Below are 70,315 nucleotides of genomic sequence, written 5' to 3' on the forward strand. Positions count from 1 at the left end.
GCAAAGTGAAGCGGCCACGGAGACGTCACCGCTCTGTCAGGAAGAATTTATGAAGCCAGTTACGCCTCTCTGCCAGGAAGTCAGAGGAGCCCAGCCTCTAATAACTGCCAGTCTCTCAGCCTGGCGGCCCATCATTTTCATACTTTCCTACTTAATGGGATGTCTGCAGGCAGTCAAAGCAAGGCGGCCACAATTAAACACAAGAAAACATAATAGGACTTTGTCTTTCTATGGGCCTTTCATCGGGGAGCTCAGACAGCAGTCAGGCTCTGCGGAGGCCACTTGTTACTTTGTAATAATGGGGAGACTGAGGTCTTGTCCAAGAATAGAGCCAGCACAGGGTCTGATCAAGTCACCCATCAGTGCACGTGGTTTTGAAGGCCTACCAGGGTATAAAAGGAAGCTTTTTTTTTTTTTCTGGATTGATATCTTCTTAAGAGATGACCAGAATAGAGTCCAAACAGCCTGTCCAGCTCAATGAGGTATGACGGGCTGGTGAGCAGAAGTGGAAAAAGTCCTTTGCTCTTTGTTTGACTTTATACAGAGTTCTGGGCCTGGCTTGGCGACCAACTTGCTGTGTGACCTTGGACAAGTCATTGGCCCTGTCTGAGTTTCGGTTTGCTTGCTTATAAAAGGAGCAGGTGGGAACAGATGCTCTAAGTCAGGAGTTCTTGGATCTTCAGGCTCATCTAATCACTGAGGAATCTTGTTAAAACACAGTTTGTGGTGCAGCAGGCAGGGGGCGGGGCCTGAGGCTCTGCATTTCCAGCATGCTCCCAGGTGAATGCCACGCTGTAGGTAGCGTGCTTAGAGCGAGTTAGCTAGTCACGGTCTGTAAAGCGCCCATCAGCTCCCCCGGTCACCACCGTCCCCAGGATGCTATCTGAAAAACAAACCAAACAAATAGGCTAAGATGTGTAAGAGGACTTTATTTGCTGTAGAGCCCTGTACAAACACAAAAGACCGCCAATAATATGATTAAGACCTGATGCTCGAAACCAAAAGACTTGGCTCGAGATCAAGACTCCTCACCAGCTGAGGACTCCTCAGTAAACACTTCACATGCCTGTGGAGCAGGGGGAGGATATCAACCTCACAGGCTTTGCAGCTGGGGAGGGGGGATGTAAAATGAGATCGGACCGTTGAACAGCCAGACACAGAAGATCCCGCGTGTGATGACAGTCATTGTTCTCCTATAGCTGCTATCCACGCTGTGGGACGGAACAGCTGTGGGAACCTGGAGCCCCCACCTGCACCTTCCCCTGCTCTCCCAACTGGACTTCGTCTATAACAACCCCTTGGCCCCTAAGGCCTCCCCTGGGGCTCCAGGATCCTCCACCTTTCTACTGTCCTGGAGACTAGACCTCCGGCTCCTCTGTCCGAGCCCCTTGGCTGTAATGCAGCCAGAGCGTCCATAGCCTCAGCTGAGGACACCTGGTTGGGAATGTGGCTGGCAAGGAGTCGGGGGGGGGGGGGGATCTACACTTCTTCTTTTCCCCTGGGAAACCACGTGCTGTCTTAAGTGTTTGAGGCTTGGCACAGATGACAGGCAGTTTCCACGGTGACGATAAGCTTGTGGGATTCCCCTCACGGCCTGGCCTCCCGCCCTCTGTTGGTTTGGGAGGTGCACATGAGGGACCTCCTTCTCCAAGCGGTGGCTTCTCCCCTCTGAACCACCTGCCCCAGCCTGAGCAGTTTGCAGGTGGACGCCGGGACGGCCAAGAGCGGCAGGGCACGGCCCCATGCAAAGGACTCGGGTTCTGCCTCTCCCCCAACCTGCAGCAGTGAAGTCTGGTTACGTCTAAACAGAACAATTACCCTAATTGTTGTTTGTGCTAATTATACTGTCAGCATTGGTCGGACGGTAGGACGGCATTACTCACCCGCATGGCCGTGGAACAGCAGCCTGCTGGAGGACCCAGGCCTCCGGAGAGGTAGAGGCAGAGTGCAGACCCTGGTGCAGACAGTCTCTCCAAGTCTCCAGATCCACCGTGCCCCACAGCAGGCCTTTGGTAGTGGTTAGCATGCCTTACTTTCCAGATATGAAGGTCTGGGTTTGCTAATGTGCAAATTTTATATAATATACTTAAATGTGCATGGAAGGGCAAATTGCCATATTGTTCATAGGTCTGTGGATGATGACACTGGAGAAAAAACTAAACTTTCCTGTTTAAAGTAAGTGAGGGATTATGTGTAACCATTCAAAGTCACTGGGTGAGGAGTCAGTTCAGGGCTGGTCCTGCCCTGCTGATAGACCCCCTGCCTAAACGAACACTCATTGGGAAGTGGTATTAGGGGGTTCTGTCCTCTGCCCTATTTTCAGAGTGTTTTGCTGGGGGGTATGGTGGTCCCCAGAGACTGTGACCATCTCCCCTCCTTTGCAGGGGTTTTTGGTTTTCTGGGTAGGTGCCCTGAGAGGTGAAGAGCAGGGCTCTTGTCCTGAGGTCTCCCACCAAATCTCTCTGGCCTCCTTTAAAGGATTCTCTCCTGGTTTTGAACCTGACAGTGGAGGAGGGTGAGCGTCATCCCTCCACCCTTCCCTGGCTTGTTTCTAGGTTGCAGAATGCTCGCGGCATAGCGAACTCTTTCCGTCAGCTTGAAGTCTCTTTCTTCTCCCTCTCCAGCACCCTGTCCTGGACGACAAGCCTCCCTGCTTCGTCTAATCCTGGAAGAGCTTCGGGGAAAGGAATGAAGAGGTTCTGGATGACACCGTAGAGATATTTAAAAGCCATTAAACGTATCGCACAACTCAGAAGCGAGCTTGGGGAGAGGCAGGCTGGGACCCGGGATCAGAAGAACTAGTTCTTGTCCCAATAGTGTTGCTTTATAGTTCCGCCTTTTCTAGACGGAAAGAGTAGGTGCAAGGGCAGAGATATGGGGGCGATTTGAGGTGACTTGTGGGCAGAGTGTGCAAGGGGCTGTGTGGAGGAACATGGGCACTAGTACCGAGGCCACAAAAGTGCCCTGAGCTCTGTAGGTTTCCACCCGGCTCTTGGGGACGAGGATGTCCCCTTCTGATTCACCTGCACATGGCAGCGCATTCACCATGCTGGCGTGCATGGAGGATGCAGGAATCCATTGCAAAGAGAGGAGAGAGAGGTAAGTAGAAAGATGAACTGAGTTTCCCAGGCTTCTAGTCCCATTCAGGGCCAGCCACACACAGGTAACCTTGCAGCATCCTCCTGCTTAGGACCCACGGTAGTTAACTAAGCGGACTCTTTCTAGCAGAGGAGCCTGGTCCACAAGGAATAAAAACAATGACGACAGCATCCCCACTTACCAGATGACTCCATCTCCCTAGTTCTCAGGGTGGTGCATGGTCCCCCTGGCCACCAGCCAGTGTCCACCCTCTTCCCAGTGCCTCCCATGGACACTTCCTTGTGGTCGAAATCTCTGTGGACAGTGAGTCACGTTGAGCCCCAGACGTGGGAGGCCCATGGCATGACGGATTCCTACAGTGTGGAAAGGAGTCGGAGGCTGCCGTGGCCTTTCCCACTGTGAGATTGTCTATCCCTGGGAACGGCTCTGGAGAGGGCTAGGGTGAGCTGAGGGACCCTTTCTCTACCCATCTCCCTTCGTCTGCTGCTGCTGCTGGGGCAGCCATGTAGTTACCAGAAAGGGGGAGTTGCTGAGCTGATGGCCTGGGACCAGCACACAGATGGTAATGCTAAAGGTTTCCAGAAGGCTCTTGGGTGTAGTCTCATCATTTACACAGATGCCTCTGGCCCAGTTGCTTGTAACTGGCGTCTGTATCTCTCCATGAGTTCCAGGCTAGATAGCCTAAGAAAATATCTCTTAAGGCTTTTCCCAGATGCACATTTCGGGAGCCTCGGCTGCAGCTCAGGGCGAGAGTACTCAATGAAGAAGCTCAAGGCTCTACATCCCACCCCCAACAGCCCACTCCTGAACAGGGACACAATTCAGGAGTCTACCCAGGTCTTCCCTGGGGCTCAAGAATATAAATTTTAAGTCCAATTAGTGTTTTGCATATTTCCATGCCTTGGCAAAGTATTTCCACCCAAGCCATTTTGAAGAGTACCACTAATACGTTCATAACTGCATGAGCCGCCCCTACAACTTGTCTCCAGAACTATTTGACCATCCCGTCCTGGACCACCCATATCCCCTCCCTCAGCTCCTGGCAACTACATTCTAAATTCTCTTTTTTTAAGTTTAAATTTTATTCATTCATTTATTTTTTTTTTTTTGTGTGTGTGTGTGTGTGTGTGTGTGTGTGTGTGTGTGTGTGTGTGTGTGTGTGTGTGCCTGGGTGTGTATGTATATGCACTGTGTGAGTGCAGGAGCCCACAGAAGTCAGAAGAGGGCATTAATCCCCTTGGAACTGGAGTTATAGGTGGTTTTGAGCCACCAAGTGGATGCTGAAAATCAAACCCCAGTCCTCTGCAAGAGCAGTAAGTGCTCTTAACTGCTGAGCCATCTGTCCAGTCCGAATACACTCTCCTTTCTGCTACTGTTATTTGCGTACTTTGGGACCCTGCACAGGTAGACCCACAGAGCATCTGTCCTATTGGCGTGGCTTAGTTCATTTACCGTAAATGCTATCAAACGCCACTCATGTTATAGCATGTACCAGGATCTCCATCCATTTTGAGGCTGAGTAATATTCCACGGTGTGGACATACCACATTGTGTCTCTCCATTCATCTGTCACTGACACTTGAATTGTTTCCATCTCCTGGCTATTCCTAAGAATTCTGCGTCAACTTGGATACACAGATACCTGGTCAAGTTCCTGATTTCCACTCCTTTGGACATATCCCTTTGTCACTCATCACTCTGCAATTTCACGCTTCCCCCTATGTTACCGGCATAACAATTCCTATTTTCTCAGTCTGATGACCTGGCAAATTGCAAGAGTCTGCCTGCCGTTCACTAAGACTAATGCTGCCATGGGAGGCGGGGGGCATCGGAATCTGCATCATTCATCTTCTCTGGATGCAGCTTGCTCTGCAGAGCTGTGCACCTCATACTATTCCTGTCTTCAGGAGGATGTTTTCCAAGCTGTTCCACCACACAGGGTTAGGCCTCTTCTGTGCTAGACGCCATCCTTTTCTCTTGACAAAGTTATGTTTTCTGAATAGATTTATTTTTTTTTCTTCAGTAAACTCTCAGAACTATTCAGAATTCTCTGTATTTACATTTAAAAGAAGGAGGAGGAGGAGGAGGAGGAGGAGGAGGAGGAGGAGGAGGAGGAGAAGAAGAAGAAGAAGAAGAAGAAGAAGAAGAAGAAGAAGAAGAAGAAGAAGAAGAAGAAAAGAAAGCCTTTTAGGCTTGAGAAGATGGTGTAGCACAACTCCAATTTCCACTCGCCTCCATCCAAGCTCAGACATCAGTCTTGTGTGCCTGTGCCTGGCATGTGCCAGGGAGAGGCACTCAGGCTAGGCAAGAGTGAAGCACGGCCTTGTTTCTGAGGAGGCCTCGGGCATGAGGCAAGATTTACAGGCATGAGGCAATCCAGGGAACAATACAAGACAGATGTGATTCATCCGCTTTATATCAAAGCAAATAGAGGGTGTGGACAGAGCTGCTCATGTTAGCATAAGCAATATGAAAAGAAATGGCGCGTCAACTGTGAAAACACACGGAGGGGCGGGGGAGGGAGCCAGGAAGGACCACAGCATGAGGAGCAGGGCGAAGAACCCACTAGGCAAGAGGACCCACGCAAAGGCCAGGGACTGGTTCTTCACCAGCTTCTCATGTTTCAACGCGGGGCCTGACTTTAAAGACTAGATCACTGTAAAACTGGAGGAGACAAAGGCAGATTACAGGTGTAGGAAACAAATGGAGAACCAAATACAAATACGCCTCTAATAATTCGATAGATAAGTTCTATGTCCACTAAGACATAGAAACGACATACGAGGCCTCCAATAGAACGGTGTAACAGAAAGCCTTGAGGCCATTATCATCGATGTGGAGAAAATGAGGCCGAGGCTAACTAAAAGCAACTGGCGAAAACATGGTAGGCTCTTGGAAGACAAAAAACAAATGAAGACCAGGTAATATACAAACAATTAATGTCCTTAAAGGTGTGCAAGTGAATCAGAAAATATATTCAAGGTGTAGTTAAGGAAAACCTCCCCTTAAATAAAGAACCGGGGGTGCAGAGAAAGGACTACAGCAGAGCAAACTCGGGAGGCATCAACACTGAGACACAGCTGAGGTACCGAGCTTTAAAGATAAGGAATTTCTCAGGAGTCGAGGCAGAAAGCCAAATGGTTACAAGAGGGAAAGACAGGCTCACTGCAGACTTACCCTCATCCCATGCCAGAAGACAACAAACCAATGTCCCCCAAAACAGAGCGGAAGAAAGCTCGTTCAGGTCAGCAGAGCCTCGGGTGTGAGGAGCCCAGGTGAAAACACAACACAACGGGGGTGCAGCGGGGCTCAGTGGTGGAGCTTGGCTAAGTGCACAAGGCCCCAGATTTATTCCGTGAGCTCTGAACGATTTTTATCATGGACTTCCTGACTAGAGAAGCCAGGGAAGAAAGGCTGCTGTCTAGCCTCCCCTCCGTTTAATCACCCAGCTTTACAGAGCGGGTACAAGAGAGTGAACTTCTGAGAAAATGAAAGTCATGTGAGCCACAGAAGTCAGGAGGTGGGATAAGGGGGTTTGGGGTGAAGTGTAAGGAGCCAGTTATTTCCTCTTTCTCCATAGGTTGTCAGCCAGACCGTCTAAATGGAAAACATATTAAAAAATATAAATTTAAAAGATAAATTTTCTTATTCATAGGTCTTATAAGAACAAATGCGGCCGGGCGGTGGTGGCGCACGCCTTTAATCCCAGCACTTGGGAGGCAGAGCCAGGCGGATCTCTGTGAGTTCGAGGCCAGCCTGGTCTACCAAGTGAGCTCCAGGAAAGGCGCAAAGCTACACAGAGAAACCCTGTCTCGAAAAACCAAAAAAAAAAAAAAAAAAAAAAAAAAAAAAAAAAGAACAAATGCCTCTTATGGTTATGAACATTTATCAAAGACTGAAGAATGCTTTCAAATTTCTGTTTTTCCTCTCTTATATGTGAGCAAATAATACTTTCATGTTGTTTAAAATGTATGTATTATATTATCACAAAATTACAAAATGATTTACCTAATCACCATCCTACCTGTATATTTGGAGACATGTCAGAACTGATCTTCAGTTCATGTTTATATTGTTTACTCTGATGGACAGGATTTGGAGTGATTTATTACTTTCTCTGCAGATTTGGGAGTTGCTTGAGTGTTTACAATAAACATGTACCATTTTTGACATGAACTGTCAGAGTCACCGTTTAGGAATATGACAAGCTAGGTGAAAATAAGGGGGGGGGTCACTTCAGATTCCCTACGGAGCCCTCTTGACCCTCTGATGACAGAATGTGTGGAAAGCTTTTGGGATGTGTGGGGTTTGGGCTGGGCCTGGTTGGCAGACATCTTCTGCCAGACACATGTTTTGTTTCCTCTTTACCCATTCGAGATCTATGGAGTATGGATTCCATCTTGTGAATGAAAAACAAAACTGAGCTCCGAGAGAAAAAGAAGGTAAAGAACCTCCTAGAAAAAAAAAGCATAAAGTATTCCAGGAACTTGAATGCATCAAAGAAAACATCTGGCACTGTGAAGACCTGTCATCCAAGTCAGCAGTCAGAGGAGTGGCACATCTCAGCAGCAGGGAGGGTGTTCAAAGGCTCAGAGGAAGGATCCTGTAACTGTGTGTGTGGAGTCAACTGGGCATGGCTTCTGAACTAGCCCATAATGCCAAGACCAGAGAGGGAATTGAAGCAATGATTGGTGCCACCTAATAAGATGCAATGCCCACTGTCTCATGCAGCATCACATGGCCCTGCAGACAGGGTCTGGGCACTGAGGACCAGCACCCATGAGCTGCCCCTGGTTTTGAGTGCAGTCTTTCGTGGAGGTCTCCATGTCTGAGGGAGGAGGGATGAGGACTGGGGATGCAGCAGCAGGCAAAGGCCATGGTGATGACTCTACCCACTGGACCTGCAGGGCATGGAGACTCAGCTCTCAATTGGGGTCATGCTCTGGAGGTCATAAATGGCTCTCCTGCTCCTTGTGCCTTCCAAAAAGTCATTAAGTCATTAATTACATAGCAAGTGGCCATAAAATGGTCTCGGTCTTCCTCATCTTCCCCAGAGCCCAGGGCCTCGGGACCCACAACCCAGGGCTTTTGTTTTGAACCAGCTGCCTTGCTGTGCCTGGGTTTTGATGTCCTGGATGCATCTGGTCACTACTTGGATAGAACTTCTATCACAGTATGGGAGTCCTGGCCTTGAACTCCAGTCCTACCTACACGATCTTAGAAAAGCCAGTCAGCTCTTTCCAAGTGGCAGGACGGGAACTCTAGACCCAGACAAGCAGAAAGACCCAGAACAGCCCCAGTAAGTAACTGTCCGTCGTTGCTTTGATCAGTAAAGCTCATTCCTTTCTCTTTGGAGATAGAAGTCCCACATCTCACTTCCACCTCCAAGACTCTGAAACCACCTCATGGAACAAGCTGGAGGTAGAGTCCGGGCTTTGGAGCCCAGGAAGTTCGATTCACATCATTGCTTTGCCACTCACTGTTTCTGTGAGCCAGGTGACTGTGGCAACCTCTGAGAGCCTCCGTTTCCTCAGAGATGAAATGGAGGTCAGATTACGTACCCCACGTGTCTATCAAGAGCTGAAACAGGGTAGTGTGGTAAGGTGCACTGGAGGCTCCTTTTCTGATTATTGCATTTGCTGATTCTTTCCCATTCCTGGCCCTCTTCAGACTGGGTGCATCTGGGGGCCTGGCACAGCCAGCCTTCCTCCCTGGGCTCCCTTCTTCACTGGCTTTGACGGGCTGTGACTAGCTGCAAGTCCAGCCCGACTTCTTGACCTCTGATTGTCTGATCATGCTTGCAGGCAATCCAAAAGAAACGGAATGTGAACCATGCATGTAACCTGAAATTTTTCAGTAACTGCATGCAAAACAAAATTAGCCGGTAAACTTAAACTTAATAATATTTATTTAAGTCAATATATCAAAATAATATTTGATAATATTTCAATGTGTGCTTAATTTAAATTACTGTAATATTTTATGTCATTTTCCTCCTATACAGTGTTTGAAATCCAGGCTCTTTGGTTATGTCTGGTACTGTGTAGCACAAATTTTTAATGCAAAGGAACCAAGGGTACCATCCAAGGAGGTTGGTGTGGACCAAAGAAGCACAATGAAACATTCATTCATTCGTTCATTCGTTCGTTCATTCATAACGGTGGGCTCCCCTTGCTTTCTTCCAGTGGCAGGAGGACACTTGCTCTCTATTCTCCACTTCTTCTGGTCCCCCAAATCAACCATTCTTACCTTCCTCTCCGCCCTCTGCTCTCTGGTTCTGCCTGCCACAGTAAGGTACAGCTCTAGACCACGTAGTGGAAGGAAAGCCAATTACAGGCCTCCTTCGCAACAGCTGTGCTCTCAGGTGGTCCCCTTCCTGGGCCGGAAAGTGGTTAAGAAGGTCAGAGACAAGGCCCGCAGACCTCCGTCTCTGGAAGATTGGGGCACAGGAACAAGCCATATACTCTCCCTATGACTCCACTTAACAGGCATGTAGAGTGATACCCAGTGAAGGGCCCGAGAAGACATGGAAAGTGAGCCACAGAATCCCTGGCCTCACAAGCTTGCTTTTCAGAGGGAACCAACTTTGTTGATGTGCACGAGGCCTCACCTGAGTCTAGAAGAGCCTGAGGTCAGGAGACTCCAGAGAGCCCAAGGAATTCTTTATCTTTCCTTGTCCAGGAACCTTAAAATATAAATAGATGAGAGTAGGACCCACCCACATAGAATAAAGCACGTGAAGCCCAGACTCCAGTACCAGGAGCATCTCCTTTTGCCCCCAGTAGCTCCAGGTGGCTTCTATGAGGCCCTCGGATCCCACCCAGGAATCTAGCCACCCACCAATCTTGTGCCATAGGATCTTCACAGGGCTAGGTCTCCATCTTCCCGCCCCTGGACAGCAAGCCGGTCTGCCTTGCCATAGCCTTCTTAAAGGAAGGTTAGTCCCTACATGCTACTGTCCTGGAGAGGAGAAAACGCAGTAGTTAGGTTTCCTGGCGGTAACAGTCACTGGTCATCATCTACTCCATGTCGCCATGACACTGCCATCCCACTTCATGTCTGGAATGCTTGCTGAGTGACTGTTCAGTGATGTCACAGTCATTCCCAGCTGAAGCAGCTTCTCCTTCATTGGTAGATTTCTCACCATGAGCACACGCTCCTGGGAAGAGCTTGGGTTTCTGTCTCTAGCAGCCATGTCATGCAAGATACATTCTTCTCTGTCCTCTGAGACACTTCATCATCTATGAAGCATTGTGGGAACACCTGCTCGCAGAGGGTCACAAGAATTGATGACGGCACGAATCCAAAGACCTCTGAGACCTTGTGGGCACGCCCTGCAGACTTGGTCTCTTTCCCCTCAGCTGCCATTCAAGGGAGAGCGTGTTCCATGCGTTCAGCAAGAGGGGTTTCCAATGTGTGTGTCTTGGAGCTCCAGGGTCCCACTGAAGCCATCACAGGGGCATTCTGGAGAATGAGACCAGGAGCTTCTTGAGGCCAGAGTGCTCAAGAGTTCCACCCGAGTGGCCCCGCCTTTTTATCTGCTTTGTATGAAGATTGTTTGGAAAAAAAAAAAAAAAAAAGGAAGCCACTTCATTTTTCTCTGCAGGGAGGGGGCAGTGTTTAGAGTCACTCAGAATGCTCCAGCGTTCGACGATTGTCTACACTTCCCTACAGGGCAGCCGCTACCAATCCAGGCTGCCCTGATCCCCTGGCAGGAGAATTGTTTACGGTTACACTAAGAAGGTTGGGGTGCATGTGGTGTATGCCCAGGCAGACTTTGAGGAGGGGTTCTTATGGAGACCTAAAGTCCTATGAGATTGTTGAAAACAGAGCCACAGCGGCAGGATCCGGGATGGGCCCATGTGTGTGGAATGTGTCTGTGACAGGATCATATGTGCTTTCCTTTTTCAGGATCAGAGGGGAAAAAAAAATCATTGTGAATTTGTCAAAGGCACAAACATAGGATCAGAAAGCAAAATAAACACTACGTTCTAAAATAATAAAAATCAAGGCTTCTTAAAAAAAAAAAAAAAAAAAAAAAAAAAAGATGGAAGCCATTTCTTCTCAACAGCCTCATCCTCTGATTGGAGAAGTGAATGTCTTGCTCCAAACCCTGGTGAGACTGAGATTCGGAACGTAACGATGAAGCTAGCCTGTGTGCTGACTGTAGCCCGGGAAGAGAGGCCTGCTCACACTCCGGTGTCAGAGCCTCCCGGCTCCCTGGGCTGGGCTCAGGCTTGAGCCTTGGCTGTCGGCATCCAGCGTAGGCAGAACCCTCAGCTCCCCACCTTCCCGGAGTCTGTGCCCTCAGCAGGGCATCTAAGGGGAAGGAAGCAGGAAGCCACGGGATCCCAAAGGAAGGGAGCACCGAGGCCATGGCAGTGGTCCAGCCTAGGCCCCAGGAGCTCAATGGAGTGGTCAAGCCTGGGCACCCAAAGCCCCTTCTCAGAGTGTGAGGGGCCCCTGTGTACAAGGAAGGCAAGTCCGCTGAGGAAAGCCTCTCCATGCTGATACCCTGTGCCAGATGTTGGAAGGACACAAAGGTGGCCACTTCACAAGCCTTGGCTACAAGTCGCTACCCCAGGGAGACACGTGGCGGGGATATGCCTTGTCTTGGTTTTTGTACATTTACCAAAACTCATCAGCATGTACGCTTCAGGCCTGTGCATTCTGCTGTAGGAAGAATGCATCTCAATAGCTTTAAGAAGTTACCGGAAGGAGGCAGCCTCAGAAGGAGGGAAGTTACGAATTGGGGCCACCGGGCAGGTACGTGCCTCTTTACAAAAGCCTAAGGAGCCAGGACTGCAGTGGCATTGAGAGGTGGGTGTGGCTCCCTGGGAGGGACAAGATGGATGCCCCATCTGGAAGGCGAGGCCAGTCACACCCATCTGCGTGTGCACATTTTTCTCAGAATCTCTGCTCGGGCCTCCATACCGACGCCTGCCTCCTAGCTGGTCTGGTCTAATTTTACTCTTGGGTCTTGTCCCGTTCTGTCCTCATTCTCACTCCCCCCCCCCCAGGGAGACTGAGAGAGAGAGAGAGAGAGAGAGAGAGAGAGAGAGAGAGAGAGAGAGAGAGAGAGAGATGCCTCTGCCTGCAGCTTCATCTCCCAGTATTTCACCACGACCCTCCCTTCTACAGAGGAACGGGACCTGGATACGCTGCCCACAGGGGAAGTTGGGAGCAGTCATGGGCCAGTTGTAGAGAGGGGTTCTGTGAGCACAGGGAGATAACAGGCACCCAGATGACGGGGTGTGAGCCGCCAGAGGCTTGGGGAGGCAGGCTGGGAGCCGTGTCTCATCGCTTGGGAAGCCCGGTGCAAGCGGGGACAGCTCCCCTGACGCAGTGTGTGTGTGTGTGTGTGTGTGTGTGTGTGTGTGTGTGTGTGTGTGTGTGTGTGTATACTCAGGGTGGGGGTGGGGGGAGTGTAATGTGGGTGCTGCCAGAGGAACGGCAACGCACACCTGGGGACCTGTACCAGCCCCCACTGTGGAACCTCCCCAGGACAGGGGAGGTGGGGTTCTGACAGTGCCTGTGCCGTGCACCTGGTCCATGTTTCCTCGGGGAGTCCAGGCCCTGTTAGACTCTGGCCTGGCCTCCTTCTGGGCAAGGGGGTAGTCCTTCCTGGCTGTGCCATAGGAGGGCTCCTAGGTGACACCTCCCTGGCAGATGCCAAGTTTCAGGTGGGAGGTCTACTAGATATAGCCAATGGGAAACAGCCACACCACACCTGCGTTAGCTGGAACGGGCGAGATCTCTCCTACTGTGTCCTCCTGGGCCAAACCCATATGCTGCCCTCCCTAACCTCTCATAACTGCTGTGATGAGGCATAGCTGGTCCTGCCATCTACCCCCTTATGAGTCGTCCTGTAACAGTGTGGGGCCCAGCCTTCCCAGATCCCGGAAGGAGGCCTTCATTGCCCGCCTACATGATACAGACCACTAGTAAGCAACCAAAGAGCTCGTGGGCCCCCAGCTCTTAGATGGAGGCCAACACTGCCCACTTCCATGGTAAGACCCACCAGGGAAGGTACCGAAGGACCCAGGGGGCTTCCCAGCTCCTGGGCTGCTCAGTGAAGTAGGCAGTGAGTTGGGCAGGGCCTGCGATGCTGCCAACATGAGCAATGCGGACCAGATCCCTGATTACTAAAAGGCAAGCACACAGTTCCCAGCAGAGAGCTAAAAACGGTCAGCTCAGCAAAACTGGGGCTTTTCCTTTGCTGTCACTGGGAAGAACACGGTAAGAAATGGAGAGAGACTAGACTGGCCCTCCAGGAGCTATCCTTGTGGGTACACATGCCACCCTCTCCTCTACGGCAGCCTGCCTCTGTCATCACTGTCCCACATCTCTTTGTCCCACAGTTCCCAGCTCAGCACACTTTATTCCAGTTTGGGGACAGTGACTGAGCTGCACCAGCTGATGCTGGCATCAGAGGCGGCACAGGACACTGGTGTGAGGGGCACCTGATTGCTCTGTGGATGGGGATCTGCTCCCTCAGCCAGGACACGCATTGATTTTCTGTGCTGTAATACAGCTTGGTGATGGCGCTCATGTCCTAGAGCAGGAACCACGCCTGTGCCCATGAGAGCTGAAAACTGGAGGCAGGACCTGGCTGTTTGTTCCTGGGACTGGGAGCAGAAGACGAGGGACCAGGGGGATGGGGATGGGTTTCCTGCGTTGGGGGAATGGTCCACATAGTCAGTAGTGATCCATTGAGAACTGTCAGGGTGAGGGGTGGGGGCCTCACACTGGATGGTTGGACTTAGCTCTGACTCATGTAGTCTGGGACATTGCCAAGGGAAGACAGGGAATAGTAGGCCCAGCTGGAGGGTCTGAGGAGACCACCCTGAGCTGGCATTAACCTAGCCCATCAGCTGTGGGCCTGCAGCTCCCAGCTCAGCCTGCTCCATGAGGACAACTGTGGCAGAGCTGCTCCTGGGCCTCTCCCTCGGGCCCCTCCCTCACCAGCCTGTGCCCCACATCGCGGGCACCTCACCCAGGACATCGCGCCCTCGGAGTATGACGGAGCTGCCAGCAGCGGAGGCCGCACCCTGAGACATCTCTCTCTGCTCCTGGCCAGCCCCACCAGATTCCCCAGGCTGAGACAGGCAAGGAGGGAAAGGACGAACCCGACTCCATCTTCCAGGGAGAACGTCTTTCCTGGGAGCCCCATGCCAGCCCCTGGTGAGGCCTGATTTCCCTATCGCCGTCACCAGCCATGTCCCTTGATTGGACTCCGTGGTCTTGTCCAGGTCATCTGAGCTGAGGCTCTGAGGGAACTCCACTCTTACTGGGCCCCAGGAGGGCCTCTCCCTGGCCCCCAGAGAGACACCCCCCCCCAGCTCTGGGCCTCAGGCAGAAGAGAGGGAGATTCCGTGTAAGACAGTCCTCAGTTCTGCTCTCTTCCCACACCCCCAGTGTCCAGCTCGGGCAGAGAAGGAAATGTGAAATCTGCCTAGGATCCCTGAGGGAAGGGAGCAGAGAGGGGGATTTCAGGGCAGACTTTGGAGGGCTAAGCAGGTGTAGGGGGGTAGGTGTGGGGGGACAGCAGGAAGAAGGGGCACCAGGCTGTCAAAGAGCTTTGTCCTCTGCCCTGCAGTCAATCCTATCCAGTGGACATTCAGAACCGAGCTCCAACCTCCAGGAGGCCCCGGAACGAGGGGCTGCTCAGGTAGAGGACTCCAGAAGGCAGGCAGGAGGGAGACGTTTCTTTCCAGGCCAGAAACATCCTGAAGTCCCCCCACCCCCACCCCCACCCCGACCCCCACCCCAGAGAGAGAATTGCCTGTAGAGAGTGAGTCGCAGTCCTCTGGCACCCACAGCCCCAGCCTTCCTTCCTCTCCGCTCACCTGCTCCCCTATCTTTAAGCTGTCCCTACATCTTTTTTCCCCACCCTAGGCGGCAAGGACCTCTCTAGCTCGACTGCAAGGCTTATAGCGCCCCCTGGTGGTATATCTGCAACAGCCTGTGGCCGTCAATAGTGTCTTAGGAAGCCCAAGGCACTGGTCCCTTCCGGCTCTGCCCACAGCCCCCTGCCCTGCCGCCCCCTCCCTCTGTCTGCACGGACCTCATGGTACTGGTGTCCTGGTCTGGCAACCTTACCCCAGCTCCAGCTCCGGAAGCTCCTCATGGTGGTAGAGAGCAGGGCCGCACTGGCGTCCCCCCACCTCGGGGAGTTGGGAGGGCGGGTGGCGTAGGAGATTTAGAAGTAACAATCGGACCTTGACAGAAAGGTGGCATTGATCCTCACGAAACTCTGACAAGGATCTGACAAGGACTTTAATTCTGCAGACGGGGAACTGGGGCTCAACAACGTTAACTAACTTATCCAAGGCCCTGAGTCCAGTCATGGTGGAGCCAGGCTTAGCCAGGGCATCCAGGGAGCCCTGAGCTAGAGATGCCTGTGGAATGCCTAACTGCAGATCCAGAACTAGATGGGTGGGGGGTGGGGTGTGCTCCACCACTAACTCACTGTGGGACCCCAGACAAGGCCCTTTCCCTCTCTGGACTTTGTTCTCTGAGGGAATCATACTGTTGTTTCCATGAGTGTCCGGAGCTCATGCCTAGACGTAGACTTGGCAGGGTTAGGGACCCCCAACTGCTGCCCCAGCAGTGGGCTTAGCTACATCCCCCATCCTCAGAACCCACAGAGGACTGAATGGACCCCTAGGGTCTTAAGGGGGTGATGTTTAAAGTGGGCCATCAGACTCTAGGTCAGCACTCAGGGAATCAATCTTGTTCCAGCTTCCGCTTCCAGGAAGGACCCCTGCCATTTCCCTTAAAGCCTTGACTCTGCCGGGAGCCTTTTCTCGCTCCTGTGGAGCTGCGGTCCCTTCCTTGGTCACCAGAGGGCGCTCTCACCTATTGCCTCAAGGCTGCCCTCCAGACTTTGGCCAGGACCTGCTTTGCTTCCGGTGTCCCGTGGCCTCATAGCACCAGTCCCTACAGTAGACTTTGGAACTGCCCCCCCCCCCCGCCCCCCAGGTGAAGACATTCCTCTGCGAGTCTCACAAGGAGGAGCCCAGCTACTATTGCATCCTACAGAGCCTGGTGCTGCCTGGGGGGCGTGCACAAAACAAAACAAACAGCAGCAACAACAACAAAAAGAAAAAATCAAAACCGGAACAGCTGTGCTAGGCTCCCTGACATTCCTGCCCCCATTTATTACCACTCGGTGATGGCTCCATGCAGCATTTCCCGTTTTCCTGTCCTCGTGTTACCCTCCTCTCCTGAAAGCACGGTTTGTACCTCTCATGTCACATAAAGGTTGGGTAGTTCTCAAGACCGATCCCAGCATGCGTTGATGACCACCTAGGTCACAGGCATCCTGGGGAAGGTGCCTGTTACAGGCAGCAGGTAAGGCCATGCCAGCCCTGGGCAGGAGGGCACAGGCATAGGAAGACAGATTCATAAGATGTTGGAGGGAGCAAGGCCCAGTCCCAGCACATTCCCAGCAGAAGCAGAGAGCAAGCAGGAAGGAGCCATGGGTAGGTCCAGACAGGTAAACAGGCACCGACTGAGTTGGGAACTTGACAAATTCTCTCAAAGGGCAGGGTGTACAAAGCAGGAGGGTCCCGTAACAGGTCGAGACTGAGGATGCAGGAAGAACCTGGTGGCCAGATCCCAGGTAATATGTTAAATAGGCACTACAGGTGTTTGTCTCAGGATCTGAAACCTAATACTAAGCTGGGGTGTCCCCCGAGACCAGAGCTATTGATTAGGGATCGGGACAAAAGGACAAAGTGAGTGAGTTGGTAGAGTGGAACCCTGGTGTGTCTTTTCAAAGGTTGCTTATGTCTTTCTGGCAAACTGAAGCCTGCTCCAAAGGACACAGAACCCTTCTCAGTGGGCTACCCCTGTGGAGGTGTGGTCTGCCAGGTGGAATGTGGGAGGGACTCTGTTTGCCCCTGCAAAGCAGCCTTCCAAGAAAGCTAACATTCCCCCAGTGTGGGGCAGGAAGATGGACATTACCTCACTCTGAACCACGCAATCCTCTGCTACCATAGTGGCCAGGCCCAAGGCTACTACCTTCTGCTTCCATAAGCTCACCCAGCCCACCTATCCAGGCAATGGGAAGATTGATCTGGACAGAGATTGGGAGATTTGTCTTGACCAATGTGCCTTCCAAGGCTGTCTCCTCCTCCAGGAAGCCCTTCTTGATTCCCTAATCTGAGTTCTATGTCCCATTAGCACTTCCCCATGGCTCCCTGTGCTTATCTAAGCAAGTACCGGCCCAACTGTCCTAAAACTGCTGGGCCATTGGCCAATGTACCCTTAGGACCACTCTAGGGCACAGGCTGAGGTGTGTCCCCTCAGCAACTAAATGGTGCCCACCACAGTAAATGTTCTTTACGTGTTCCTTGAGGCTGTCTATACATTAAGGAGACCGTTTGGGAAGCCTTGAGGCTTTGAAGCTGGATGACATTCACAAGGATAGAAGTGAGACTGACCACGGGGTCTCCTTTGACCTGTCACAACTGCCTCGTGGCCGGCGTTTGCATGGGTAGAGCAGCACAGGACGGGGGGGGGGGGGCTGAGGGGGGGCCCTAGGTCTACCCAAGTCTACTCATCCTCAAGGCACAGTGGGAAGGCAGTAGGGCCATCCCTGAAGGCCTCTGAGGTACAAGAACAACAGCCGCCCATTGCCCATCTCTGTTCCAACCCCCAGATCCCCTCCTGGGTCTCTCATATTCCTCTATCCAAGGGCTGGAGTAAGAGGCTGGGTCTCCTGGAGGCTGGTGGTCCAGGCACTCTGGACAGGAGCTTAATACCTGTGTCTGTGTAGCCCTGAACTGAGCTGTCTCTGGGCTCAGTGGTTAAGAGCACTGGCTGCTCTTTCAAAGGACCTGGGTTTGATTCCTAGCACCCACATGGTAGCTTGCAACATTTTGAAATTCTAGTTCCAGGAGATCTGGTGCCCTTTTCTGGCCTCTGCAGGCACCGGGCACACATGTGATACACAGACATACATGCAGGAAAAAACACCCATACACAGTAAACAAACATATCCCAGCCCCTCCTCTCTTGGAGTGGTGGCCAGCTGGGCCAGCAGCGTTATTCTAGTCCAGAATACCGGTAGCCACTTATGGGGAGGAGGTGAGCAGCACCTGCCTGGCCAGCCCTGGGGCTTCTAAAGCTGCAGCCCTCGCTGGGCCTGCATCATCTGATGCTCAGCCAGCTCCTGGTTCCAGAGCTCCAAGCCACAACTCTGAACACAGCAAACCAAGATGCTGTGGATATCACTATATGTAAATAAACCCTGATTGGCCAATAGCCAGACAGGAAGTATAGGCGGGACTAACAGAGAGGAGAATGAAGAAAGGAGAAAGGGGAGGGAAGACTGCCTGGAGTGGCCACCAGGACAAGGAAGATGTAAAGTACCGGTAAGCCACGAGCCACGTGGCAAAGTAAAGATTAATAGAAATGGGCTAAATATAAGAGTAAGAGCTAGACAATGATAGGCCTGAGCTATTGGCCAAGCAGTTTAAATAATGTAAGAGTCTGTGTGTTTATTTTATAAGTGGGTTCTGGGACTGGCGGGACTTGGCAGTGGGAGCTGGAGAGAAATTCTCCAGCTACACCAAGAGGTCACTTTCCTGTTTAAGAAAGGTCCCAGAGACCGTGAGAGATGGCTCAGCGGTTAAGAGCTGTCTTTCAGAGGACTCAGGTTCAATTCCCAGCACCCACATGTGGCTCACAGTCATCCACAATTCTAGTTCTAGGAGATAAAACAGGGATGCACATAGTGCATGCACGTGCATGCAGGCAAAAAAGTTATACAAATACATTTTAAAAACAAACATTTTTTAAAGGGAGGGAGGAAAGAAGGAAAGAAAGAAAGAAGGAAAGGAAGGAAGAAAGGAAGGAAGGAAGGAAGGAAGAGAGAGAGGAAAGAAAGAAAGAAAGAAAGAAAGAAAGAAAGAAAGAAAGAAAGAAAGAAAGAAAGAAAGAAAGAAAGAAAGAAAGAGGAAAAGAAAAGAAAAGAAAGAAGGTACATGCTGCGCCATTGCTCATTACAACGGACATATCACCTTCTCTTGCCAGCCACAGGGAAGCATTTTTAGCACATTTAGTTCTTACAGTTCTTTGAAAGAAGTAGCTTTGTATCCCCATTCACTGATGGGGAATCCAGTCTCAGTCTCTTGCTTAACGTTGCACAGATAATGAATTGAGACATCAGTTTGACTCCAGGATTATAATTTAATCACTACCACACTTAGTATTTGTTAAATATCTGGCTATCTACTGCGTACCAGGCACTACTTCTGTCCTGGAAACAGAGCATGAAATGAACATAAAAGACAACAGAATATTCTTGTGGTTCTGTCTTTCTCACTGAAGGAAATAGTTACAATGCAAACTAATAAAAAAAACAACAACTGTGTCATACTGTGGGAGATGAGTAGAGGAAAATTAACCAAGGAGGTTGCTGGGAAGAAAGCTGCCATTTTAGATATGGTAGCCAAAAGATACCTCAGGGAGAAGGTACCATTAGTATATTGAGTTAATGGGGATGCGCGAGCCATGGGTTATCTGGAAGGTGAGTGTAATGTTCAGGAAACAGCAAAGAGACCAGTGTGGCTGGAATAAAGACAGTCAAGGCCAGGGACTAACTAAGAGAGGTTGGGTGGGGCCCAGAACAGCCTCCCTAAGGTAACTTAGCCAGATCTAGTACCCACTGAAAGACATCAATCCTTTGAAATTGCCAGATGTCTGCCCTACTGAGAGTTGGCACTCTCCATCCACCAGGTCATTTCATTGACCCAACTGTGGCAATCGGGGAGGGAGGGAGGGAGGGAGGGAGGGAGGGAGGGGCTGTCCATTCTTACTTAACAAGAGAAGGCAACTGGGACCCGGAGAGCAGAGACAACTTGGTCATTCACCAGAGTCCATGGGGAACAAGGACAAGAGCAGAACCGCGTTCTCTGAGAACTTGGCTTCCTCATGGGTCTGGGCTCCTCTGTCTACTTCTCCAGCCCTGACTTTGGGTGGCCCCTTAGCCAGAGACATTCTCCTGCCAGGATGTCAGTCCTTGGCCTCTAAAGAGTGTGGCGATGGGAGCGGAGGAAGCTGGAAGAAATGGGCTGACTCCTCTTGTTTCCGGGGTGGTGAGCCGCTCCCACTCAGAAGGGTTCCGCTTCCCCACCAGGGTCCCCTATTTAGAAGGCCCCAGCGGGCTTTGGGAAAAGGTGCCACAGTTAAGCATCAGAGTGGGAAGCTCTTGGGGAGGGCAGCCCCTTGTAGGGTACAGCAGCAGCAAAAGGGAGGTGACCCACTGTGGAGGCCTGGAGCCACAGAGCACGACAGCCCGAATGTCACTGCGCTACAGAGTCCCCCTTTTCAGGATCTCGATCTCCCCGATTAAGGAACCTAAAGCAGCAGTAGAGAAGAGATTTGGGATGGTGCAGGTTTCTGAGAAGACTGGAGGAGTTTGTCTCGTGTGTAGGTGGTGGCGGGGGACTGGCAGATCCTAAGACACAATAACACAAAGAGACCCAGTCGCCAGTGTGAGGGAGTGTGAGGAATCCCAGGAAGACTGGATATGGGACAGTCACAGGAGGGTGACTTTACCAGAGCAGCCTCTGGATGGTGAGACACTACTCTGAGCCCCTTTGAAATCCAAGACTGGATCCACAGTGAACTTAGTGCCTGAGAGATCTCCAGCACACCTGGCCTCTCTTCAAGTGCTCAGAAACCAATGAACAACCACCCAACCGTGTGGGTTTTGTTTGCTTTTGCAGTTCTGGGACCTGAACCCCAGTCCTGAACCATGCTCAACAGACATTCTATCTCTGATCTGTAGCCCAGCCCTTCTGTTTGGACGCCGGGTCTTGTCGTACAGCCTAGGCTAATCTCAGATTCGCAGTCCTCCTCTAATTCTGGATGTGTTCCACCACACCAAGCCAGCCCTGGGGTGGATGAGCTCAGGACCGTGGACAAAGCTAATGTCGAGGGGCATTATGGTGAGGTGACGCGTAGGTAGGATGCTGGTGACAAGCCTGGTGGCTTGAGTGTGATCTCGGGGACCCACTCCCCAGAAAGTTGTTCTCTGACCTTCGTGGTAACATTAAGTGTAAGCACCCGTAGTAACAGTGCGTGCATCGCTTGGACTGACTGCTCAGGGCTACCTCCACCCTGCCGGTCAGTGCACTATGACACCACAGAGCCCCTCCCGGCTGAGAAGAAATGCATTACTGTTGAAGGTGGCAACAGCAGAGCAGGAAGCCAAACGAGAGGCCGTGCTAACCCAGGGCTGTGGAGCAGTTGCTCCCCTCCCCCACCCGTCTGAGACGCCACCCACCTCTGTCCACCTCACACTGTCCTCCAGCTACTCACCTCCATCCTAAGCGGGGGCGGGCATCTCAAGACCTTCCAAGAGGAGAGATGCATGCCTAATTTACCGAATGCCACCCTGGGGGTGCATGGTGGCCCTGCTTCAGCTGAGACACTAGGAGTCTGCCCAGAGAGGTTAAAGCAAGGGGCACTAGCTGGCAGAGCTCGGGGCAGAGAGCAGATACTGCACGGACAACCTATAGGCCAAACACAGGCTGGAATAACAGCCACAAAGGCTGCGCCATTAACTTTGAGTACAAACTTGTGTTCCCATTTTGTAACAATATACTGTCATCGTTAATGTCACTCCCACAATCAGCCATGGATGAGATATTCATTCCCAAAGTGATTATTTATCTTCCTAAGTGGCCCCACCACCTTTATAATATTAGCTTCCTGTCCATTAATGTAGTGCATCAATTTATTTATACCTTATTTTTTCAGTAAAGTTTTTATTGTTTCTCCGTGTGGATTTTGCTCATCTTTTGTTCTATTTAGCCTTGGGTGTTTCATGTATTTGTTGCTACCCAAAGTAGTAGTAATTTAAAAGTGATACTTTCTAGTTGATTTCTGATGATTATGGAAGTACAAACTATTTTTAGTTAGATCCTTCTATCCAGAACTCCTGTAAACTCTCTTAGTAGCCCGTGTTATGGTACTGTGTTCTTTGGTCATGGCGTAGCCAAGGCCAGATTGAAATCAGAACAGCTGTATTTACGTTCATAAGACTCTCTCAAGGTGGACACTAACATTCTCTCATGGAAGGATGGAAGGGCTCACAAGACTCGTGGAGTACATAGGCACAAAGGTACCTGAATCCCCATCCCCAGGAGTTAATGATGGGGGGAGGGTGACTCTTCATCAATGTTATGGTCACGCTTCTGTAAGCAATCCTAATTAATTTCTGTTCACCAAGAGTTGGACAGAACCGTTTCTTTGGCCAGGGGTTGCCCTCTCTATCCCAGATGAATGGAAACAGACTCCTCAGGAAATCCATGCAGTATTTGATGCCTGAGCAGACACCGTAGATCTGTGGATAAGTTTGAGAGGTGGAAACAGGCTCCTCAGGAAATGCATGCAATACTTGATGCCTGAGCAGGGACACCAGAGAGCTGGGGATAAGTTTGAGAGGTACAGTGGCATTATCTCCGCTATTATGACAAGATATCTAACCAAGGTTTCTCCATCAGAAGGTGGTGTGTCCTTGGGCTATTTCTAGGTTGGCTCTATATATAGTATGGAGTGGTGGTATGCCTTTAAGTAAATTTGTTTCCAGGTGCTGTGGAGATGATTTAGTGGATAAAGTGCTTGCTTCATACGCATGGGACCTGAATTCCAATCCCCAGAATTTCCTTCTGTCTTGTTACTGCAATCACAAGGCAGAGGCAGCAGGAGAAATCCCAAGGAAAAGTGAGCTTCCTTGGCGGGGGCAGGAATGGCCTACAGCCTGTCTATACAAAGGCATTCTGGTATCCTTGCCTGTGGGAGACGTTCTTAGCGGAACCTCCAACTCAACCACACATTGTCAGTTCATAGGGAGATGCTTTTGACATCCATCCCCAGACTCTTCATCTATGACTTGTATTTCTTATGTCCAAGTCTGCCATGGGTTTGGGTGAAGGAGAGCCCATGATCAGAGGGCAGGCAGAGCAGATTGTGTGCCCACTTGTCAGGGAACCTATCAGACCTGGTTGTAACATCCTGGGAGAAGGTGAGGTTGGCCCTTCTCCAGGGCTCGCTCCTGCCTCCGACCCCTGCAAACTCCAGAACATGTCTTGGGTGTCCCGAGGAACAGGTATATAGGTATGCCCTATAGGTTTTGGTGGTGGTGGGTCACATAGAGATGGATCCATCTTACCTATGACATAGGGCGATGGAACTATGGAGAAACTGAGGAGGCTTCATGGAGCCTTGTGTGAGAATCAGATCTCCGTGCACTTGATAGTATCCCTCATCTCTGCCGACAGGAGCCCCCAGAGCAGACTGCAGTAGAATTATCCCCAATCCAGCCCATTCCTGGCTCCAGGGAGGGTTTTTTGTTTGTTTGTTTTGTTTTTTTGTTTGTTTGTTTGTTTTTTTGCAGGACAGTGGCCTGTGGGAGATACGGATCAGGAAAAAGGAGCCTCGGTTTCGTAGACCCTCTCACCTAACTTGGCTTTTCTGCCCTGCTGCAGGTGAGCACTATTCTGATCCCTGGGAGCCAGAGCCCCACCCATCCTCCACTCAGAGGCCTTCGCTTTGTGTTCCTCCCTCCAACCCATCAGTCCCAAGTTACTCTGCAAAGAGTCCGCCTTTCTTAGCCTGCTGTTTTAATGAAGTACAGGGATCCCCCATACACATATCCTTGATGCCTTCACCCAGGTCCTCTGCCCTCCATGACTTTTCTCCTGTGGTCACAGTGGGCTCAGCTGCCACCCCTGTGGATCACTCTCTCTGGAGCTTCATCCAGATGTGGAGAACAAAGACACCCACAGCGCCAGGGTCACCCTGAGCCATGATTCAGCTTAAGACCACACACATCCTTCACCCTTATTCTACTTCTTCAATGATTTCAGCCCTTCTGGTCACATCTCACCAGAGCCCTCTTGTTCCTGTCTCGCAGAGGAACATCCACTGTCATTCTGGGTTGGCTCCCCAGGCCAGTGTGGGCATCAGGGGGTAAAGCTTCAGAGAGTTCCCATCCATCTCATGGCTGTGGGGTGGGGCTAGGCTAGGATTCCAGGCCAAGTGGGGCTAGGAGTTGTATTCTGCAAGACATGGGATATTTCAGATGACCCTCAAGGGGTAGTGGGCCCTCCCATACCTGTCCCATTGTGAAGACTGAAATACTGGGTACAGGCTGATCCAGTGCCACCCAAGAATTTTCTCATTGGTACATATTTGTCTTGCTCAAAGGAGCATATTTGCCTTGATTAAAGACTCAGCATGCAACACAAATATAAAAGGACACGGAGAGCAAATATTTTAAGTCCCATCCTGAGGCATGTGCCAGGTCACATAGGGACACTTAGGTGGGTAGTACAGGCCCCTAAAGCAGCCAATGTCTTATTTTACAAATGGGCAAATCAAACCCCAAGAGATTCTGGGAAGGTCAGATTGAATACATATTAGAATACTCCCAGAGGCAGGGAGAACCCCGAGTCTCATGATATACCAGCTGAGTCATGTGGAGAAGACAGGCCCCGAGAGCCCCTGAAGTCATAGGCTGCTCCTCTGGCTCTCCTTTCTGGTCCCCTGCCCACGAGGTCCCCTGCCAGGGCAGCCATCATTACCTGTGACAATGAGGGTGGCCGTGCTGACAGCCTGACCCAGGGGGTTCCTGGCCACAGCCTTGTACTCGCCGCTGTCCTTCAGGGACACACTGGGGATGACGAGGGAGCACACACTCAGCACGTCAGTGCTGTACAGCGCAGGGTTTCTGTCCAAGCTCTGGTCGTTCCTGAACCAGGTGACCTGGGGCCGGGGTGAGCCCTGCACAGCGCAGGTCATGCGGCACTCGCAGCCCTGGGGCAGAAGGTGGGTCCGCAGACCCACCAGGAAGCGGGGCTTCTGGCTCAGGTTGGGTTCCCGGTATATTGGTGTCTTCACGGCGAACCTCTCTGTGGTGAAATCCGGGGCAGAAGGAAGGATGGTTAGAAGGTCAGAGGAGCCCATGGTCCTGCTGGAGGCCTGCCAGCTGGGCCTCCCCCGTCTCATCTGCACAACCCGACATTGTTTTTATCTTATTCCTAAAATTATGTTTTGATTTTTAAGACTATTAAAAACTTGTAAATTTTTTTTTTTTTACAAACCAGAACGTACCTATACATGACTGCAACTGACATTTCGGTGCAGAACTTTCTAGACATTTTTGTATTTTAGAGAGGTGAAATGATTCGGCTAGTTCTGTAATCTTATTTTTCTAGTGACCTCTTTAAATATCTACACTTATTTGATGTTTAAAATATGCTTATTTTAGAGAAATAATAACTTCCATTTTTCAGATCTATCTCTCTCTCTCTCTCTCTCTCTCTCTCTCTCTCTTTTTTGTTTTGTTTTGTTTTTCAAGACAGGGTTTCTCTGTGTAGTTTTGCGCCTTTCCCAGAACCCACTTTGTAGTCCAGGCTGGCCTTGAACTCACGGAGATCCACCTGACTCTGCCTCCCGAGTGCTGGGATTAAAGGCGTGCGCCGCCACCGCCCGGCATAACTTCCATTTTTAACTTATTGCTCACTGTTCTTTTTGTGAATTCACCCAAAAGCCTCTAGACATTCCAATACCCGCAGCCTGACTCTTTCTGCCTATTGAGGTGGGGGCCCATCCTGAATCCAAGGCAGTGGGCACCCATATAGGTGGGCACTGAGCAGGCAGTGGGAGGAACCCTACATGTCTGAGTAGATGGAAGTGCTCCCATTCCATGCAGCCCACTACCCTAAGCACAGCAGCAGACAGCTAAGCTCCTCCCTCTCGGAGGATCCTTACCTCTCTGCCTGGGGATGCACCAGGGTTGGCTGGTGTCTGAAGGTTTGCTGGCCCCCAGCTCATTCTTGGCCAGCACCCGGAAGTGGTACTCATGGCCAGGGAGGACCCCCAGGAAGGTGAAGTGGTTGGTGTGGACGCGGTCAGCCACCTCATGCCAGGATCCATGAGATGAGGAACGCATCAGCACCGTATAGTGCAAGGGGATGCCCTGAGCCTCGTCCGGGGAGGGTTCCCATTGGACCGTCACTGTCCCAGGCACATTCTCCCGCAGGTAGATGGATCCTGGTGCCTGTGGGCATGCTACCAGAGAGAGCAGAGAAAGGCATGCTGCAGAGGAGTCACAGAAATTCTGCTCAGTCTTCTCCGGGCCCCCAAGCTTTCTGGGGGATCCTGCAGAATGCAGTGTTGGCCAGGCAGGTGAAGGGCCAGGGGGAGCCAGGTCTGGGCGTACAATTATCTTTATAAGGTGGAAAATCTCTCTCTTTTTTTCCCCTTTTAGGCAGGGTTTCACCCACTGTAACCCAGTCTAGCCTTAACTTTGGATTCTACCAAGACCAAGAAATATAGGTACTCACCATCCCAGATGACTTCCATAAAAATACTCATTAACTCACATTTTTTTTTAAAAAAGATAAAATGAGAGGACACGGACCTAAGTTGGAGTTTTCATAAACTCAAATCACAGATGCCTCCTGTTAGGCATTCCTGAATACTCAGCGCTGCTGGGAAGTGAGAGCCACTCCAGGGAAGAGACACCCTTAACCTGCACAAGGGTCATGGGTAGTTCTTCCCGTGGGGTCCTTCAGCGACACAGTGGTGAGAACTGCATTTGCTCTTGAACTCCAAAAGCAGAGCAGGGAAGACATGAGGGCGGGCTGTCGCCAAGTTCACGGGTCAGAACAGTGGGGGCTTTCCGGGACTCTCCTGCTCTGCTTGCTGTGCCCTTCAGGCACATCGGGTCAACAGTGTGGTCACCGTGCCTACTCAGGACGGTGACCTGTGCCCAGGACAGAGGCAGCCCTCACACCTTGGTGAGAGGCCACAGCCCAGCCGGCCTCACCTGCCACACTGATGGAGAAGCTGTAGACGGCCTCCTTCCCCTGTGGGTGTCTCAGCATCACGGTGTATCGGCCACGGTCCGAGAGGCTAGCTGCAGGAATCAGAAGCTGGGTGAGGCCGTCCTTCACGGTGGTCACGCTTCTTTTGGGCAAGGGCAAGCCATCTTTCAGCCAGGTCACCTCAGGCATGGGGGCAGCCTGAGAAACAAGAGTGAAGAAGACACATTGAGAAGGGGAAGTTCCTTTATTTTTAAAGGTGTCTGTGCAAATAAATTATTTAGTTAGCATATAAAATAGTAGGTTTCATTGTGACGTTTTATTGCATATATATCACCGCATCTTCCTGATAGAGGCCTCTTTCTGCTTTCATATCACACATTCTCTCTCTCTCTCTCTCTCTCTCTCACACACATACACACACACACACACACACACACATACACACACGAGAGAGAGAGAGAGAGAGAGAGAGAGAGAGAGAGAGAGAGAGAACATGCTATTTTCTTTCTTTCCTTAAGGCCATTAACCTCTCTCTCTAGCTTCCCGTCCTTCATGATCCCTTCCCTCCTCCCCATTATTGTTCTTCATGGAGGAAATCTTATAAAAGTAAAAGCATGTAAGCTGGGCCTAATGTAGAAGGGCAAGAAGAGGATTCTAGGCAGAAGGGGATGCACCTGAGCACTTGGAGGTGAACAAGCACCTGGTTAGGAATAGGCTATGCGGGAGGTGGTAAAGTGTGGGGTTGCCCAGGAGGTATGGTGGGATGATGGGATAGGAAGGGAGGCGTGGCCAGGAGACTCAGTGATACTGTGCAGTGATACTGTGCTGTGATACTGTGCTGTGATACTGTGCTGTGCTGATCCTCCACCCCACAGCCGTGCGGACCCATAGATTTCACTCTGAGGGTGCTGACGCTGTTAGATGTTCCCAGGACAGTACAGCTGGCTCTGGATTCGCGTGGGATACTGGGTGGAAGTGAGGAGAGACTAATCGGGAAAGGGTATCCCCCTCCCTGGTGCCCAAGGCAAGCTAGGGGATGACTTGGAAATTCCTGCAATAGAGAGAAAGGCTGTAGGGGGTAGACTACGCAGCCTAGCCTAGAATTGTGACGACTGTCGAGGACAGGAGAGTGGCAGGTTTAGGAAAGGAGCTGACATGAAATTGCCCTTCGGCATGAGCTTAATGAGGAGAGGGACCCTCGCCATCACACGGGGCATGATCAAGCCTTATGGCGGGAAAGCATTAGGAGGGATGATACCTTATACCAGAGGCAGGGCAGTGAGCCTTGAGGTCGGAGAGCATTAGAGAGGCATTGCGGGAACATTAGGGGAGACAGCTTCAAGTGAGAGTAGGAGAGGCAGCCACCGAGGTCTGCACGAGGAGCCAGCGCTCTAGAGAAATCCTCCCAGGGAGCTGGCCTGCGCCTTCAGTCCTTGGGGGCCAGGCTTGCTCCCCCCTCCCCCTTGAGATCTGCATACTCCTGGCAAGAGCTGCCAGCCCTTTGTCTCAAGGGCCAAACTTCAGGGAGACAAGGTCAGATTTCTCCAGGGTGTATGTCTGATCTCATAGAGGGATCAGGATCTTACACTTCAGTCAGGCCTAGGACCCAAGTCCCTCCAGCTGCAGGATGAGGATGCTACCAACTGCCTGTGGGGCCCCTGTACCGGGCACTCGGAGAATGCTAATTTATCCGCGGGAGTGTTCCGAGGGTTCAGGCCTTAACAACACATGGAAACCACAGAGAACAGGCCCAGGCTACTTACTGCTATCACGTTCTCAGCCTTTTGGTCAGCTCAGGGGAGAAATGGGAGAACTCTCAATACCATTTGAGAGACGAGCAAGTTCAAACACAGAGAGGGGAAGATGTTGTCCGGAGCCAGACTAGTGACTGATGTTGTTGATATTGGGCAGTCTGTGTTTTTAACCATTTCATTAGTTACTGTACATAGAGGCAGGCAGCATTGATATTGGCTTAGAATCATCCTGAGCAAAACTCACATCATGTGCTTGCACAAAAATATATTCTAGAGGCAAAAATGGTTATCCACCCTGTGGGTTCCCTCAGTTCCCAGACTAAGAAAATGGAGTGCTCTAACTTGGAGGTGCAGTATTAAAAGCTACCACTAGAGGGTGTGTGCCCTGCACAGGAAAGTAGAATGGCGGCCAAGAAGCCAGATGCCAGCTGTAGCTTCAAGAACCATTTTCCTGCCTACCCACTTCACACTGGGCCTGATTTCCGAGGCAAGCCCAAGTCTGTGACTAGGGCTAAAGATGAACAAGGAAGAAAGAATACCCCAAGACTGTCTGGTTTCCTGGTTGCTCTGGGGTCCCCATGCCCCAGCACACACCCTTCCGGGTATACTCACTTCAAACGAGACCGGAACTCGAATGCTGTCCCCAACCCTGACCATCAGCGAATCCTTTGTGCTGGAGCCCATGAGGAACTTGGGACAGACTAGAACACACAAGACAGCTTGTCACCTCCCTCCACAGTTGGCGTCCAGCCTCAGGTCGCCCAGCATACAGGTAGAAGGCTGAGCCAGTGTAATGGCATGATGGAGAGAGCTTGGAAGGGCACCCTGGGGGGAATCACCAGGAGCTGACAGGGACCATCCTTTGAGAGGGTCAAGGCTGCCACCAGGGAAGGTGAAGGTTAGTCTAGAGCAAGGATCCCGGGGACAACGACATTTTTGTTTGAGGGTGAGAGCACCATTAGCCCAAGTCAGAGTGTGACCTTCCTGCTCACACCAAGTTAGGGACACAGCCAGGACAAGAGTCTAAGATTCTGGACTCAGGAGCTCTGTGCTTTTCATTGTAACCAGCTCCTTACCGCCTCTGCGACAGCTAGAGCGAGTTGGTACAGCTCACAAAGACAGGGGATTTGCTTCTAGCAGTTAAGGCCTGAAGGGAAACACAATCCACCCTGCAATAGCAGGGAGCTTGGGCGTGTGCCATCTCAAACTAAGCAGCGCCCGTGCCTTGGAGTCACTTGTTTTAAAGCCTAGTCTTGGGCATAATAATGGTGATATCTTGGGCAAAGCGTCTTGGACCTTTGTTTCCATCTCTGCAGACTAGGGATTAAAAGTATGAACTATGTAGGACAGGCGCTGTCACAAGAAAGCGTTCCTAAGAGGGGTCCACTTAGCTCAGTCCTTGACACCATCCCTCGGTTAAGAAGGCAGCCGATGGCCGCAGAGCGATGGCCGCAGAGCGGTGCCTCTCGGGAAGGGGCTATAGCACTCAGGGTGGGGAAGGAGGTGACACTCACCGGTAGCAGGCGCGGCATGGACCAATGAGTCTAGGGAAGTGGCGGGGCCACGGCCCCCATCATTGACCGCTGTCACCCGCACGAGGTAGCCTTCTTGGGGCCGAAGCCCCTTGGCTGTGAAGGTGGTGCCTGGCACAGTGCCCACGTGGCATGGGCTCCACTGAAGGCTGTGTGAGCCACACAACTCCACAATGAACCCGTGGGCTTCATCGTTATCCTGGGTGTCCGGCCTCCTCCAGCTCAGGGTGATGCTGGTGTTAGATGTGTCTGTAACCCGGAGATCCTGAACAGGTCCTGGAGGTCCTGGCCAAGCACCATGGAAATTTCAGGAATGTGTCAGTTTCCCCCCGGGGGGAGTCTTGCTGCCAGGGACTTGGGATTTCTTCCACTCAGGGGTTTCCTCAGAACCTACCTAGAATTGGTATTGTACCCCAGCTGTGCGTGTGAGTCTAGTCACCTCCTCTACTCACCCGCCAACTTGCCAGCCCCTAACTACCCTGTAATCCTTGAAAGCTGGTATTTTTCAGTTGATAATCTTTTGTGCTCCATTGTGTCTGGAGACTGGAGTTCTGTGTCTGTAAGAATTGTAACTCTCGGTTGGGAACAACTAAGCAAGGATTTCTCGTTCTTCATTTGTTAGATGGGAACAACGGCAGCTCCACCTACCCATGGGGACCCTGGGACAGGCAAACGGCGTGGCGTGTGTGGTTTGAGTGTAACACTTCAGGGTGGTGGTCTGGCTGTCAGGGCTAGCTGCCCATTCAACATTCTGTCTGGAAGATACCAGCCCCACAGTCTGTTCATTTAATCTGGGGTGCAGCGAAGGTACCAGGAATGGTAAGGGATCACTGGTATTTCTAAATGTGGTGATGTTTAAAACCAGTGGTCTAGGGGAGTGCTTCTCAGCCTTGAATTTGTACTCAAATCATTGAGGGGTTTCATTAAAAACACAGATCTAATTCGGGAGTTCTGAGGTGACACCTAAGATGTTCTTCCTCTCTCCCTCCCTTCCTTCCTCCCTCTCTTTTTTCTTTCTACCTATCTATCTACGAATGTATGTATGTATGTATGCACGTGTCTGTCTGTCTATCTAAAATATGTGTCTCCTCTTCAGCTCCTCCGTGCTAGACTTGCAGGTGTGTGTCACTACATATGGCCTGAGATGCTGCAGGAAGGTTCCCAAGTGACATTTCCAGTCTACAGGCTTTGCTCACAGCCAGTCTAGAGGATATAGTCACAGTCAACTGCTGCGGCTGCTTCAGACACTGAACATCCTGCTTCCTCCCTTCCCCATCACTGATGAGAGTAGTGAAGCAGGAGGGATTCGGTCTATGTGCAAGGAAAAGACACATAGGCCAGCTCCCCCTCCCCACCTCCCATCCCTTGTAGACTTGTGGAATTTTCTATTGTTATTGGAGCTGTACAAACAGTCGTCACAAAGCTGACGGCACAGGTGCCTCCCGTGTCCTGCTGCCTCGATGCCTGTCCCCAGCAGGCTTGTGCGAGGTGCACAGAGTAACATCTTCTAAACTCTATGCCTTGGAGTGAAGCTTTTAATAGCGTTCCATGAGAAGCGTCTTTCTTCTCTACTTGAATCTGAGGGCTTTGAATCAATGTCAGACAAGTGTCTTTCTTGGGAGGCATGGACATGTGAGAGCTCGGGTCATACCTATCTTTAATGCCGGACCTTCTGCTGTTTCTGTTTTCCAGAAAATGTTTCTCGACATCTTCTTGCTGCTGAGACCACAGACAGGTGAATGCTGGCCTAGGTTGTCTGTCTGCCAAAGACAGAGGCTGGGGTGGGGGCACCTAGTTCCTGGAGCAATGCTGGCCCTTTTGCAAGTGATGAACAGCATGAATCGGGTAGAAAACTAAAGCTACCTGGTCTCCAGGGATGAGACTACCTACTAGTGGATGGGTGATACCACTGGGCTAACATCGAGACTGACCTTCCCAGAAGCCAAAGAGTGGATAACATGATCTTGGGAAGTTCTCCTGCTTGGCCTCTGGACCCGTTTGACTTCAGTTTAGACCCTTTAAGACACATCTTATCCTAGTGGCTTTTCTGACTTCCAGCCCTCCTGACCATCTCCCTCTGGACTGCCTCTGACCTGTGAACTGTCCCACAGTTTCCAAGCTATCCCTTGCGCATCCCTTACCCACATCCTGGATTGGTGTCTTACTTACTCATGGGATCTCGAGCGAAGACAGCATCCGATGGAGGCCCAGGTTCTCCAGGGCCTGAGGGAGCCACAGCGATAACCCGGAACTCATACTGGCAGCCCTGTCGCAGATCCGCCACGGTGTACCGCCTTTCTGTGAAGACCACATCCCATATTAGTCTCCCATGGCGGGACCAGGAAATGAGGACATAGCTCAGCACCTCCAAATATTCAGAAGAGGATCAAGCCTGGGGTCTAACACAACCCTCCTGCATTGCACCAGCCAGGTGTGGCCGAGTTGCTTCCAAGGAGAAAAGAGAAGCGCTCAGGGTGCTTTCATCCCCATCCCGTCTGTGCCACGACCTTGCTGGATGATCTGGATGTCACTTTGTTGTGTCCAATTCATGCTGCCTCAGAGTTGTAATACACAAATACTAAACGGGGACATTAGAGATGTGAGGATATGGGCCCCAAGGGGCTTTAACTCCTAAGTGGCATGGCCATTACAGGACTCCTGATGATCTATTCCGAGCTCGGTCTTGGTACTCGCAGGGTGTAGACATGCACAGTGTCCTGGAAGCTTCCTTCACACCTGTCCCATCCTTAGTCTTTCCCAGGCTCTTTCTTATCTCAGGAAGCAGCTAGCTTCTAGGATGCTACCTAAGAGGGTCAGGGCATTTCCATCTGCGTTATCAGTGAGGAGGCCGAGATCTACAGAGAAAGTGGGCTGCCCGTGGCCAAGGCCTAAAGTGGAGGGACCAGAGAGGACAGCTTAACCCCTGGCTTCCGGTCTGAGACTCCTACCCCAGGGGTCCTCAAGCTCAGCTCTGTTGATAGACTTTTCTGGACGATCCTCTGGGGTTTGGGGGTAGGTTGTTCAGCAGCATCCTTGGCTTCGTCACACAAGTTGTCAGGAATATATATTCTCCACCCAGCTGCGACCATCATAATTAGGTCCAGACGCGGCTAAATATCTCCTATAGCTACAAAACTGCCCCAGCTGAGAAGCAGCCATGTTAAACTGATGCGCACTGGCAATGCCAAGGGATCCGGTCGCCAGGAAGGGCTCTGAGGCAACTTGGGACAGGGGTCGGTGAGAAGCTGCCCTCGGGCCAACTCACCAGACACGGGCTGCTCGTTCACAGGCACCCAGGTGTTGCTCCCTTTCTTGCGCTTCTCCACCAGGTAGCCCAAGATGTGGGCACTGCTGGGGCCCCGTGGTGCTGCCCATGTCAGAGTGATGCTCTGGCTGGAGGCTGATAAGATGTCTGGGGCGGAAGGGGGCCCCGGGAGATCTGAAGGCAGAGGGTGCCAGTCAGCGGTGGTGGAGGCCTCAAGCCCTCCCGCCTCCAAGCACAGCTGGCAACCCCTCAGCCTGCACTCTGGGCACAAGAGAGAGAGGGCGGGGGGGGGGGGGGGGGGGGAAACTATCCATGTGCCATCTGGCCCCTCACCCTCAGGAGCCACCAACACCTCCTCAGACTCCAGGGCGTCCCCGGCTCCCTCTGAGGTCACAGTCCGCACACGGAAGGCATATTTCCGGCCCTGCTCCACGCTGGCATCGGTGAAGCTGGTACTGTCCGGTGGAGGCTCGCCCACCTTCAGCCAAGTGCTCCTTCCAGCCTGCCGCCTTTCCACCACGTAGTGTTGTATGGCCTGGCCGCCGTCGTCCCTCGGGGGCCGCCAGCGGAGACAGACACCTGCTCTGTGGCAGTCCTGTACCTCCAGGGGTCCCTGTGGGGGCTGAGGCTTGTCTGAGGACCCATGGAGAGGAGCAGAAGGAGAAAGGATCAGAGAAGCTGGAGGAGGGCATGTTCCTATCCCCTCTTCAGTGGGTAAGTCTGCAAAGGGGTTAGGCTTCCCAGAGATGCACATGGCTCCTGACACAGCCAGGGGCTGAGGTGAGGCGCCAGCTCATGGGGAGGTTCCAAACATCTCTTGGTGTCCCCTAAGTCTCTACCTCCCCGGTCCTGTCCTAGGAGAGACCACAGAACCTCCAGCCTGCAGCCAGCCCCATTCAGTGGCCAGCATGGGCTCCTGCTTAGCTCTCTGGTATACACCATCTGACTTTGCTGCTACAAGCTGGAGGCCACCATTCCGTTGAGCGTCTCCCCCAGAATCTGGAGCTCACAGAGGCACAACAGGGTCCCCCCGCCAGCTTGTGTCTGGCCCTGGCTTATCTAAACTCTTCTTCCTGGGTGGTCTGGGGACAGGAAAGTAGGTAAGCAGGGTTTGAATCGTAACTATCGTGCAAATGGTAGTTAAGCAGGTTAGCAAAGTCCATCCCCAGGCCTGTCCCAACTACCAGGGAGGGCCTGGGACCACAAGCCCTGGGGCCTTAGAGAGAGAACGGACGGGGTTAGCACCTATGACGTGCAGAGTGAATTCAGCCTGCATGCAGCCTCCGTCGCTCTTCAGTGTAACGCTGTACTGGCCACTGTCCTTCCTGCACACGCTGGGGAGGCACAGCCGTGTGTAGCCATCCCCCAGGGCCACCTGGATGTCCCTGCGGTTGCTGCCCACCACCTCCTCCCCATCCTTCCTCCAGACAGCCTGAACAGGGAGGCGGCTCTGGAAAGGGATCTTCAGAGTCACTGGCTTCCCTGCTTTGAACACCAGTGGCTCTCTCAGTGTCTCTGTCACATCTGGAGCAATGGTGGGGGGATCTGGAGAAAAAAGCGGAGCAAAAGATTCAGCGAGGACTGAGCCCTGGGGCCCTGGGAATCACAGAAAGAGCCTAGAGGAGTCCCCTACCCCACCCCATGAGGACTAGCAAAGGGAATGGGCTGAGTCTGCAGCAGGAGGGACCAGGGTCAGACCTCACCATGAACTTCCTGGTAAAGAAGGAGATGAAGGGGTTGGGGATTTAGCTCAGTGGTAGAGCACTTGCCTAGCAAGTGCAAGGCCCTGGGTTCGGTCCTCAGCTCCGGAAAAAAAAAAAAGTGAAATCATTGAGGCCGGGCGGTGGTGGTGCACGCCTTTAATCCCAGCACTTGGGAGGCAGAGGCAGGAGGATCTCTGTGAGTTCAAGGCTAGCCTGGTCTCCAAAGCGAGTTCCAGGAAAGGCGCAAAGCTACACAGAGAAACCCTGTCTCGAAACACCCCCCCCCCAAAAAAAAACCAATAAATAAATAAATAAAAAGAAGGAGATGAGATATCAGGTTGGGAAAGGCCTGTGTGGGCTTCATAAAAAGTCTGAGAAGACTGCAGACAAGTCTCGAATTCAGGGCTTCCGCGGAGGGTCATTTTCACCCGATGCAGAGACTACAGGGCTGGGAAGGGCTGGGCCTCACCTTGCACGGTCAGGCTGGCCTCCGTGTGCTGTCTGCCGGCCACGAAAGTGTATCTCCCAGCCTGGGTGCCCTCCGAGTGGGTGAGGGTCAGTCTGTGTGTGAGCCCATCTTGCTCAAAGATGACCCCATCATGGGCAGTGAGCTGGAGACAATGATCACCATGGAGATGGCCACCCCCACCCTGTCCAGTTCGGTCCTAAGAACTGCCCCCATGAACTAGACAGTCATCGCTGCTTGCCACCGTGCCTACCTAGTGCCTCCACTAACGCCCAAAAGAGCCTTTTGAGATCCGTGCTATTATAAGTCCCATTTTATAGATGGGGGACTTGTCCGAGGTCACATAACTCGTGACAGCGGAGCAGAGATCTGATGGGGAGTCAGATCTCTCTGACATCACTGTGCTGCACTGCTGGATGTGACAGCTTGACGGGACACAGAGAGGCTGCTCTGGGAGACCAGTGAGCCAAGCTGGTCAGGATGAGACAATGTATTTGTGCAAGGCCTTTAAGGGTGAGTGGAATTCTTCTGAGAAGCTTTTGGGGTTGGGGGAGGGCAGCCAAAGCTGTGTCAAACTTGGAGTAAGTCACACATTCATAATGTGTTTATTTTGAATACGCCACACTCCAGCTGTTTAAACATCTCCCAGAGTAGAAATATTAGTAACATGAGGAGTGAAAACTTCTGCCTAGACTCTTCTACTTCTCGGCTTCGCCACGCCCCTCACCCCCACCCACATCAGTTAGGAAAGGGAAGGTGTGAGGTGTGAGGCATCAGTACCTTGACTCCATCCTTGAACCAGGTGCCAGGTCCCATGTCACTGGTGAGGGTACAGGAAAGTATGGCAGCTTCCCCCTGCTGCACCTCCGTATCCACCAGACCCCGAGAGAAGTGGTCCATGGAGCCTAGAGAGACACAAAGTCCCAAAAGCCCAGCCTCTTATGCCCTGGCTTGCATTGAATTCTGGGAGGCCTCCATGGTCCTGCCCACAGGACTCAGCCAGAACCAATGCCCAACTTCCTGTTTTCCTAGGCTGATGTGTAAGGTAGATGAAGAGCATCTCCCCGCCCCTGAGTACCACAGATGGGGATTCTGAATCACAGAGGCAAGCTAATATGCAGGGACTTTGGACAAATGGTTTCAAGAGTTAATATCCAGCAGATATTTGAGTTTCACACAGCTTGGAGCCCCAGGGAGGGAAAAGGAGAGGCTCCTCCCTGAATTTGCAAGGGATTCTAGAAAATGGAGACACTGGTGGGGATGAGTTCCCATGCTGAAGGTAGAAATAGCATGTGGGCACCCCAGTATCCAGCGACCTTACCCTCTGGCTCCACCCTAAGGGAGCCAACAGCTGGAGTACCTACCTCGGGCCTCCGTAGAAGAGCCAGGGCCAGGCTTGTATCTGGATCTGGGGCTCTGGGTAGCATCTTGTCCCTGGCCACAGACATCTGGCCTTCCCTCTTGGGTTTCTCTCCTGCTGTCAAGATGCCTGTGGGGGTCTTGCCTCCCATCTTCACTCCAAGATTCTCTCAGAGACCCTCTGTCCTCACTGCTCGTCCAATGCCCCGGACCTCTGGCCCTCTCTGTAGGCCCTCTCTTGGCTGATCCCACTTCAGTCCCAATCTGTGGCTGACACTTGCTTCCGTAGGGACCAGGCTTCCTGCCTGACCAGCCAGGGCCTTTCCTTCCCTGCCCTTCATACTTCTCTGAGGCCCCAGATCCTTGGACCTTGCCGGTCTTAGCCTCCCAGGATCCCCACTCCTGGAGGGACCCTCTTTGATCTCCCTGCCCTGCCTCGAGTTGAAAACCTGGCTCCTGGATTCCTCCCGATACACTTCCGAAGTCCCTTCTGCTTAAGGGACTATCTAATTCATCCTGGGGTCCCTGCGGTTTTGAAGTGGCACCATCTCCACGCATAGTGGAATTCCTTCTGCCATGGACACGGGAGCCATCTGTCAAACCAGCCCCGCCCCTTCTAAAACCCAAGCCTCTGCTCTCCGAGGGGCATGGACCTTGCCATTCACCGGCAGCCTCTCGGCCTGTCACAGAGCCCCTGCCCTTGGAGGCTCTTTGCCCCTCCTGGGCTTGTCTGAAAATGGCATCATTCTCCCCCAGCGAGCTAGAAGCCCTGGAGCCGCCTCGAACCTGGTCTTCCCAGCCTGGAGGCCGAGTGTGGCTCGTGTCCTGCCCACTGTCCCGTCCTGACATTGACTTGGTCTCTCTCCCTGGTGTGGAACCGCTCTCTGTCACCTGCCCTGCTCCTGACATGCTCCCAGAACCTGCTTCCCTCCTCCTACCTTCCAGGGAGTCTCCACCTTCCTGCGGTGGCTCTTCACCCTGGCCAGCCACTCTACACCTGCCTGTTGTCCCCAAGCCTAATTGACTAAAGTCCCAATCATTTTCCGACTCCAGAGCAGCTACCCCAGACCCACCCTCCCCGCCCACTGTCCCCCTACCATCAAGAAGCCTGGAGGTCCCCACAGCTCCCGCTTTGTCTATAGACCCTCCCTCCCCACTGGGAGTCCCACTTTCCCCAGGAGACCCTGGGAACCCAGAACCATCTTTCCATTCCCTGATACCTGGTTTCCTCACAGAACCAATAGCCCCCAAGGCTTCAGGGATTCCTGAGGGTCCACGGCCCCCAAGACTGTTCTTGACACCCTGGCCACCTGAAAAGATATGTGGCCCTCCTGGTGTCCCCAGCTTCCCGTGGCCCATAGCACGGTCCCTGTGTGCTACACCACCTGTAGTGTCCGGTGTCCCAGCCATCCCAGGGCCCACCCCAGGCCTTGTCTCATCTGCAGGCCCCATCCCTCTGGCATCCTTGGAGCCTGTGCCTGACTCTGCTGCTGCCTGGGATCCTGACCCAAGACCCATGGATTCATGTTCTCCGGGTGCAGCCGGTGGCCCTGGTCCTCCTTGCCTTCCTGAACCATCTGCACAGTGCATTTTACTCTCAGGCCCCATTTCCCCAGGCCCCACTGAGCTTCCCCTATAACCAGCCTCCTCATTCTTGGATTCCATCCGTCCTGTTTCCCCCAAGCCGTCCCTGGAACCTGACTCATTCCAGGACAAGATGTCTCCAGAATGTTCTAAACCACCTTGATAACTGGCCTCATCCCTTAATGACATAATGTCAGGGGCTCCTAAGCCATTCTTGTGACCTCCTTTATTCCCTAATTCCCTCACCCTATGGCCCTGGATGTCATTCTTATAACCTGCCTCACTCCCGGATCCCATAACTTCAGAACACCCAATATCATTCCTAGAATCTACCCTGCACCCTGATCCCGTGGCCCCAGAGCTCCCAGCTGCATTTGCATAACTTGCCTCACCCGCTGGTCCCATTCCTCTGAGGCCTCCTGAGCCATCTCTATATACTGTGTCACCATCTGGCCCTGTTCTGCTGGACCCAAGACCCTCTGACCCTGTTCTCTCAGAGCCAGGACCCCTTGACTCTGTTCTCTCAGACCCAGGACCCCTTGACCCATCTCCATAAGCTGCTCTGTCCCCATTTCCCCAAAGCTCTGGAATTCCAGATCCATCCCTGTAACCTAACGCATTTCCAGATCCGTGAGCCCAGTGGCCTTTGGAACCAGCCTCATCATGAGGAGATAGCGCCTCAGGGTGCCCGGCTTTGTCCAAATTCCCAGTTCCAGCTCCAGAGGTCCTGGCACCAAGGAACCTTTCTCCATCACCTGCTTTGTTCCCTCTCCCCAGAGATCCTGGTCCCATGGGTAATGGAACCCCAGTGCCATCTTCAAAGTCTCCCTCGCTAAAGGCCCCCAGGGCTCTGAAGCCCTCATAACCTCCAGTGTGACCCCGAGAACGTATTCTTCCAGAGTTCCCTGGTTCTGTTTCCATATGTCTGTCCCCAACCTTTCCCACTGCTCCAGAGGCCTTCATGCCATCTCCACCCACAGATCCCACCATCTCAGGACTCCCTAAGTCACCATCAGAGTAGTGTTTCCCACCAGGGCCTGTTTGACCCTGGCCTTGAAATACATCCCAGCGCTGAGCTTCATGAATGGGCATCCCTTGAAGGTCACCTGAGCCATTTCTGAGGCCGGCGTCTCTCCCAGACACCTTTCCTGGAGAATCACACTGACCTTTGTTTCCAGACCACAATCCCCCAGACACCTCTGAGTCATGCCTGTAAGTACCCCATTCCCCAGAACCTGTCTCCACAGGTGCCCCACACGTGGCTCTGCAACCAATACCAAGACCCGACCCTGTTCCTTCTGGCACCCCTGAGCCGTCATGATTAGTAACTCTATTCCTAGAACCCGCCCCTTCAGAGCACCTGGAACCCTCCTCATACCTAGACTCCACCCACCCTGGACCTCCTAAGCCACCCTCGTAGTCCATTCCTCCTCTGGACCCTTTTTCTCTAGACCTCCCTGACCCATTCCTGAAGTCTGGTTCAGATCCTACCGACCCTGGGTCTCTTAATCCTGCCATGTCCCCCAGTGCACCCCCAGAGCCCTGCACACCCAGGCCTGGGGAGGGAACTAGCCTGTGGTTTCTGGCATCTACCCTCTGACTAGACGCCATCAGTCCAGCTACTTGGGAACCATCCATTCTCCCCCCCTTCCCACCGGACCCAGGCACTCCAGGCCCAAAGTGGGCCCCAGTGTTTCTGAGATTGGCCCCCATGTCATCCTGAGGACCCATGTTTTCGCACTCTGTTCTGCCTGGATCCCCTGCTTCCCTTTGCCCTGTTGTCCGGCTCTGAGGAAATCGGAGACTTCGAGAGCCTTCCTCCGACCTGCCCAAGGCTCCAGCCTGGCCTTGGCCATCCCTTCCCTGGAGTTCTTCTAGGCCACCTTTCCAGGCCCTGGGATCTTCCAGGCCTTCAGGGACAGTTTTGTAGCCCCTCCCCACAATACCATGGCTACTACCTGCCCCTTGCAAAGAGTGCTCAGCCTTGGCCTCAGGACTCCTGCACCCCAGAAGTTTCCTGCCTCCAGATAGCGATGGTTCCTGGGTGTCGTTGCTAGTTGATGTCTGTCCTGGATATCCCCCTGCCTCCCAGTACACCCCAGCTTCTCCATGGCCAGCATCTCCACCTTCCTGAGTGCCCCAGCACCTGTCAGGGTCCATGCCCACCTCGAGGCTGCGACCTCTTCCTCTAGGAAACTCGGGGATGCAAGGACTTCCTGCCCCATTGCAGCCTCTGGCTTCCCCCAGGCAGGCCCCCCTATGAGCCCACCCTGCCCCTGCTCCCCTCTCTCTGCTCAGGTCACCCCTTCCTTCCATCTCATCCGTAAGATCACCCCACGTTTCTGTCCCTTCCTTTTTCAGTTGAAACCCCTCGGCATCAGACTGGGGTCCCCACGGCGCCCTCTGCCCTGCCCCAGCTCCCAAGTGAGGGTCGCGGAGTTGTCCCGGGCCACGTCTGTCCAGTTCACTGCCGCGGCCCTCTCTGGGTTCCTTTCCTTCTCTGTTGCTCTCAAGTCTTGCATCCTGACGGTGGCTGGAGCCAGCCTTCCAGCCTCCTGCTGCCCCCGCTCTGCTATGACCTTGTCTTTCCACAAAGCCCAAATCTGATTCTGTGTCCCCTCCCTGGAGATGAGGCCTCCCAGGAAGGCTCCCACCACAGTCGTCTCCCTCTCTGTGGGCCTGACTGTCTCCCGGAAGCGTGACCCTGCCTTGCTCTCCTCCCAGAAAGCCCTTTTTGTTCTGCCCGGGGCCCCAGGCTGAATTAGCTGATCCTTCACCCCCCACCATGGAATAGCCATGCTCGTCAAAGGCACCCCTGTCTGCGCCTGCCGTGAGCCACGCCCCTCTGGTCTCCTTGAGGGAGCCCTGCTCTCTGGATCGCCCTCCCTTGCCGCTGATGCCCCAAGAGTCTTCTGCTTCTGAGGCCAGAGCTTCTGGAGTTTGCAGTCGGTGCTCAGTATCTGTGGTCTGAGGGCCTTTATCCTTCCCGCCTTCGGTAAGGTGTTAATTACACAGAGGTCATTAGCCCATAGAGAGACAAGAGAAAAGACCTTGTTAAAGGAGAGCAAGTCAGCCGTCTAACATGGCTCCCTTGCCCAGCCCTCCCCCTCCCCAGCGGAGGGAAAAACAAGGACACCCCGGCACATTGGTAGGTAACGTCCCATCACCTCCTCCCCCAGACCCGTATCTACAGGCCACCCTCTCCTGCCACGTGGGTCGTGTGGTTTTGACACATAAGCTCACATGTCAAAGTTATGAACTTATCAAGCTGTTGTGGGCTTTAGGAGACCCACTTGCCCTGCTGTGTCTGCCTCACCCATGAACAGTTCACAGTTTCCTGGATCGTGTTGCTCCCAGATGCCAATGCTTGGGAGGATTAGGGTATTTCCGGGTCCAGCCCAGGGGTTTCTCATTCACATCAAAACTGGATCACTGTCACAAGCCCTACCCCAAGTCTTGGGGGGTCCTCCTGGACCTGAGGCCCCTGAGTAACCCTAAGAGGCCTAACGGCACACACAGAGCTGGGCTTGGCTGGCCGCGAAGAGGCCACATTGCACTAGCTCAAGAATGAATCTGAGGAGCCATCCTCATTCTCTCTAGTGAGAGAAGCATACAGAAGCAAATGATGAGGCAGAGGAGGCTCCCTGTCTGCACTCTGAGACCTTGTCTTGGGAAAGGCAGGGGGATTCAGAAGTACGGCCACCCACCTTCAACCACGAGCCAGGCACTGGAGGCATGGAGTCCAGCGTTCAGGGAGTAGAGGCCCATATCTGAGCAACTGGCCCCCTTCACAACCAGCCGGTGGGTCAGCCCATCAGGGGACACAGAAACTTCGTATCTGTCACCAAGCCTCAGTGTTCGGTGCTGGAAATGCCAGGTAGCATTGGGACAAGGATTGGAGAGTGTGCATTCAAAGACTGCGTCCCCCTGTTCCTTACAGCGGGTCTCTGCCAACGGGACCACCACTCTGGGGGGGATGGCTGCCGTGGAAACAGGAAAGGGAGACATCAGCTTTGCGGCATGGCACAGAGAGGTCTGAGCACCAGCGCTAGGAATTAAGAAACCTAGTTCACCCCAGTTTGCCACAGTCTTCCTGTCACCTTGGCTGGGCTACCCCGGTCCTTGCTGAAGGCATCAGTACCCCCCGCCCCCATACACACATAAAATGTGGGGTTGTGATCTTATGATTATCACTGAGTGATCTTAAATTCCCTTTTTATGAATGAGGGGACTGAGGTTTAAGACATTTATCAACCTAGGTTAGTCTCTGATAGAGTGTTATTCACTGATAATCCCAGCTACTGGGGAGGCTGAGGCAGAAGGACTACCAGTTCAAGGCCAGCCTGTAGCGTAGTGGGTGTGTGACTAGCCTGGACAGCTTGAGAGAGATCCTGTCTCAAAATAGAATGAAGAGCTGAGGGACTGGCATTTGCCTAGAATGAGCTAGGCCCTCAAAATAAAAAAAAAAAAAATGACTTGTCCCATCGGACAGCTAAGAGGTGACCGCTCCCAAGCCCATGCTCTTCTACCCATGGCGCATTGTCACTGGGCTTTCAAAGCCCATCCTAACACCCAGACCTGCTGGATGCCCTTCTCTTGTTCTTCAGCCTGGGTTCAGCCCTGTTCTTTATGTCCTGCCCAAAGATTCCTCCTCAGGCCTCCCCTTGTCTTTCGGAGAGGCTCCTCCTGGTCAGGGTGTCTATAAGTGATGGAAACACAGGTCCTCCTGGGCACAGGGTGGAGTTCAAGGAGGGACACTCTTAGGTGGGGGAAGGAACACAAGAAGCAGGAATGGAAAAGGCCTGAGCTGCACCGGCCTGGCGAGCCCAGGTGGAAATCCTTGCTCGGGAGTTGTGGAAGAGGAGGACATTTATCATAAGGGGGGAAGTTATCACAAAAGGCCATGGTCTGGGTCTGATTTGAAAATATTCAGCTGCGACAGAATGTCTATGGGCAGGAGAATGTTGTGTATGCCTATATCCTTGACGCATTCTGTCGAGCCCTGCCGGGTACCAAAGCAGGCATATCTGGGTGTATCTCTCTTTCTAGTTGTCCTAGCAATGCAGCCATGTCACGTGTATCCCCTTCTCCTCTCCTCTATGCAAATTTCTGTGGCAAATAACACTCACTGCTGGCCTCCAGCTCTGTGGAGAAGACCACAGCATCCTCCACCATGACCTGGTAAAGGCCGGCATCCTCGGGCCGCAGGTCCTGGATCAGGAAGTGGTAGCGTTTCCCCAGCCGTCTCAGACAGTGCTTGGTCTGGTTATCAAAGCCATAGGGGATCATCTCACCATCCTGAAGCCAGAAAAGGATGGTTCAGGGCATCCGTGGGTCCAAAGAGCCTCGTAACCTAGCCTCACTCTGGCTACCACCAACAGTTTTCTCTACTGGCCCAGGGGTCAAAGACAACACAGTCTTAGAACCATGTCGGGGTTGTGGGATCAGGGCAGAGAGCAGAGCCTGAATGTGGGTGCATGGGTCATGAGGTGGGTAGACATGTATGTTCTAAGAATGTCCAGACCTCTTTCTATGAATGCAAATAAATCTATGCAGCTTATGCAAGACATCTAAGATGGCTAATGCAGATTGCTGGGAAGAGAGTTGCTCTACAGCCCCGTGTGTTAGCAGGAGAGGTGAGCCTATGACCTGGGACCAGCTCTTTCATCCACCAAGGGGAATGTTTGGAGAATGTCCTCCGGGCTGCACAAAACATAGTCAGTTTATACGTATGCTCATCCTTGCTAAGCCATACAGAGATTTCCTACTCGCTGAGAATTAACAGTAGCTAACTCTTTCTAACGCTGTGTGCCAGGCACTATTTTAGGTACTTGAGACATTACAATAAATAGAACAAAGAGTCCCACCGATGGGAGAGGAAGACAAGTAGTCAGCACCATAAATAAGTGATTTGTATCTGGAAAAACAGAATTAAGAGACGAAGCAGGCTAAGTGGGGGAGGGGCACCTTCAGAAGCACCAGGGAGGACCTGGGAGCACAGCAGAAGCACTCAGGGGATGAGGGGACTAACCACATGGATGTCAGAGGTGAGCGCGCTAGGCACAGCTGGGTGGCGACAGAGAAGGAGCAGAGACAAGGCCAAGGAGCAGGAACAGAGCAGCAGGGAGGAGGAGAGACAGGTGGGGGGAGCCAGGTCACGGGACAGACAAGCATGCAGTGTCATTTAGGCATTGCAGTATTCCATGAGGTAGCTCTTCTCATCCTTCACTTCGTAGATGAGGAGACTGAGGCTCAGGAAAGATGTCTGGTCTGAGGTGATGGAGCCAGGGTGAATTTGGCTGCAGAAGAAGTGTATGCTTTGCCGGCCCCAATCCCACATACCTGTCCTGGCCTCACATGGTGGGCATGCACTCAGAACTCTGTTCTGACCCTGCTCTGCATCAGACGCTATGTAGAGTAACAGATCCAGCTCAAGGAGAGGTGAGAGGTGTCTGGAGACTTCCCACCACAAGGTGTGACCTAACTCCAACTGGGAACCCCATGGGTGAGTGCTTAGCACCTAGGTGTTCTAGATAGTTCCATGGGGTCCATCATTTTCCTCCCAGGACCCACAGCCCCCATCAGGTCCTCTGGCCTCACCTTGTACAGGTAAATCTTGCTCTCAAGGTCCTTGAGATCCAGCTCCAGGTCAAACGTGGCAACCCCTTCCTTGGTGACCCTGATGTGTCTCAAGTTGTCAATGGCGTTGACATACTAGAGGGCAGACAAACCCATGAGAGGGACCCCAAAACAGTTTCTCCGGGGCACTCCAAATCTTTGCAGGATCTGGTCTCAGCCCTGGCCCACAATGTACCTGAAGAGCAGGGGTTTATGGGGTTCTCAAGTGAGGATACTTAAACCCTCAAGAAAGATAATTCAAAGATAAAAAAGTCAGGTGATGAAGGACAAAAACGAGAGGGATCTATCTGGGTGTCCATTCATCTGTCCCACCCGCTGATAAACATTAGGTGAATATAGCTAGGCAAAGCCGTGAGCTAGGCCACATGCTGATATGGGTAAGAATGATTGAAAGAAAAGCCCTAGCTGGGAGGCTGGAGACGCCACCTTCAAAATGCCACTTGAAGAATAATGAAACTAGGTTGTTTTCCAATCCCAGAAGGAAAACGCAGACTTATGTCAAGTTAGACACAAGAAGGAACTTCCCGTGTAGTTTTTAAGATGCTGGAAGCAGAGTATTAGAATCCCCAAGAAATCAGGCCCCAAGTCTGACAATAATGATGATGACAGTAATGACAGGGGACAGTCACTAGACGTCACTATGTGTTAGGCACCAGGCTAATTGCTGTAAGCACATCCTCTTATTTATCCTCTCAACCCTACGAGGTAGATTTTGCTATTAGCCTGTTATACATATGAGGGCATCAAGACACTGGAGCCCTAATTTTCTAAAGTCCGGAGTTCAGTAAGTATCAGGCCCAGGTATTAAAACCCAGAGCAAGCTCAGAAGGCTGGATCCTTAGCAGAACCTCTCAGCGGGGCTAGATGGAGGTAGACTGTCCACCATATTGGGTTTTCCAAAGCCAGCTCTGGGTAGGTGTGTGGGGCCCCTCCAGGACTTGTGCTCCAACTAGGGGGTGGGAGCAGGGCCAGAATACCTGTGCCATTCTGTCCTCCTGTTCCTTCTTCATCTCCTGCAGTTTGCGCAGCATGCCCCGGAAGTCGACGATGCCATGCTGCATACAAATCTTCTCATAGTCCTTACGGTCCGCGGTCATGAGCAGCTGCCACACCTGTGCAGACTCCATCTTTTTATCAGGGGCTGGAGGTGGGGTCCTGGGGATCAAGGCTGGTTGGTCAGAGGCCAGAGGAGTCCCGTGTATGGACCAGCTGACCCTGGTGATCTAGGGAAGCTGTCCTGTGCTTACTGGAGGAGCAGGCACAGAGGCTGAGATCTTGGGGGTGGACCATGATCTCAAGTGGAAGGACCTAGGTATTGGATGAGGCAAGCCTTACCCTGTGGCTTCGGCTTGGAGGAGACTCGGGGCTCCTAAGAACTGGAGATATTGATTTCTGAGTAGGATGTCTTTGGGTGGCAGTAACATTAGGACTGAAGTGCTGTGTTGCTTTAACGCATATTTTTAAATCACTGGGCAAGCGGGCCCTCCCATTTTGCAAACAGGACTGGGGGAAAGAAGACTAACTCAGGGTACAAAGCTTTGAAGTGGCCGAATATGGATGCCCAGTTCATCCGGGATGAGCACCATGTGAGCTTCCAAAATCCTCCAGACAGTGCCAGACCCACCTCTTTTTCAGCATCTTCCGAAAGTCCTTCAGCTCTGTCCTGAGGTCTAGAAAATAAGGAGTAAGTCTTGAATCCCCGGTAGGGTCTGAAGCAAGGCTATATGGTCCAGGGCTGCTGATGCGAGTTTTTATTTTTCCATACATTGCTGGTGCCCATAAGGTGTGCATGGTTATACTAGATGGGGAGCAACATGCAAAGGCCCCAGAGGGGGGTTCTGACCAATCTACATACCCTCCTGAGGTTCCTTTTGCCTTTTTCGGTTCTTCCGAAAACCCACTGGACCATCCAAGGAGGAGAGGAGAGAGGTGGTGCGCACAGACAGGGAAAGAAGCAAGACACTTGGATGGTCCTCCTGGGAACTGGACCAAACCCAGAGCCCTGGCCTCCCACCTGTTCTGTCCTTTAAGACACAACATCCAAGCAAAAGGGGAAGATGAGGTGGGGAGTCTTCCATGAGCTTTGATACCTCAAAGCTTTACCATGAGCATCATTGCATGATGGGGAGACTCACTCACATGTCTACAGGGAAGTGACAGGGATAAGGGAAGTGGCCACCGACAACCACGGCAAACTCAAGGGCACCCAAAGAGCATCTGACAGTTGCCAGTTCAGGTGATGGGGCCCGAACTGCCAAATACATCAGATTCTGCTTTTTGATTATCCCCTCAGTCATTCATAATTCTCTTCTTTGTCATGTGCTTCCAATGGAGAGTCTGGAGAAACTCATACTTCCTCCCTCTTGCAGATAACAGCTATCACGTGACGTTGTGCTAGCCAATGACATGCACACAAAAGCTCCCAGGTTTTTGGAGTTTTGAGCTTTTGCTTCTTTGATGAGAGAGGCAGGTGTCCCCGGGCCTCCCTTTTCCCTCTCCTCTCACTCGAGTGTGGATTAAGTTTGGCTCTGCAGTGACCAGTCAGCCTGCTGAGACCAGAAGAGCTTGCTCTCCTGTGACAGCCAGAGCTGTAGAACAAGCCCTGGACTTGAATCTCAGAATTTCCTTCTATGTGAAGTAATTCGGTATCTTTATTTCTTGGACTTCTCTTAGGATTTTCTGGTACTTAGAGACGAGATGAATGTGTCAGCTTACTTGAGAGACTAGGTTTGCGTCCTCAAGAGGTACCAACCTTCCAATCATTACAGACTAAAAATGTAAGGATCTTCAAACATCGTGCAAACAAAAAAAAAATGTCTAATGTAAACCTGTACAAAATATCTGTTGTAGAGTGGGAAAACTGAGACCCAGGAGGGAAAAAAAAAAAAAAACGACTTAGCAGAAGACTAGAAACTAGCACTGGAGCCTGGGCCCATTCAGAGCAACTACCACAGGGTATGGCTGAAGTGTGCCTTACTGGGCACAGGCAAACTGGGCGCCACTGGGTGGAGCCAGGGCCCCTACAGGAGACGGAAGCACAGCCTCTGGGTCCTCTCTCCCCTCCTGCCGCCCTGTGGGTCCTCTGAGGGTGCTCTCTAGAGAAATGCCCTGTGCACTGATGAGCTCACAGGACAAGCCCACCTTCGATGACGGTGAGCCTCACGGAGCACGTGGCTTCTCCGAAGGCGTTCACTGCAGTGCAGCGGTACAGATCCGAGTCCTCTCCAGTCAGCTTGTTGATCTGTGGAGAGGCCAAGGGCAGGGGAGCAGGGCTAACACTCCCTTCCTCCATGCACTACACACAGTTGTGGGTTGGAAGTATGACGATGCACAGACATGGGCTCTGTCCCCATGAAGCTCACAGTCTTTATCAGCAAATGCAGACATCAGAACAAATTCTGGATCGGAGCAGAGGATGGATGTTCTTGCCATTGGAGGCAATATGGGTCTCACAAAGAGCTTACTCTAGCAGGGTGGGGTCAAATGAACCTGGCCCTGGAGACCATCTCTGCCATGTATTACTAGCTATGGGACCTTGGGCAAGTTCCCCGACCTCTATAAATTTTAATTTCTTGGCTTATGAGATGGGGATAATAATATCTCAGAAAGCAGTGAATGGTCAGGATTAACTCATGTCCTCTGTGATAAATGTTTGGTCCGGGGCCCAACACTTGTGAGTGTTCCACAGTTAGTGTCTACAACATTACTAATATTAACCCATGGTTAGTGTCTACAAGATTACTAATATTAACATAATTAAGAGGGCAGGTACTGTTTGTCTGGTGACATGACAATACATCCTAGTACACCTCCTGTAAGCTGAAAATATTATCAATTTAAAATGCATTTAGTACTACTAACCTACCAAATTTTTCCCTAGCCTTGCCTGCCTTAATGTGAGACAGCATTTCCATGAGCCTGTTGTTGGGCGAGATGATTAGGCCCATTTTATAAAAGGGGTTCAATGCCTCGTGTAATTCGGTGAACACAGTATGCTACAGAATACAGTTATCCTCTGACTGACGGAGGCTACAGACTGCTGCCATTGCTCAGGGCGAGTGCCTCACACCTATATATTTCTCACCCATGAAAAGATGAGACTGAAAAATGAAAAACTCAGTGTGTGGTTTCTGCATATTGCTTTCCCCCAATTATCAAAACTTGCAAGTGGAACTATGATAAGTCAAGGGCTGTCTGTGCTCAGTTTAAGGTGGGACACTGGCTAGACACTTCATACAAACATTTAGTTTTTAATACTCCATAGAGCATGTACTGTAATTATGCTGTTCCATAGGTGAAGAAACAGAGGCGGAAAGAGACAAGCAAGTAGCTTTCCAAAGGCAAGGTGATGGGCCTGGGACTGTGACCCAGCAGTGGTCCAGGTGTGTTCGCAGAGGTTTCAGCAAACCTGCCAGGGCATCCCCTGGCTCAGGAGACCTTGAACCACGGATTGAAGCTGAACAGACCCAACTGTGGAACTATCTCTTCCTCCTCTGGGGACTGGACGACCTTAAGAATTTAAGGAACTCAGAAGAGACCCATGAGCCCAGGGTAGGAATGGCTGCAGCACTCACCTGCAGCACATGCTCCTTGCTGCCAGGAGCAGAGGAGATCTGGTACTTGCTGGAGCTGCTGAGGTCTCCTTTGGTGTTCTGCCAGTGCACTTCGGGTCTGGGCTCCCCACAGACCACCGCCCGAAAGATGGCATTCTTTCCTGTGGCAGGAAGAAGCAGCTTGGGGGTAGAGTGGCAATAGATGTTATTTAGACTTAAACTTACATCATCCTCCCTGTGGTTCCCAAAAGAAGTACCCGGCTTTGAGCCCCTTGACTTGGGACTCATCATGTCAGGTGGAAAGTTTCCAGGTGCCCAGAAGCAGTGCTGGCCTGAGGTCAACCATGCAGGGCCTGGTGTCCCCAGGAGAAAGATGTGGTGTGCCGTCCATGGTCACGAAGGTAAGCAGGGTAGGAGTGGGAGGCAGATTTCTCTGAGAGTGGGTGCATTAGGAGGCTAAGGTCTCTCCCAAAGCAAGGAAGTGTGTGAGAATTTGTGAGTTCGGTTCCTCCCGTCTAGGGAGATCTTGGAAAGCAATGGCTGCTGGTACTCAAAGGAGCTGGTCCTGAGACATAGGACTCCAGCCTCAGAGAAGACCCGAAGTTCCATGCAGGGCAAGATGGCGTGGGAGCTACTTGACCCTCACAGAGCTCAGCTGCCTCCCGCCAGGGACATCTCAGCAGAAGAATCTGAAGGTCCCAGGGCCCTCCCTTGTGTTCATGACCTTGTTTCATATTTAGAAAAGTAAAATATCATACCATTGTTTTTCTTATACCAGAATGTTAACTAAAATTTACGGCAGGGATCATTTCCAGGGGAGGAACACCACTTCCCTGGGCGCTCCTGTGTGTGGTTTTAAAAACGGCACTTCTGGGCTAGCCTGTGAGGCACTAAACATCTGGCTCTTTAGGGCAAGATTGGAAGAAAAGGGGTGTGTGTGTGTGTGTGTGTGTGTGTGTGTGTGTGTGTGTGTGTGTGTGTGTGTGTGCAAGCACACATGTGCATATACATATGTGTGTGTGTGTCTAGAGACCAGAGGTCAGGTATTTTCTTTGTTCACACTCCACTTTTTTTTTTTTTATGTTTTTCCTTCACTTTTATGGGCATAGGTGTTTTGCCTTCATGCATGTCTGTGCAACACTTTTGCGTGATGCCCTCAGAGGCCAGAAGAAGGTGCTGGATCCCCTGGAACTGGAGTTACAGATATGTGAGTACTGAGAATCAAACCTCGGTCCTCTAGAAGAGCAGCCAGCAGTCTCAACTGCTGAGCCATCTCTTCAGCCCTCCTACCTAATTTTTGAAACTCATCAATTGGCCAGACTGGCTGCCTAGCAAGTCCTTGGAATCCTGCCAATTCTTTCTCCCCAGTGTGGGGACTACAGGCACACTGGTGTGCACCCCTGTGTCCAGCTTTTTCTTCTTTCTTTTTTTATCCAGACAAGTTTTCTCTGTGTAACAGCCCTGACTGTCCTGGAAGTCACTTTGTAGACTAGCCTGGCCTCTGCCTCCCACGTACTAGGATTAAAGGCGTGCACCACCACTGCCCAGTTCAGTGTCCAGCTTTTTATGTGGGTACAAGGAATCCAAACTTAGGTCCCCACGCTTGCATAGCAGGCATTTTACTGGCGACCATCCTCTCCACCCTGGGAGAAGAGATATTTAAATAGCTTCTTCCTATAGAAGACCTTGAGGCAGGGAAAGCAGAGGAAAGAACCTGGGGACCTGCTTCCCTGTTTAGTATCTGCCAGTCCATGTTCCCTTGCATAGTGTGAACTCTCTTCTCTCCCTTTCCCCACAGTCTCCTCAGCTCCTGTCCCTCCTAGGGATCCAGGCAGATAGACGCCACTTGAATATAGGAAGGATGGAAACAGGTAATGGACATAGGAGGGATAGAAAGGTTAGGTGGCCAAGCCATCTCCCTTGTACTTTCTGGGGAATGGGAGAGCAGGGGCCATGACTCCCTCAGCAGTATCCACTAGGGTCTCACCCTCTGGTAGAGCCAAGGTGACAGGCTTCTGCTTGAAATCTGGTGTACTGCAGCCTTCGGGGATCTCGTCCACCAGCTGCCGGATGCTCACTCCGGGGATGGAGGACTTCTTAGGGGTTTTTCCTGGAGGATAGGAGGAGTACATCTTGATCTTCCTTCCATTCCATCAGGGAACCGGGCCCCTCATTTCTCTAGCCATCAAGGCAGGCTTGTCCTGCACACCTGCTCTTTCTCTCTAAAGGATGCCTGTAAGCTTTCTAGTGGGAATCTGGTGATTCCTCTCTGGTTGTGTGCCATGGGATGACTCCGGATGTGTCACTAAAGAAAAACCAGGTAAAGAGGGTAGGAAAGGGCCACTCTTCAGGAAGCAGAAGTTCAGTTCACGTAGAGACTCAATAAAGCACAGCAAGCCTCAAAGCCCACACTGGAAGAGCAGAGATGGTGCATTCCCCAAGAACTCTGGGTTCGACCCCCTCCCTGCCTTCTACCCACGTGAGTAGCAGCAGCGGGGAGGGGTGCAGGGGCAGCTAACTCTCTTACCTGCCATAGTTCCAGCTTCTTCTTGCTCCTCTGAGGGTGGAAACTGATCTGAGGGCGGCAGATGAATTCCTCATGTGAGGCCCGAGTTAACATGTCAGCCCACCTCTCCCATACCACCAGGGGGTCCCAGCCAAATCTAAGATGGATGTTGGGGGCAAATGATGCCCCTAAGAGCTTGTCTAACCCCCCCAAATGAAAATGATTTGTTTCCTGCCATTCCCCAGAACAGCTCCACTAGACCAATTTCCCAGGGAAATTTCCAGGAAAGAAGTAGGTGCTACCCAGATCCGGAGAAAAGAAAAGCATGGTGTCGGGACTGTATGACCTAACCTCCTGGCAGGACCCAAGCTCTTTACCATTCAGAGAGCAAGACCAGACTCATGCAGGAGACTTGTTCAACGGCTGTGACCTCTCAACTTTGGAATGCAAATTCCCTAGCAATCTCTTGGATTTTCTACTGGAGCCCGGGTGCCTTCTACCTCCTATCTTAACCCAAGTGGAATCCTTCAGATCTCAAGGTCTGTGGGGATGACTCTGGAGCTCTTCTCTCCCCGAGCCAATAAGACCGCCAGAAATCCACCCACTTCCCTCTGAACTACAACGTCAGATGACCAGGAGTGTGTCCCCTTCTTCCGAGAACTCCACCACCCTCTCCCCTCAACTTCTTTTCACTGCACCCATGTTAGTGCCCATAGAGGAGGAGGAGTAGGGTTGGCTCTGGGAAAGGATGAGAGCTATGAATGAGTTAAAGGGAGACTTGCAAGGGTCCTCCAGCAATCCTACCTCTGAGAGGCTGATGTACGGCCAAGTGGTTCTGTTTGGGGGACAGCGCTTCCTGCCCAAAGAACCCGGCCATCAATGTAGAGTCCCACATGACGGAGCAAATTCCATACTCCAACTAATATGCTTTCTTGCACAACTGCCCCGCTCACTGGCACTTCTGGCCCCCTCTACAGCCCAGCCACGGCCCCCCTGTGTGCAGGAATGCCACAGCGTGCCAACGGTGGCGTTCTGTAGCGGTCACAAGCAACACAGGAGCCATAGCCACCGCACTGAAAGGAGTCACAAGGTGGACAGGAGAGAGGACAACTTGGAGGAGCAGGCTCAGCCGAGGAGGCCCCCTAAGAGTTCCACTCCTCCCTCCCTCAGGTCAGGATCTGATAAGGGGAAGCACTGGCACCCAGGCACACTGGAGGTCACCTCCATTATCACCGCCGCTATTAGCTCTAGTAGATTGTGTGACTATTTGTCACATGTCAGCACTAATCCAGATATCAGCCCCTTACCTCTGTCTCCTGTGGGTCCAGTTAAAGAAGCAAAGAAGTAGGAGCCTGTGGTGGTCAAGGGTCCAGTATCATGCTACTTCAGGAATAATCTAGAACAAGTACAAACTCAATGACTAATGAGTGAGAGGTGCATTTGCCTAGAGAACAGAAGGATGTAGGCTTCTTTAGTGGGGATGGGGAAGGGGATTCTTTCCTTCATGATTTATTCCCACATTTGGGGAGACTCCTTACTCTTATGCACAAATGCACCCATTTCAGCCTATCCCAACCAGACGCTGAGTTCGGGACCAGGCTGTGTCTCCCTTAACTCTTCCCAGGACATAGCATCCTCACCTGCTGCCCTAGAACCTGTTCCATTCTACCAGCCTAGGTCCCTGCTTCCTCCAACTTCTCAACAGAAAGGAGGAACCAAATAGGGTTCTTCTCAACTGCTTTGGTCTTGAGGTCACTACTCTGAACTGCTAGTAACATTTTTTAACTCAGTTGTCATGTATATTCTCCATCAGGCAGTGCCTGGAAAATCAGAGCCAGGGCAGAACCACTCACACAGAACCTGCTGAAATTCCCTCCTCCAGGGATACCGGGGTCCCCTAAAAGGTGCTAGAAATGCACCCCAGTCTGTGGTCAGCCAGCCGGATATCCATGGGGCTTGTCTGATGACCACGGTCTTCTCTTTCCTGCACAGAAAATCTAGAGCACAGCATAGCGTCTCCCTACCCTTCCCAGACCAGGTGGACAACCAGGTACACAGTGTGCTCACTCACCTGAATGGCCCACCAACCTCCAGCCTCCTCACACTCCTTCCTCCCTGCTTCCAGCTGCTGCTGGCTACCAGGGAGTCTGAGCCATCTGGCGGTGGACAGGCAGAGCAGGAACAGATGTAGGTCATAGCCGCGCCTTGCTTGCTCTCTCTGCCCCTCCCACTCACCCCATCTCCTCCTCCTCTGGCTCAGGCTTGGCGGGGCAAGGCCCCCAGGGCTAAGGGACCAATTTGGGAGGAGGCCAGAGATGGAAGGGTCCTGTGGCATCTACTGGTCCTGCTCATGTTTTGCAGAGTCTTAAGCTCTTTATTGGGTCAGCTGAGGGTACATTTGCTCCAGGATGCCTCATTTATCTGATCCCTTTGAGTGGGGGCGTTTTCATCAAGCTCAGCCTCAAACTGTCAGTTAAGCTCATCCCATGGGACCCTTGACACAGTAAGTCACACTGATACATAAAGCCACTGTCCTTTTGATAATTGTATCCCATAGTGGTACCAAACAGTCAACAAACTTTGAGAGTGAGTCACAAGACCCAAAGAGACTAAAGTGCGGATCCCAAAGGCTAAGTCCCAGACTCAGGTACTGTTAGGCCCTGGGTATACAAGTTTAAGCAAACATCGAGTCTTCCCCTCATGAAGTCTAATAGGACAGAAAGATGTTGACCAGCCAATTATGAACTGTGAACAAGTTTCAAGAGCAAATCAAGTACACCCGAGGGTGGAAGGCTAGGGAAGGGCAGCCCCAGCTGAGTTTGGACACGTAGGGTCTAGAAGCCACTGTAGGATTCTGACTTATCTGGAGAAGGCTGTTGAGTGAAGACAGAATCCAACTTGAGTTGTAAAAATGCTTACCCTGGCTGATGGAGAAGGAATTGGAAGAAGATAGAAGGTAGATACAGAGTCCAGCTCCCAGAATGCAGTCCCAGAGCCTCCAAGCATTCCAGCTTATGGTAGAAGAAAGGGGCTATGAACATGGTCCTTAGCTGCTGGTCCTCAGGGAGATAATGCCCTCTTCTCTGGGTTCTAGAAATGGCCATGAGTTGGTTTTCACTACAGACTAACCTGTACCTCCCATGTTTTAAGAGGGGCCATGCTAATGGTGTTTCTGTTCTATGCACTATGTCATGCTTAGATCCTTCTCATCGCAGTAAGAAGGGAAGTTTGAGTCTCCAAGAAACAACATGAGTCAAGTCATTTCCCTGACCTCATAGCCTATTCTCAAATATGATACTCAGTAACATTTAGTAAGCCATGTGAAAGTGAGAACCTCCAACCATGCAGGATGCCCTCTGAAAGATATGGATACTTTTCCCTGTTGCTGGCAGCCAGGAAGGAAAGGATGTAGTACCCAGTCCCTCCCAGGAATCTCCCAGTTAGCACTCAAGCCAAAAGATCTAGTGTTATGACCTTTTCTTTCTCAGTGGCTTTTCTATACACAGATGTCAGTGGTGATGTTTTGTTGTAGAATATTATTTTAAGGTGTGTTACATTTGTTTGTGCTGTGGAACATTTCTTTTAATGATGCAAAAACGTGTTGCATTCTTTTATGTTGCATTTGTTTAACTCTGTGAAGCTGTGTTACTGTGTCTGTCTAAAATATCTGATGGTCTAATAAAGAGCTGAATGGCCAATAGCAAGGCAGTAGAGAGAAATAAGTGAGGCTGGCAGGCAGAGAAAATAAATAGAAGGGGAAATCTGAGAGAAAATGAAGAAAGAAGGAAGAGCGAGAGAACAAGGAGAGGAGGATGCTAGGGGCTAGGCACACAGCCACACAACCACACAGCCACACAGCCACACAACCACACAGCCAGTCACAGAGTAAGAGTGAAAGTAAGATATACAGAAGTAAGAAAAGGAAAAATTCCAGAGGCAAAAGGTAGATGGGATAATTTAAAGTTAAGGAAGGCTGGCTAGAAACAAGCCAAGCTAAAACCGAGCATTTATAAGTAAGAATAAGCCTCCATGTGATTTATTTGGGAGCTGGAAGGCGGACCCCCAAAGAGCAAAGACAAAAACAGCCAACAACAACATTTCCCCACTACCTTTGCTGATGGCCATCACTTGCTGGACTTCTCTTTTTTGGTGTAAAACCCAAGTCTTTGCCTTCATCGACTAGAGAATAAGGTAGAGGAGCTGTATGTGCTCTCTACTCTTCCTCCACAACAAAGCTCTCCTGTCTCCACGAGAGAGAAACTCATTATATGGCAAGCAACAAGAGGCCCAGGCACCATGAAGGTTCCCCTCTGGGGTCCTCTAATCTCCACACAGCATAGAATTGATGATAGGTCTCTGACATGCCAGTGTCAACATCCAATAGTCCTGTGATTTTCTGGGTAAGTCCCCCAGACTTGAAAAGCAGGTGATTTCATATAATTTGGAGAGTTTGAATTGATTCATAGGTTACCATTGTTCTATGCTGTAGTGTAAAATGTCTTTGTTCAGCTGAATGAGCCAACCAAGGATGCTCCATATCCTCCTCTTATGGGTCCAAGGAGATGGGTTTTAAAAGTAAAGTTCTCAATAGGCAGTGGTGGCACACGCCTTTAATCCCAGCACTTGAGAGGCAGAGCCAGGCGTATCTTTGTGAGTTCGAGGCCAGCCTGGTCTACAGAGCAAGATCCAGGACAGGCACCAAAACTACACAGAGAAACCCTGTCTCCAAAAAAAAAAAAAGTTCTCAATAAAGGGCTGGAAGAACATACCCCAATGACCCCCCCCTCTCTCTCACACACACACACACACAGAGAGAGAGAGAGAGAGAGAGAGAGAGAGAGAGAGAGAGAGAGAGAGAGAGAGGCTGTATTCTCATGAGAAGTAGAAAACCATGTGTTCCCTGTGCAGATGGATGGGACCCCCTTTTGGGCCTGAGTTCATACACAAGATTCTACTCACCACGGTCTTCACCTGGGAAGTCCGATTTGCAAAGGCTGATGAAGACAACATCTTTCCCGGTGCCTCATACTTGTCCTCCCTGGGTCATTGTTGGGGATGCTTTGGGGCCTACCACTTCCCTAGAACCATTTATCCTTCCCAGTCTCCCAGCTCCATCTCAGGACATCATGCTTCCCTGTCTCAGTCCAGCCCACGGGTCATCATCAGCCTATGTCTTTCTCACCCAACCTCAGTGTAATGAATCCCATGTGGCCTCAAAGGAATGAGGACCTTGGAGACCCCAAGGACTCTTTCATTCATGCAAAGCTGCTTGCAGCCATGGAGAAACCAGAAAGGCCTTTCCAAGCAAGTCCAGCTGGCCCCAGGGCTGCAAATGGGAACTCTCTTCACTCCCAAAAAGGGGAGGCTGGGGCAGGGTCCCTGCTCTAGTTTGTAGGAGGGGTGAAGCCCTATAGGTAGAGTTTATTAGATCAGTGTAGATCCTCACAGGTCAGAGCAGGACAGGACCTCACAGGGCATCCAACACAATAAAAGGACAGTATTTGACCTGCATAGAACTCTTGCTGCATGCCAGACTGGTTTTTGAGTCTTTAAACCTATTATCTAGGGACTGGAGAAATGGGCTCAGTGGTTAAGAGTGCTTGCTGTTCTTGAAGAGTTCAGATCCCAGCACCCACACCTTGTGGATCACAATTGCCTGTAATTCCAGCTCTAAGGAATTCGATGCTCTTTTCTGGCCTCTGTGGTCACCCCCTCCTTCACATAAATATACAGACACACAACACATGTATACATAAATACAAATACAGTCTTAAAAATCATATTAACTAATTTAATCCTTCACACCAAATATGTAAGGTAAAATAATTACTAGCCCCATTTTACAGAAGGGGAAATTAAGACACAAAGATCACACAGCTAGTGAGTGAGTGGGTCTGGACCTCAGCCAACTGCACTCTTGAGTGGTATTCTGTGGATCCAATGCAGCCCCCTCCTTTTCTGAGGCGGGTACCAGGACCTGGCAGGGAGAAGTGCTAAGCATCCAGGTTTGTCTCGCTGGCTGGGAAGAAGCATCAGTTCACCCTGGAAACCTCAGTCTCCATCAGGCTAACACAGTAGCTGGCCCCATTTTGCTGCATAGGACTAGCCAACTCTGCAGGATACCATCGCTGATGTTGTACAGTCAGTCATTTTAGGAGACCCCTGCCCATTCCTATAAATGGCAAGTAGACCTCTGTGAGTTCGGGGCTGGCCTGATCTACAAAGGGGCAGTGCTTACTATGTCCCCAAGGGTGTGTGACATTCATTACATTGGTTACTTCATGCAGCGCACATGAAATAGAAATGTATTGTCTCCAGTCTACAGCGAAGGAAGCACTGAGGGTGAGTGATTAAAGCATGTCCCTACTGTCACACAGCTAGGAACAGGAATTACGCAACTAGATTCCTCTACTTTTGCCCCTGGGCCAGGTATTCAGAACCTTGAAAAGCTGATTTAAAAAAAAAAAAACAAAAAACCTACAACATAAAGGGCTTCCACTTTGCAGCCTACATGACTGTATTTGTCGCTGGTACTGGACCTGTCATTAAAGAAGTCTCCTAAAATAGACTAGAAATGCAGCTCAGTGGTAAAGAGTTCGCCTAGCATGTATATTGCCCTGGATTCCATCCTTAATTTAAAAAAAAAAAAAATGGAGGGGGCAGAGACTCTACCAGGAACTATCAGTACTTGAGGAGGACCTGGTCACTGCTATTTTTAAGCTTTCTTTACAAATGGACAACAATCGTTATGTATTTCCATTTAACCAGCTGATACTTTTAACTCACAGGTGCAAAGTCGCCTGACCACATCCTGTGCCGTTCGCGGACTGTGGCAGGATTTATTCGGGGGTTCATTCTTGTGGAGTGATACAGAGATGCTGGTGACAGGGCAGTGAACATCCTCTCCTCTCACTTCCCTCGCTAAGGATGGTGCTGGGGGGTTCTGGGGGAGCACACCCACTGCAACCCCAGAAGAGGCTCCACCTGGGCAGGGGGCAGGAGGGCGGGGCTCCAGGGCTCCTGGGGAGGCATATTTCCCTTCTCTATGCCCAAACTATCGCACAGGCCCAGTTCACCACAACCATCATGCAAGAGGATCGAGCCTATTGGGAAGATGCCCTCGACCCATCTCTCCCCAGAACTGTAATGAGGGGGGAACCTCCTCTGACCTCACGGCAACCGTGCGGCACACTCAGGACAACCATGTTGCGGTCCCTTCTGGAAGCATCAGCCTCCCAGAAAGAGGCTTTGAGGGACAGGAGATGGAGGAGGAGGCCACCTGGAGACACCACCAGAGAGGATCCTGGAATCCTCACCCAGGTCTTACCGAATCACACCCTAAGCAACCTCAGAAACCCAAAGCCCCACACCGCTGTTCTTGGTGGAGAGACTGGGTCTCTCCGGATGAGCTTGGGAGGCTGAGCAAGAAGCAGTGAGGCCATTTTGAAGGAACTGGGAGAACCTTAAGCGAACCCTGAGGCAGATAAGATAGGTGCTGGGCGGTGGTGGCGCACACCTTTGATCCCAGCACTTGGGAGTCAGAGGCAGGTGGACCTCTGTGAGTTCGAGGCTGGCCTGATGCACGAAGGAGTTCCAAGACAGTCAGAGCTAGTGAGACACTGTCTAATAAATAAATAAATAAATAAATAAATAAATAAATAAATAAATAAATAAATAAATAAATAAATAAAGCAAAACAAACAAACAAAAACAAAATGAGCTAGTAACCTTGATCCCTGGAACTGGCCCAGCAGGCCAGCTTGACTGAGACTGTAAGACACCAACTCCATCTGGGCTAGGTTTGCAGTGGGATCTCTTCCTGGCTCTTCCACCCACACAAGGCGCCTGTGTACAAGTAATATAAGCTTTTTATAGCATTCAAAGCCCTTCTGCCCACTGACTCTCTTCACCTGACTTGTTCTCTAATTCGACAAGCTGACCTCTCTCCTGACTTCAGTCTCCCTCCTGCCTGAAATGCTAACTGTCCTTGCCCCGTGACCCCCAGATCCAGTGGCATTGCCACATGACTGCAATGGGTCACTTCAGTTTTGTGTCTCAGGACCGTCCTAGAGGCATGCTCTGTCTCCCTCAGTCCTGGGAATTTCCCAAGGGACAGAAAGGACCTCGCCTTCCTGGACACTTTTCCCTGTCCAACAGGGCCTCAGGACAGGACTCGACCCCCCAGAGTGTCTTCAGTTACAGAGCCTTTCCCCAGGCTAGAGCCCTGGTGATGTGGAGATGAGGAGATGCTCTCTAGCCTTTCCCCTTCTCACTCTGCACAGAGGAGCTAGCTCCCTTTATGAAGAGAGTTCTGGTCAACCACTTGCTTAGTAGATATCATACAGGGGCCTCAAGCCCCACCTCTCCCCGTTCCTTGACAAAGTAGCAACGAGCTGGACAAAAGCCCCCATCCTGTGGGAATCATGAGCAAGGCTGTGAAGTGTCCTCTGTACCTTACTGTGGCGTTTGGTATTCATTGGAGAAGGGCTGGGGAGCTATGGGAGGTGCGTCAGCAGCGAGATACAATACACTGTTCTAGAAAGAGCTCCCAAGTGTTTCCCTATCTCCATCCACTAGCTCGACACTCCTGAAGGTAGAAGCAGTGTCTTCTACATCAGAATGGGGGCACCAAGGGTAAAGGCAAGGACTCTCAGAGCCCCTGCTTCAGCCTGGATGCACACTCAGGGATGGTTGGAAGCTGGTGGCCTGATGGAGCTGAGGTGGAAATTGAGGACAGAGGGGACATGAGTTGTCCTAGGGAGTCTTTTTCACTCTGCTGACCAGGTGGGTCCCTGGACCATGGGGGAGAGACCCTGTGCCCCAGGTCCCTGCCTCTAACATGGCTTCTCCCTTAGGATCAGCTGTTCTCCATCTGGCACCAACTGCCCAGATTCCCAGCAGCCTGGCCGAATGCGGCTGGTCGTAAAGATCATGTTGAAACCCTATCCCTGATCAGCGGCTTGGCCCTGGAGCTCTGGCTAGTGTTGGGCACCCGAGACACAGCTAGGCTGAGGACTCGGCAGGGAGCTGGCTAGGAAGGACCGGGCATCTGAAGTTCTTGGGAAGCTTTGCCATTGGGAGGAAAATCCTCTGACTAAGAAATTCAGGGATCGGACCCTCCCCCTAGAGCTGGAAGACAGGAGGACCCTTCCCTGATAGGGGACACAGCCCCTAATTCCCATGTGTGATGGCCGAGACAGACAGCTGCTGTCTGTGGAGTCATGATCCCACTGTCAGGTCACCCGTGGATGGCGTCTGTCACTGCTGTGGTCCACCCTGACAGCGACTCTCTGAAGCCAAGATGGAAACCTGCATGCATTAAACATGGGTAGTGTGTAATGGTGCAAGGTGTTTGGTATCACGTTTGCCTGCTGGAGCCTCCGTTAATTGTTCTCTTTCCAGCACGGGTCAGAGGGAAGATGCTTGCACCTTGTCTCTGCCTCGCCCGCTCGTTTTCAGACCTTCAGTGTGGACTTTGACAGTCAATGCTAAGTGACAATGTCATTCAAACCGTCTTGTCTGCAGAAGAGAATCACCCGAGGGCTCGTGCTGACTGCTTCTCTCTCACTTCAAAGTGAAAGCCCAGGAAAGAGGGAGCTGCCCTTGTTCACTGAGTTGAAAATAGTTCCTGGTATTCATTTTTTTTATTTGTTTCTTTGTTTTGTTTTTTGAATGATTGGCACCTAAGAGCTTTTCTGCCTTAGATGGGTTTCTCCTGCTGTGTTAAAATCCTGATGGAAAACACCGTGGAGGAACAAAGGGTTTATTTAGCTTAAAAGTCACAGTCTGTTCTGCAGGGAAGTCAGGGCAGGAGCTCAAGACAGGAACCAGGAGGCAGGAACTGAAGCAGAGGCCATGGAGGAGTGCTGCTCACTGGCTTGTTCTCCATGGCCTGCTTAGCCTGCTTTGGTCAATGTTGTGAAAAGGAGGACAGCGGCATGGCACGGTGGAATTACTCACACGGCAGGCGTGACATCTGCGTGGCAAGTTTTATTATTAAAGGGAGAGGGGGGAGGGGGACAGAGAGGGAGAAAGAGGGGGGTGCATGCCACCTCTGGCAAGAGAGTGAAGGGAGAGGAGTTTTTCTAAAGGGAAGGTAGGATGGTATCAGGACACTGGGCGGGTCCCCAAGGGGTGCAGCAGAATACTAACAGCTTTCTTATAGAACCTAGGACCATCAGCCCAGAGATGGTCACACGGCAGCGGGCTGACCTTCCTATATCAACCATTAGTGAAGAAAATGCCCCACAGGTATACCCACAGGCCAACCTGATGGAAGCAATTCCTCAACTGACTTCCTCTTACCAGATGACTCTGTTTTGTGTTGAATTAAAAAAATGGAAGAAAGAAAGAAAGAAAGAAAGAAAGAAAGAAAGAAAGAAAGAAAGAAAGAAAGAAAGAAAGAAAGAAAGAAAGAAAGTTAACAAATACAGTCTCCGTGTGGCATGCCTGACTTTAACTTGGCATGAAAGCATAGTTTCTGCACAGCAATTTTATGATTGTTGTGTTTGGGGACACTTGGAGACCTGCCTGTAACTGTGATGTTCAAGAGGAGAAGGTGCTTGTTATGTGTAACAAGACTGCGGTGTGTGTGTGTGTGTGTGTGTGTGTGTGTGTGTGTGTGTGTGGTTAATTGCCCTACTAGAATTTGAGAGGCAAAATAATTAAATTCTGTCAAATATTTGAATATCCCCAACACAAATATAAGAATGAGAATGTGGGGCTGGTTTGGTGATGTACCAAACATTCGACTCTGAAGGTGGAAGAGCCAGCTCTGGGGGATCTTACTATTTAAATTCTCATGTTTTCTTTAGTTCTTAGCATATGTTTTCACCATAACTGATTCCCATCCATTTAATTTCTCAATAAAGACTCAAAATGGACGGTGTGTCTCTTTTACAAGAGTCAAACCCAACGTTCTAGAAGGTTTGTCCTGTTTTCAGAGGTCAGGTAGATCTGAAGACTATTGTAGGTCAGTAGCTAAGCACCCTGACTGGGGGCTGGCCTGATGATTTGGGAGGTAGAGGAGCTTGCTGCCGATCCCAACCACCTGAGTTCATCTGCAGGACCCACATGAGGAGAGAGGCGACGCCTGCCCGCTGTCCTCTGGCCTCACCAAGTGCTGAACTTACCTGTTACTCCCAAAGTAACAGGTAAGTAAATAAACACGTGTGATTGGAAGTGCCCCGAGGGCCAGCATCACACAACTGTGGCACATCCCCCGTGAGGCGGGATTCTTATCCCCATTTTGTAGGTAGGGAGTTGAGAATGTGAGGAAGGACAGGTAGGATGAACACCAACTGATGATGCAGGACCATTGGGAGCGGAGCCAGGCAGACAACCTGTTCCCCTCTAGACGGGGGCCTTGACCATGTACAAAATGAGAGAGACAGAGAGAGAGAGAGAGACAGAGACAGAGAGAGAGAGAGAGAGAGAGAGAGAGAGAGAGAGAGAGAGAGAGAGAGAGAGAGAGTCTCATGAGCAGAGGACTGCTGCTAATATCAGCTGTCAAAGGCAGGAAGTCCTTATTTAGCTCTGACACCCTTTGCTTCTGCACTGGCCAGCTGCCCAGCCTGCACTGGTTCATTCAGGCTCCCACAGCATCCACCCCTCTCAGGTCCCTTGCTCTGAAACTGTCCTGCCTCCCACCTCCCAGCATTTAATTCTGCAAAGTGCCCAGGGAGTTCCCCAACTAAGAGTGGGCCTCGGGAACCGTCTGTCGCCCTGCTTTGTGAGACGCCTGTCCCTAGGGGACTGACAGGAGCCAGCTGAGTCTCATTAATGCCCAGGACGGAAAAGGACTTTGGTGCCTGGTGACTGATCTGTGCCCCTGTTCAGGACTCACTTGACATCGTGTCGGCATGGTGGCTTCACACAGAACTGAGAGCCTGAAGAACTGAAGAACATTCTTGAAGAACTAAGAATGTGTATCTTCCTTTCTGTCAGGCATTACTTTTCAAAGCTTGCTAAAGGTCCATCTCTGTTAGAAACCCTTGGGTCAGCTCCCCCTGGCTGGGCTCCCTCTCCAGTCCACCTCCAACCACCCTCGCATCATGAGCACAGACCAAGCACAGGGCTGCGTGCACATCGGGACACCCAAGTACACTCATCACAGTCCCCGTGAGAGCCTCCAAGAAAGGGCAAGGTCTCCTTCTCTCTGCTGTCTGTACCCCATAGTGCCTCAGCCTGGGTGCTGCCCAGGAATTACTCAGCCTGGAGGATTGTGCCAGAAGACGGAATCCGTAAGGGCGGAGATCCGAGCACACTAAACATATCACGTGTTTACCAGATGACAGACAGCACTGGGGAAATGCGAGGGGTGGGCAGGGCAGTAAGCATGGGCACCCCAGGACTGCGGGGTGCTGGGGCTAAGCTCACTGCTCAGCACAGCTGATCTCAGACCTTGAGGCAGACCTTCCCTCCTGACCAGCCTGCAGCAGTTGCCATGGACCGGCTACAGATTTAGCACCTCTCACTCTGGCCATGAATGAGCTGTCTGGGTGCTGGGGTGATGGCTCAGCTTTTCTGTGAGGGATGACCTGTAAGGAGAGGAGAAAGAAGAAGCTGGAATCGTCAGGGACTGGGTGTGTATGTGTGGGCGGGGGGGGGGGGGGGGGGGGGGTTGTCCTTCCATGGCATAGAGTTGTGAAGACCCTGGAGAAAAAGGAAACTTGGAAAAATCAAAATCAAGGTGCTGTCTCAAGGGCGTCTCAAGGAGGCAGAGGTCTCGGGGTAGAAAGAGAATGATGCACTTGTTTGCAATCTATTTTCATATCCCATAAACATGCTTTGATTGTAACCAAGGCTTTGCTTTGCTAATAACCATAGTCTGGCTGGGCTGCCAGGACAGTTCATTCCGGTTGTCCCCAAGAATACCTCATAGGTCATCTCATCAAAGGCCATAACTCCTGGGAACAAGCCTGGTGCGGCACAAGGGATGCACTTATGGGCATTCATGGTGGACCTCAAAAAGAAGGGAAACGAGATCAGAGCTGGTACCCAAAGGGATGAGAGCCGGGCTTGGTGAGCGGTGGTCAGAGCAGACTGGAGACACATCTCTCCTTCACGCCCCCCATCCCCCTCATAAGTGGTCATTAAGCAGAGACATGATGGGGCACCAAGCCCTTGATGTCGCCTTCAACCTATGTCCCTGGCTTTACAATCTCTGTCCTTCCCCTCATTCTGGGAGCACTGGAAGTTTGTGTGGCAGTATCTAGACGGTCCCTCCTGCCCTGTGGGAGACAGTTGTTATGCCCCAGGGCCATCACCAGAACTTCTAGAAGACAAGCTTGGCAGGAGGTGAGGCTGGAGGCTTTTTTAAGTTGCTGAAGCATGAAACTTTTAACCCAAGTAGAGTCGGAGCTAGCTGGAGGACACAGGAAGCTCTAACCCACCCAGAGAAAACCAGAAGCTCTTTCCAATGCTACAAGGGAAAGTCTGGCTCTATTCCAGGGAAGGGCCTCTGCTCCCTCACACTTCTTAGAGAGGTCATAGGGAACGTAACGGATGCACAGATTGCTCTATGATCGCTATGGGGACAGTTACTCACCCAGTGACACCGGTTTAATAAACATTTGCTGAGCAACTCTCATATGCCATGTCCTGTGCTAAGGGCTGGTGTCCTTGTCTACATGTGGTTTGGGGGTCAATTTACTCTTCTGGAGAGTGTTCAGAGGAGACAGTGATTCCAAGGGAGGGTAACAATGGCAGTGGTGGAGGACTGGGAAGATATGGTGGGAACAGATACAGTGACCCCAGCCAAGACTTCAGAAAGGGAGCAATCTGGGAAAGCTTCCTGGGGGAGCTGGGTGGTAAAGATGGAAGAGACCGGGATGTAGATGCTTCAGTGTAGAAGAAAGAAGGTGTCGGGAAAGCTGGGGGGTTGGAGGAGGGGGGACAGGGGAATTCGTGGCTGATATGTAAAATTAAATTAATTATAAAATAAAAATATTTAAAAAAAATAAAATCCATCTTATAATAGAAGAAGAAGAAGAAGAAGAAGAAGAAGAAGAAGAAGAAGAAGAAGAAGAAGAAGAAGAAGAAGAAGAAGAAGAAAGAAGGTGTCTCAAAGGAATCAAATAAATCCAGCACATCAGAAATGCTCCCTCGAGGCTCCTCTCCAGCAAGGACATCGTAAATGCTGCTGAGCACCCGACCCCAGACAATGAGCCCCTCGGCAACCACACACAACTTAGTGAGAGGCCTTGCTTTGGACTTTCTCCCTGAGTGCATCAGAAAAGGGTGTAGTGAGGGTGTGAGTTCCAACATGGAGCATCAGGTGTTTGTCAGCTGTCTGAGCAGGTCAGAGGTGAACATAGCCTAAACACCTACAGGGAGTCTTGCTCTTGAGACAGCATCCTATCCATCCGTTTCTGTCCACTCATGGTCTCTAGTGTAGCAGAGGCCAGGTCCCCTGTTGGTACAACTTCAGGGTGCATGTTCTCTAGTTAGCATCATACACAGAAATTGCTGGCACACCTCTTCAGCTGCTGGAGTGCCCACGACAGTTCCCATCCCTAAGTACCTTCTCTCAGGGGCCATTGCTCACAGACCAACCATTTTCACATCATCTACGGCTGCCTTCTGTGTAATGTGCATTATGGTCATAAATTGTTATTTGATCTCACTGAGAAGCTCATTCTGGAAACAGGAATGCCCTGCTCCCCCTACCCCCCTCACTTCACACCCAAATCTGAGGATGCCCCTCAGACTGTGACAGGGAGGGAGAGAATGGTCCAATTGTCCAAGAGTAAAAGCACTGTGCCCTTTGAGGGCACCTGGAATGTAAACTATTTCCACAGAGGTTTCTATTGTTTATCCTGTAACAAAAGTGCCTGCAGGCAGGAAACAAGGTGGTACAGGCCAGTTGAGTTCATCTGTGGAGAGAAAGCTCAGTCAGGAACTCCAGCTGACTGCCTCAACTTTCCCAGTCGGCTTCTGCTGGAAGTCGCAAGTGCCGAATCTGATGATGTCATCTCTAGATGTTGCTATTTGTTCTTTTCTTTGGAAGCCTCATCTCAGGGGACACTGTACTGCCTGGGAATTCCAGCCAGCTGCCTTAGAGGGATTTCCCTTGTAGATTTCAGCTGGATGTTTTGACAGATTTGATGAAGTTTTGCTGTCTATCTATCTATCTATCTATCTATCTATCTATCTATCTATCTATCTATCTACCTACCTACCTACCTACCTACCTACCTACCTACCTACTTAGCTGTGTATCGTGTGTGTGTGTGTGTGTGTGTGTGTGTGTGTGTGTGTGTATGCATCTATTATTAATTCTTTTACTTTGTTTGCTATATATGCTTACTAAACTTACTCATTGAAAACTAGAAGTATGGCTATCGTAGCTCGTTCTCCGACTATACAGAACATTCAGTTGCAATTGCAAAACCCAGTGTGCTCTGCATACAGTATTCACTCTCTGACACTTCATGGGAGAAGTTTGCAGAACTCTGGGCTAGACAAACTGTGTACTTGAAATCCTTGTCTGCACCCTTAACAAATCCCTGAAAACCTGCTTCAGAAACTCCATCCTACCAAATGCTCTGGCCTCATAAACTGTCAACCCTGAAATACATGAACAAGAAACATGAGGAACCTTCTGTGGAGATTTACGTTGTGTGCCCATGCATGTGCCAGAGGCTGGTGTTAGGAGTTTTCTTCAGTTGGTATCCACATTATTTTTTTGAAATAGGATCTCTCACTGAACCTGGAGCTCACCGATTTAGCTAGGCTGGCTGACCAGCAAGTCCCAGCGATCCTCCTGCCTCCTCCCTTCTCCATCACTGGGATTACAGGTGGGAGCCTGCGGCGAGCTCCTCGGCCAGCGAGGAAGAACGACCACCATGCGAGGATCCGTCTCAGAACACACTTTATTGGAGCGCCTCTTGGTTAAGGGAGAGCGGGAGGTGAGGGGCCCCGAGAACTAAACTGCAGCTGCTTATAAAGGGAATCAGGCAAACGTGCCGTACTGTGATTGGGTCCTGCCAGAATGCTAGCACGGGGAGCCACGGGATAGGCTGAGGACATAAGGCCAATTACCATACTCGTGCACCATAGCCAAATATGGAGTTGTTTACAGCTAGACTCCCAGGAAGCCAGCGCCATCTTTGAATAGCGGCTCCCTACATCTCCCCCCTCTTTATTAATTAAGCCGCAGGAGAGAGTATAGGTCTGATTTCTGCAACACAAATATTTCATCCAATCAGGTCCCCACCTCATGATGTGTTGACCGATCGAGGATGAGTTAACTGTGCATAATTGCCTGCATACCTTCCCAAGTGCAATGGACCAACCAGTCCCTGGGGTACAAAGGCTATGCATATAACAATTGTCCACATACCTTCCCAAGTGCAATGGACTAACCAGTCCTAAGGGTGCAAAGGCTATGTGACTCCATGTGCAGTCAGACTTGCTCTCCTTGAAGGAAGGAAAATGTCCTACACTTCAAGTGCAGTGCACGAGCCTGGCATCCTGTGCTTAATTGTCCACACACCTTCCGAAGTGCAATGGACTAACCAGTCCTGGGGGTGCAAAGGCTGTGTGGATATTAGGTATCTGGGGGGAGGTGCCACACTCCAAAGTGGCCAATGCTTGAGTGATAATGCCCTTGTCCTTTTTGTACGTGCTCGCAAACGGCAGACCAACCACAGACAAAACACGCATCCTCCAAGGCAGCATGCCAAAATTAAATTCTATCTCCCTTAAACCATCCATACCCAGCCTTAGTCAGGGGGATACAATCCCCAGACTGATCTAACTGGAAACATAAAGATCCTCTCTCGGGAAAGATATGGTTTTCTCCTAAGGTCGCTTGTACCATATCTAATTTCAACAAAAAGGAAGATTAAAGTATCTGGGAAAGACTTTTGCATTATGTTGTATCAGCATCGGCTTCGGGAACACCGACAGTATCCCCCATCTCTGTTCCATCATCCCTGGCTGCAGGCTCAGCAGAAGCATCAGCAGGCCCAACCACGGAGGCAACCTTGATGATTCGCGTCAATCGACTCGGTACCCAAATTGGATCCTCCTTGTCCTGTGGAAGAACACAAACAGCTCCCCTGGATCTCGATATTACGGGATCCGGTCCATGCCATTTGTTATTTAATACATCTTTCCACATCACTTTTTCCTCCTGACAGGGAGGTGCCACAGTGTGTCTGTCAGCCGCTGAATCGCCAGCGTCATTCAAGATTAAAAAATTAAGAGTAAATAGCGCGAGAGATATTTTCTCTCTGGGAGAAGCATGCTCTGCTATCCCCCGTTTTTGTTTTTGAATCAATTCTTTAATACTTCTGTTGGCTCTTTCAACAACGCCTTGGCCCTGAGGATTATAGGGCAGGCCTAACGTGTGCACTACTTGAAGTTGTGCACAGAAGGCATGGAATCCGCGAGATGTATACGCGGGGCCATTGTCTGTTTTCATACGCTGAGGCTTTCCCCAGGCTGCCCATGCTTCTAGGCAATGAGTCTTGACATGAGTTACCTTTTCTCCCGTTAAGGGTGTGGCATGAATGACTCCAGAATAAGTGTCAACAGATACATGAAGATATTTTAACCTTCCGAACTCAGGAATATGAGTAACATCCATTTGCCATAACGCATTTGGTTTGAGTCCTTTAGGATTCACACCCACATGAGGTGGATGGAGGAAAGTAACACAGGAAGAACAGGATTTTACAATATCTCTTGCCAGATGTCTGGGAATGGAAAATTTCTGTCTTAACGTGTTTGCTGGCACATGATAAAGTTTATGGAATTCTCTAGCAGACTCTACGGGATCCGTCACCACCAAGGCCAAGGATCGAGTAGCACGATCAACCAGATCATTAGCCTGGGACATAGGCCCTGGGAGCAAGGTATGAGCTCGAATATGCCCAATGAAGAATGGATGCTCCCTATGCAATATACAAGTCTGTATCTGGTGAAGGATGTTAGACACCGTGCTAGTATGCTTAATAGATGCTGCTACCTCAAGGGAAGCAACTGCATTCACCA

At 51.2% G+C, this 70,315-nt stretch overlaps 1 protein-coding gene and 2 long non-coding RNA genes across 4 annotated transcripts; 2 read left to right on the plus strand and 1 right to left on the minus strand.

Annotated features, from left to right (window-relative positions):
• Positions 1 to 10,195: 10,195 nt before the first annotated feature.
• LOC143267789 (uncharacterized) lies at positions 10,196 to 27,211 on the plus strand. Its single transcript, XR_013043285.1, has 3 exons — positions 10,196 to 11,865; positions 23,516 to 23,606; positions 26,525 to 27,211. It is a non-coding gene; the product is annotated as an uncharacterized LOC143267789 (long non-coding RNA).
• On the minus strand, positions 23,725 to 52,401 carry Igfn1 (immunoglobulin like and fibronectin type III domain containing 1). Its single transcript, XM_042258216.2, has 23 exons — positions 52,334 to 52,401; positions 51,794 to 51,916; positions 49,828 to 49,967; positions 48,395 to 48,494; positions 47,109 to 47,153; positions 46,878 to 46,923; positions 46,231 to 46,408; positions 45,215 to 45,328; positions 43,744 to 43,912; positions 42,322 to 42,594; positions 37,036 to 41,604; positions 36,452 to 36,576; positions 35,675 to 35,816; positions 34,748 to 35,047; positions 33,836 to 34,135; positions 33,503 to 33,676; positions 32,407 to 32,535; positions 30,220 to 30,522; positions 29,318 to 29,406; positions 26,954 to 27,149; positions 25,894 to 26,193; positions 24,705 to 25,031; positions 23,725 to 24,179 (listed from the first exon to the last, which is right to left on the minus strand). The coding sequence occupies exons 1-23, from the start codon at positions 52,338 to 52,340 to the stop codon at positions 24,166 to 24,168; spliced, it is 8,163 nt and encodes a 2,720-aa protein (XP_042114150.2). The 5' UTR covers positions 52,341 to 52,401; the 3' UTR covers positions 23,725 to 24,165.
• Positions 35,650 to 57,828, plus strand: LOC121821271 (uncharacterized). Of its 2 annotated transcripts, XR_013043283.1 has the most exons (3): positions 35,651 to 36,184; positions 38,476 to 51,013; positions 51,605 to 56,159. It is a non-coding gene; the product is annotated as an uncharacterized LOC121821271 (long non-coding RNA). The 2 variants fall into 2 exon arrangements; XR_013043284.1 differs by having other exon boundaries at positions 35,650 to 36,184; positions 38,476 to 57,828.
• Positions 57,829 to 70,315: the final 12,487 nt, after the last annotated feature.

The sequence above is a fragment of the Peromyscus maniculatus genome, chromosome 11, assembly GCF_049852395.1.
Source record: "Peromyscus maniculatus bairdii isolate BWxNUB_F1_BW_parent chromosome 11, HU_Pman_BW_mat_3.1, whole genome shotgun sequence".
Lineage (NCBI taxonomy): Eukaryota > Metazoa > Chordata > Mammalia > Rodentia > Cricetidae > Peromyscus > Peromyscus maniculatus.

Excerpts from the sequence above, each read along its gene's own strand:
- Igfn1 (XM_042258216.2), bottom strand. Across the intron at positions 34,136-34,747 it reads ATTCACTCTGCACGTCATAG|ACAAGCCTCAGCCCCCACAG; the intron begins GTGCTAACCCCG and ends ATGGGTCCTCAG. Across the intron at positions 32,536-33,502 it reads GAACGAGCAGCCCGTGTCTG|AAAGGCGGTACACCGTGGCG; the intron begins GTGAGTTGGCCC and ends TGGTCTTCACAG.